This window comes from Vanacampus margaritifer, chromosome 1, assembly GCF_051991255.1.
Source record: "Vanacampus margaritifer isolate UIUO_Vmar chromosome 1, RoL_Vmar_1.0, whole genome shotgun sequence".
Classification (NCBI taxonomy): Eukaryota; Metazoa; Chordata; class Actinopteri; order Syngnathiformes; family Syngnathidae; genus Vanacampus; species Vanacampus margaritifer.
This window is the reverse complement of record NC_135432.1, coordinates 42,878,033-42,950,121: the sequence shown is the minus strand read 5'-3', so window position 1 is coordinate 42,950,121 and position 72,089 is coordinate 42,878,033. Positions and strand designations below refer to the sequence as shown.

At 35.1% G+C, this 72,089-nt stretch overlaps 1 long non-coding RNA gene across 1 annotated transcript; it reads right to left on the bottom strand.

The window, feature by feature from the left end:
* Nucleotides 1–43,433: 43,433 nt before the first annotated feature.
* Nucleotides 43,434–46,704, bottom strand: LOC144040966 (uncharacterized). Its single transcript, XR_013289935.1, has 2 exons — nt 46,083–46,704; nt 43,434–45,010 (listed from the first exon to the last, which is right to left on the bottom strand). It is a non-coding gene; the product is annotated as an uncharacterized LOC144040966 (long non-coding RNA).
* Nucleotides 46,705–72,089: the final 25,385 nt, after the last annotated feature.

Genomic DNA, 72,089 nt, shown 5'->3' with positions numbered 1-72,089 from the left:
CCTGATTGTACACTTAAGGTGAAAATGTCAAAATCTTAAAATTGAGCATGAGCACAATGAAATTAATGCTGGAATCATCTTCAGGATGCTATAATACACTAAATACAGCAAACATTTTGAGTCTACAACGTTTAGTTTAGGTGTGAGAGCCAAAATGAACTTTTTATTGCTTTAAATGCGTTTTCAGCCTGATTGTGCACTTTAGGTGAAAATGTCAAAATCTTAAAAATGAGCATGAGCACAATGAAATTAATGCTGGAAACATCTTCAGGATGCTAGAATACACTAAATACAGCAACATTTTTGAGTCTACAACGTTTAGTTTAGGTGTGAGAGCCAAAATGAACTTTTTATTGCTTTAAACGCGTTTTCAGCCCCTGATTGTACACTTAAGGTGAAAATGTCAAAATCTTCAAAATGAGCATAAGCACAATGAAATTAATGCTGGAATCATCTTCAGGATGCTAGAATACACTAAATACAGCAAAAATTTGGAGTCTACAACGTTTAGTTTAGGTGTGAGAGCCAAAATGAACTTTTTATTGCTTGAAATGCGTTTTCAGCCTGATTGTGCACTTTAGGTGAAAATGTCAAAATCTTAAAAATGAGCATAAGCACAATGAAATTAATGCTGGAATCATCTTCAGGATGCTAGAATACACTAAATACAGCAACAATTTTGAGTCTACAACGATTAGTTTAGGTGTGAGAGACAAAATGAACTTTTTATTGCTTTAAATGCGTTTTGAGCACCTGATTGTACACTTAAGGTGAAAATGTCAAAATCTTAAAATTGAGCATGAGCACAATGAAATTAATGCTGGAATCATCTTCAGGATGCTATAATACACTAAATACAGCAAAAATTTTGAGTCTACAACGTTTAGTTTAGGCGTGAGAGCCAAAATGAACTTTTTATTGATTTAAATGCGTTTTCAGCCCCTGATTGTACACTTAAGGTGAAAATGTCAAAATCTTAAAATTGAGAATAGGCACAATGAAATTAATGTTGAAATTATCTTCAGGATGCTAGAATACACTAAATACAGCAAAAATTTTGAGTCTACAACGTTTAATTTAGTTGTGAGAGCCAAACTGATCTTTTTATTGCTTTAAATGTGTTTTCAGCCTGATTGTGCACTTAAGGTGAAAATGTCAAAATCTTAAAAATGAGCATGAGCACAATGAAATTAATGCTGGAATCATCTTCAGGATGCTAGAATACACTAAATACAGCAACATTTTTGAGTCTACAACGTTTAATTTAGGTGTGAGAGCCAAAATTAACTTTTTATTGCTTTAAATGCGTTTTCAGCCTGATTGTGCACTTTAGGTGAAAATGTCAAAATCTTAAAAATGAGCATGAGCACAATGAAATTAATGCTGGAATCATCTTCAGGATGCTAGAATACACTAAATACAGCAAAAATTTTGAGTCTACAACGTTTAGTTTAGGTGTGAGAGCCAAAATGAACTTTTTATTGCTTTAAACGCATTTTCAGCCCCGGATTGTACACTTAAGGTGAAAATGTCAAAATTCTCAAAATGAGCATAAGCACAATGAAATTAATGCTGGAATCATCTTCAGGATACTAGAATACACTAAATACAGCAAACATTTTGAGTCTACAACGTTTAGTTTAGGTGTGAGAGCCAAAATGAACTTTTTATTGCTTTAAATGCGTTTTGAGCACCTGATTGTACACTTAAGGTGAAAATGTCAAAATCTTAAAATTGAGCATGAGCACAATGAAATTAATGCTGGAATCATCTTCAGGATGCTATAATACACTAAATACAGCAAACATTTTGAGTCTACAACGTTTAGTTTAGGTGTGAGAGCCAAAATGAACTTTTTATTGCTTTAAATGCGTTTTCAGCCTGATTGTGCACTTTAGGTGAAAATGTCAAAATCTTAAAAATGAGCATGAGCACAATGAAATTAATGCTGGAAACATCTTCAGGATGCTAGAATACACTAAATACAGCAACATTTTTGAGTCTACAACGTTTAGTTTAGGTGTGAGAGCCATAATGAACTTTTTATTGCTTTAAACGCGTTTTCAGCCCCTGATTGTACACTTAAGGTGAAAATGTCAAAATCTTCAAAATGAGCATAAGCACAATGAAATTAATGCTGGAATCATCTTCAGGATGCTAGAATACACTAAATACAGCAAAAATTTTGAGTCTACAACGTTTAGTTTAGGTGTGAGAGCCAAAATGAACTTTTTATTGCTTGAAATGCGTTTTCAGCCTGATTGTGCACTTTAGGTGAAAATGTCAAAATCTTAAAAATGAGCATAAGCACAATGAAATTAATGCTGGAATCATCTTCAGGATGCTAGAATACACTAAATACAGCAACAATTTTGAGTCTACAACGTTTAGTTTAGGTGTGAGAGACAAAATGAACTTTTTATTGCTTTAAATGCGTTTTGAGCACCTGATTGTACACTTAAGGTGAAAATGTCAAAATCTTAAAATTGAGCATGAGCACAATGAAATTAATGCTGGAATCATCTTCAGGATGCTATAATACACTAAATACAGCAAAAATTTTGAGTCTACAACGTTTAGTTTAGGCGTGAGAGCCAAAATGAACTTTTTATTGATTTAAATGCGTTTTCAGCCCCTGATTGTACACTTAAGGTGAAAATGTCAAAATCTTAAAATTGAGAATAGGCACAATGAAATTAATGTTGAAATTATCTTCAGGATGCTAGAATACACTAAATACAGCAAAAATTTTGAGTCTACAACGTTTAATTTAGTTGTGAGAGCCAAACTGATCTTTTTATTGCTTTAAATGTGTTTTCAGCCTGATTGTGCACTTAAGGTGAAAATGTCAAAATCTTAAAAATGAGCATGAGCACAATGAAATTAATGCTGGAATCATCTTCAGGATGCTAGAATACACTAAATACAGCAACATTTTTGAGTCTACAACGTTTAATTTAGGTGTGAGAGCCAAAATTAACTTTTTATTGCTTTAAATGCGTTTTCAGCCTGATTGTGCACTTTAGGTGAAAATGTCAAAATCTTAAAAATGAGCATGAGCACAATGAAATTAATGCTGGAATCATCTTCAGGATGCTAGAATACACTAAATACAGCAAAAATTTTGAGTCTACAACGTTTAGTTTAGGTGTGAGAGCCAAAATGAACTTTTTATTGCTTTAAATGCGTTTTCAGCCCCTGATTGTACACTTAAGGTGAAAATGTCAAAATCTTCAATATGAGCATAAGCACAATGAATTTAATGCTGGAATCATCTTCAGGATTCTAGAATACACTAAATACAGCAACAATTTTGAGTCTACAACGTTTAGTTTAGGTGTGAGAGCCAAAATGAACTTTTTATTGCTTTAAATGCGTTTTCAGCCCCTGATTGTACACGTTAGGTGAAAAGGTCAAAATCTTCAAATATGAGCATAAGCACAATGAATTTAATGCTGGAATCATCTTCAGGATGCTAGAATACACTAAATACAGCAAAAATTTTGAGTCTACAACGTTTAGTTTAGGTGTAAGAGACAACATGAACTTTTTATTGCTTGAAACGCGTTTTCAGCCTGATTGTGCACTTTAGGTCAAAAGGTCAAAATCTTAAAAATGAGCATGAGCACAATGAAATTATTGCTGGAATCATCTTCAGGATGCTATAATACACTAAATACAGCAAACATTTTGAGTCTACAACGTTTAGTTTAGGTGTGAGAGCCAAAATGAACTTTTTATTGCTTTAAAGGCGTTTTCAGCCCCTGATTGTACACTTAAGGTGAAAATGTCAAAATCTTAAAATTGAGAATAAGCACAATGAAATTAATGCTGAAATTATCTTCAGGATGCTAGAATACACTAAATACAGCAAATTTTTTTAGTCTACAACGTTTAGTTTAGGTGTGAGACTCAAAATGAACTTTTTATTGCTTTAAATGCGTTTTCAGCCCCTGATTGTACACTTAAGGTGAAAATGTCAAAATCTTAAAATTGAGAATAAGCACAATGAAATTAATGCTGGAATCATCTTCAGGATGCTAGAATACACTAAATACAGCAACAATTTTGAGTCTACAACGTTTAGTTTAGGTGTGAGAGCCAAAATGAACTTTTTATTGCTTTAAATGCGTTTTGAGCACCTGATTGTACACTTAAGGTGAAAATGTCAAAATCTTAAAATTAAGCATGAGCACAATGAAATTAATGCTGGAATCATCTTCAGGATGCTATAATACACTAAATACAGCAAACATTTTGAGTCTACAACGTTTAGTTTAGGTGTGAGAGCCAAAATGAAATTTTTATTGCTTTAAATGCGTTTTCAGCCCCTGATTGTACATGTTAGGTGAAAAGGTCAAAATCTTCAAAAATGAGCATAAGCACAGTGTAAATAATGCTGGAATCATCTTCAGGATGCTAGAATACACTAAATACAGTAAAAATTTTGACTCTACAACGTTTAGTTTAGGTATGAGAGCCAAAAAGAACTTTTTATTGCTTTAAATGCGTTTTCAGCCCCTGATTGTACACTTAAGGTGAAAATGTCAAAATCTTAAAAATGAGCATAAGCACAATGAAATTAATGCTGGAATCATCTTCAGGATGCTAGAATACACTAAATACAGCAACAATTTTGAGTCTACAACGTTTAGTTTAGGTGTGAGAGCCAAAATGAACTTTTTATTGCTTTAAATGCGTTTTGAGCACCTGATTGTACACTTAAGGTGAAAATGTCAAAATCTTAAAATTGAGCATGAGCACAATGAAATTAATGCTGGAATCATCTTCAGGATGCTATAATACACTAAATACAGCAAAAATTTTGAGTCTACAACGTTTAGTTTAGGCGTGAGAGCCAAAATGAACTTTTTATTGATTTAAATGCGTTTTCAGCCCCTGATTGTACACTTAAGGTGAAAAGGTCAAAATCTTCAAAAATGAGCATAAGCACAGTGTAAATAATGCTGGAATCATCTTCAGGATGCTAGAATACACTAAATACAGTAAAAATTTTGACTCTACAACGTTTAGTTTAGGTATGAGAGCCAAAAAGAACTTTTTATTGCTTTCAACGCGTTTTCAGCCCCTGATTGTACACTTAAGGTGAAAATGTCAAAATCTTCAAAATGAGCATAAGCACAGTGAAATTAATGCTGGAATCATCTTCAGGATGCTAGAATACACTAAATACAGCAAAAATTTTGAGTCTACAACGTTTAGTTTAGGTGTGAGAGCCAAAATGAACTTTTTATTGCTTGAAATGCGTTTTCAGCCTGATTGTGCACTTTAGGTGAAAATGTCAAAATCTTAAAAATGAGCATGAGCACAATGAAATTAATGCTGGAATCATCTTCAGGATGCTATAATACACTAAATACAGCAAACATTTTGAGTCTACAACGTTTAGTTTAGGTGTGAGAGCCAAAATGAACTTTTTATTGCTTTAAATGCGTTTTCAGCCCCTGATTGTACACGTTAGGTGAAAAGGTCAAAATCTTCAAAAATGAGCATAAGCACAATGAAATTAATGCTGGAATCATCTTCAGGATGCTAGAATACACTAAATACAGTAAAAATTTTGACTCTACAATGTTTAGTTTAGGTATGAGAGCCAAAAAGAACTTTTTATTGCTTTAAATGCGTTTTCAGCCCCTGATTGTACTCTTAAGGTGAAAATGTCAAAATCTTAAAATTGAGCATGAGCACAATGAAATTAATGCTGGAATCATCTTCAGGATGCTATAATACACTAAATACAGCAAACATTTTGAGTCTACAACGTTTAGTTTAGGTGTGAGAGCCAAAATGAACTTTTTATTGCTTTAAATGCGTTTTCAGCCCCTGATTGTACACTTAAGGTGAAAATGTCAAAATCTTAAAATTGAGAATAAGCACAATGAAATTAATGCTGAAATTATCTTCAGGATGCTAGAATACACTAAATACAACAAAAATTTTGAGTCTACAACGTTTAGTTTAGGTGTGAGAGCCAAAATGAACTTTTTATTGCTTTAAATGCGTTTTCAGCCCCTGATTGTACACTTAGGGTGAAAATGTCAAATTCTTCAAAATGAGCATAAGCACAATGAAATTAAAGCTGGAATCATCTTCAGGATGCTAGAATACACTAAATACAGCAAAAATTTTGAGTCTGCAACGTTTAGTTTAGGTGTGAGAGCCAAAATGAACTTTTTATTGCTTTAAACGCATTTTCAGCCCCGGATTGTACACTTAAGGTGAAAATGTCAAAATTCTCAAAATGAGCATAAGCACAATGAAATTAATGCTGGAATCATCTTCAGGATAGTAGAATACACTAAATACAGCAAACATTTTGAGTCTACAACGTTTAGTTTAGGTGTGAGAGCCAAAATGAACTTTTTATTGCTTTAAATGCGTTTTGAGCACCTGATTGTACACTTAAGGTGAAAATGTCAAAATCTTAAAATTGAGCATGAGCACAATGAAATTAATGCTGGAATCATCTTCAGGATGCTATAATACACTAAATACAGCAAACATTTTGAGTCTACAACGTTTAGTTTAGGTGTGAGAGCCAAAATGAACTTTTTATTGCTTTAAATGCGTTTTCAGCCTGATTGTGCACTTTAGGTGAAAATGTCAAAATCTTAAAAATGAGCATGAGCACAATGAAATTAATGCTGGAAACATCTTCAGGATGCTAGAATACACTAAATACAGCAACATTTTTGAGTCTACAACGTTTAGTTTAGGTGTGAGAGCCAAAATGAACTTTTTATTGCTTTAAACGCGTTTTCAGCCCCTGATTGTACACTTAAGGTGAAAATGTCAAAATCTTCAAAATGAGCATAAGCACAATGAAATTAATGCTGGAATCATCTTCAGGATGCTAGAATACACTAAATACAGCAAAAATTTGGAGTCTACAACGTTTAGTTTAGGTGTGAGAGCCAAAATGAACTTTTTATTGCTTGAAATGCGTTTTCAGCCTGATTGTGCACTTTAGGTGAAAATGTCAAAATCTTAAAAATGAGCATAAGCACAATGAAATTAATGCTGGAATCATCTTCAGGATGCTAGAATACACTAAATACAGCAACAATTTTGAGTCTACAACGTTTAGTTTAGGTGTGAGAGCCAAAATGAACTTTTTATTGCTTCAAATGCGTTTTGAGCACCTGATTGTACACTTAAGGTGAAAATGTCAAAATCTTAAAATTGAGCATGAGCACAATGAAATTAATGCTGGAATCATCTTCAGGATGCTATAATACACTAAATACAGCAAAAATTTTGAGTCTACAACGTTTAGTTTAGGCGTGAGAGCCAAAATGAACTTTTTATTGATTTAAATGCGTTTTCAGCCCCTGATTGTACACTTAAGGTGAAAATGTCAAAATCTTAAAATTGAGAATAGGCACAATGAAATTAATGTTGAAATTATCTTCAGGATGCTAGAATACACTAAATACAGCAAAAATTTTGAGTCTACAACGTTTAGTTTAGTTGTGAGAGCCAAACTGATCTTTTTATTGCTTTAAATGTGTTTTCAGCCTGATTGTCCACTTAAGGTGAAAATGTCAAAATCTTAAAAATGAGCATGAGCACAATGAAATTAATGCTGGAATCATTTTCAGGATGCTAGAATACACTAAATACAGCAACATTTTTGAGTCTACAACGTTTAATTTAGGTGTGAGAGCCAAAATTAACTTTTTATTGCTTTAAATGCGTTTTCAGCCTGATTGTGCACTTTAGGTGAAAATGTCAAAATCTTAAAAATGAGCATGAGCACAATGAAATTAATGCTGGAATCATCTTCAGGATGCTAGAATACACTAAATACAGCAAAAATTTTGAGTCTACAACGTTTAGTTTAGGTGTGAGAGCCAAAATGAACTTTTTATTGCTTTAAATGCGTTTTCAGCCCCTGATTGTACACTTAAGGTGAAAATGTCAAAATCTTCAATATGAGCATAAGCACAATGAATTTAATGCTGGAATCATCTTCAGGATGCTAGAATACACTAAATACAGCAAAAATTTTGAGTCTACAACGTTTAGTTTAGGTGTGAGAGCCAAAATGAACTTTTTATTGCTTTAAATGCGTTTTCAGCCCCTGATTGTACACGTTAGGTGAAAAGGTCAAAATCTTCAAATATGAGCATAAGCACAATGAATTTAATGCTGGAATCATCTTCAGGATGCTAGAATACACTAAATACAGCAAAAATTTTGAGTCTACAACGTTTAGTTTAGGTGTAAGAGACAACATGAACTTTTTATTGCTTGAAATGCGTTTTCAGCCTGATTGTGCACTTTAGGTGAAAAGGTCAAAATCTTAAAAATGAGCATGAGCACAATGAAATTATTGCTGGAATCATCTTCAGGATGCTATAATACACTAAATACAGCAAACATTTTGAGTCTACAACGTTTAGTTTAGGTGTGAGAGCCAAAATGAACTTTTTATTGCTTTAAAGGCGTTTTCAGCCCCTGATTGTACACTTAAGGTGAAAATGTCAAAATCTTAAAATTGAGAATAAGCACAATGAAATTAATGCTGGAATCATCTTCAGGATGCTAGAATACACTAAATACAGCAACAATTTTGAGTCTACAACGTTTAGTTTAGGTGTGAGAGCCAAAATGAACTTTTTATTGCTTTAAATGCGTTTTGAGCACCTGATTGTACACTTAAGGTGAAAATGTCAAAATCTTAAAATTAAGCATGAGCACAATGAAATTAATGCTGGAATCATCTTCAGGATGCTATAATACACTAAATACAGCAAACATTTTGAGTCTACAACGTTTAGTTTAGGTGTGAGAGCCAAAATGAACTTTTTATTGCTTTAAATGCGTTTTCAGCCCCTGATTGTACATGTTAGGTGAAAAGGTCAAAATCTTCAAAAATGAGCATAAGCACAGTGTAAATAATGCTGGAATCATCTTCAGGATGCTAGAATACACTAAATACAGTAAAAATTTTGACTCTACAACGTTTAGTTTAGGTATGAGAGCCAAAAAGAACTTTTTATTGCTTTAAATGCGTTTTCAGCCCCTGATTGTACACTTAAGGTGAAAATGTCAAAATCTTAAAATTGAGCATGAGCACAATGAAATTAATGCTGGAATCATCTTCGGGATGCTATAATACACTAAATACAGCAACAATTTTGAGTCTACAACGTTTAGTTTAGGTGTGAGAGCCAAAATGAACTTTTTATTGCTTTAAATGCGTTTTGAGCACCTGATTGTACACTTAAGGTGAAAATGTCAAAATCTTAAAATTAAGCATGAGCACAATGAAATTAATGCTGGAATCATCTTCAGGATGCTATAATACACTAAATACAGCAAACATTTTGAGTCTACAACGTTTAGTTTAGGTGTGAGAGCCAAAATGAACTTTTTATTGCTTTAAATGCGTTTTCAGCCCCTGATTGTACATGTTAGGTGAAAATGTCAAAATCTTAAAATTGAGCATAAGCACAGTGTAAATAATGCTGGAATCATCTTCAGGATGCTAGAATACACTAAATACAGTAAAAATTTTGACTCTACAACGTTTAGTTTAGGTATGAGAGCCAAAAAGAACTTTTTATTGCTTTAAATGCGTTTTCAGCCCCTGATTGTACACTTAAGGTGAAAATGTCAAAATCTTAAAATTGAGCATGAGCACAATGAAATTAATGCTGGAATCATCTTCGGGATGCTATAATACACTAAATACAGCAAACATTTTGAGTCTACAACGTTTAGTTTAGGTGTGAGAGCCAAAATGAACTTTTTAATGCTTTAAATGCGTTTTCAGCCTGATTGTGCACTTTAGGTGAAAATGTCAAAATCTTAAAAATGAGCATGAGCACAATGAAATTAATGCTGGAATCATCTTCAGGATGCTAGAATACACTAAATACAGCAACATTTTTGAGTCTACAACGTTTAGTTTAGGTGTGAGAGCCAAAATGAACTTTTTATTGCTTTAAACGCATTTTCAGCCCCGGATTGTACACTTAAGGTGAAAATGTCAAAATTCTCAAAATGAGCATAAGCACAATGAAATTAATGCTGGAATCATCTTCAGGATACTAGAATACACTAAATACAGCAAACATTTTGAGTCTACAACGTTTAGTTTAGGTGTGAGAGCCAAAATGAACTTTTTATTGCTTGAAATGCGTTTTCAGCCTGATTGTGCACTTTAGGTGAAAATGTCAAAATCTTAAAAATGAGCATGAGCACAATGAAATTAATGCTGGAATCATCTTCAGGATGCTATAATACACTAAATACAGCAAACATTTTGAGTCTACAACGTTTAGTTTAGGTGTGAGAGCCAAAATGAACTTTTTATTGCTTTAAATGCGTTTTCAGCCCCTGATTGTACACTTAAGGTGAAAATGTCAAAATCTTAAAATTGAGAATAAGCACAATGAAATTAATGCTGAAATTATCTTCAGGATGCTAGAATACACTAAATACAGCAAAAATTTTGAGTCTACAACGTTTAGTTTAGGTGTGAGAGCCAAAATGAACTTTTTATTGCTTTAAATGCGTTTTCAGCCCCTGATTGTACACTTAAGGTGAAAATGTCAAAATCTTCAAAATGAGCATAAGTGCAATGAAATTAATGCTGGAATCATCTTCAGGATGCTAGAATACACTAAATACAGCAAAATTTTTGAGTCTACAACGTTTAGTTTAGGTGTGAGAGCCAAAATGAACTTTTTATTGCTTTAAACGCATTTTCAGCCCCGGATTGTACACTTAAGGTGAAAATGTCAAAATTCTCAAAATGAGCATAAGCACAAAGAAATTAATGCTGGAATCATCTTCAGGATACTAGAATACACTAAATACAGCAAATATTTTGAGTCTACAACGTTTAGTTTAGGTGTGAGAGCCAAAATGAACTTTTTATTGCTTTAAATGCGTTTTCAGCCCCTGATTGTACACGTTAGGTGAAAAGGTCAAAATCTTCAAAAATGAGCATAAGCACAATGAAATTAATGCTGGAATCATCTTCAGGATGCTAGAATACACTAAATACAGTAAAAATTTTGACTCTACAACGTTTAGTTTAGGTATGAGAGCCAAAAAGAACTTTTTATTGCTTTAAATGCGTTTTCAGCCCCTGATTGTACACTTAAGGTGAAAATGTCTAAATCTTAAAATTGAGCATGAGCACAATGAAATTAATGCTGGAATCATCTTCAGGATGCTATAATACACTAAATACAGCAAACATTTTAAGTCTACAACGTTTAGTTTAGGTGTGAGAGCCAAAATGAACTTTTTATTGCTTTAAATGCGTTTTCAGCCCCTGATTGTACACTTAAGGTGAAAATGTCAAAATCATAAAAATTGAGAATAAGCACAATGAAATTAATGCTGAAATTATCTTCAGGATGCTAGAATACACTAAATACAACAAAAATTTTGAGTCTACAACGTTTAGTTTAGGTGTGAGAGCCAAAATGAACTTTTTATTGCTTTAAATGCGTTTTCAGCCCCTGATTGTACACTTAAGGTGAAAATGTCAAATTCTTCAAAATGAGCATAAGCACAATGAAATTAATGCTGGAATCATCTTCAGGATGCTAGAATACACTAAATACAGCAAAAATTTTGAGTCTGCAACGTTTAGTTTAGGTGTGAGAGCCAAAATGAACTTTTTATTGCTTTAAACGCATTTTCAGCCCCGGATTGTACACTTAAGGTGAAAATGTCAAAATTCTCAAAATGAGCATAAGCACAATGAAATTAATGCTGGAATCATCTTCAGGATACTAGAATACACTAAATACAGCAACAATTTTGAGTCTACAACGTTTAGTTTAGGTGTGAGAGCCAAAATGAACTTTTTATTGTTTTAAATGCGTTTTGAGCACCTGATTGTACACTTAAGGTGAAAATGTCAAAATCTTAAAATTGAGCATGAGCACAATGAAATTAATGCTGGAATCATCTTCAGGATGCTATAATACACCAAATACAGCAAACATTTTGAGTCTACAACGTTTAGTTTAGGTGTGAGAGCCAAAATGAACTTTTTATTGCTTTAAATGCGTTTTCAGCCTGATTGTGCACTTTAGGTGAATATGTCAAAATCTTAAAAATGAGCATGAGCACAATGAAATTAATGCTGGAAACATCTTCAGGATGCTAGAATACACTAAATACAGCAAAAATTTTGAGTCTACAACGTTTAGTTTAGGTGTGAGAGCCAAACTGATCTTTTTATTGCTTTAAATGTGTTTTCAGCCTGATTGTGCACTTAAGGTGAAAATGTCAAAATCTTAAAAATGAGCATGAGCACAATGAAATTAATGCTGGAATCATCTTCAGGATGCTAGAATACACTAAATACAGCAACATTTTTGAGTCTACAACGTTTAGTTTAGGTGTGAGAGCATAAATTAACTTTTTATTGCTTTAAATGCGTTTTCAGCCTGATTGTGCACTTTAGGTGAAAATGTCAAAATCTTAAAAATGAGCATGAGCACAATGAAATTAATGCTGGAATCATCTTCAGGATGCTAGAATACACTAAATACAGCAAAAATTTTGAGTCTACAACGTTTAGTTTAGGTGTGAGAGCCAAAATGAACTTTTTATTGCTTTAAATGCGCTTTCAGCCCCTGATTGTACACTTAAGGTGAAAATGTCAAAATCTTCAATATGAGCATAAGCACAATGAATTTAATGCTGGAATCATCTTCAGGATGCTAGAATACACCAAATACAGCAAAAATTTTGAGTCTACAACGTTTAGTTTAGGTGTGAGAGCCAAAATGAACTTTTTATTGCTTTAAATGCGTTTTCAGCCCCTGATTGTACACGTTAGGTGAAAAGGTCAAAATCTTCAAAAATGAGCATAAGCACAATGAAATTAATGTTGGAATCATCTTCAGGATGCTAGAATACACTAAATACAGCAACAATTTTGAGTCTACAACGTTTAGTTTAGGTGTGAGAGCCAAAATGAACTTTTTATTGCTTTAAATGCGTTTTGAACACCTGATTGTACACTTAAGGTGAAAATGTCAAAATCTTAAAATTGAGCATGAGCACAATGAAATTAATGCTGGAATCATCTTCAGGATGCTATAATACACTAAATACAGCAAACATTTTGAGTCTACAACGTTTAGTTTAGGCGTGAGAGCCAAAATGAACTTTTTATTGATTTAAATGCGTTTTCAGCCCCTGATTGTACACTTAAGGTGAAAATGTCAAAATCTTAAAATTGAGAATAGGCACAATGAAATTAATGCTGAAATTATCTTCAGGATGCTAGAATACACTAAATACAGCAAAAATTTTGAGTCTACAACGTTTAGTTTAGGTGTGAGAGCCAAACTGATCTTTTTATTGCTTTAAATGTGTTTTCAGCCTGATTGTGCACTTATGGTGAAAATGTCAAAATCTTAAAAATGAGCATGAGCACAATGAAATTAATGCTGGAATCATCTTCAGGATGCTAGAATACACTAAATACAGCAACATTTTTGAGTCTACAACGTTTAGTTTAGGTGTGAGAGCCAAAATTAACTTTTTATTGCTTTAAATGCGTTTTCAGCCTGATTGTGCACTTTAGGTGAAAATGTCAAAATCTTCAATATGAGCATAAGCACAATGAATTTAATGCTGGAATCATCTTCAGGATGCTAGAATACACTAAATACAGCAAAAATTTTGAGTCTACAACGTTTAGTTTAGGTGTGAGAGCCAAAATGAACTTTTTATTGCTTTAAATGCGTTTTCAGCCCCTGATTGTACACGTTAGGTGAAAAGGTCAAAATCTTCAAAAATGAGCATAAGCACAATGAAATTAATGCTGGAATCATCTTCAGGATGCTAGAATACACTAAATACAGCAACAATTTTGAGTCTACAATGTTTAGTTTAGGTGTGAGAGCCAAAATGAACTTTTTATTGCTTTAAATGCGTTTTGAGCACCTGATTGTACACTTAAGGTGAAAATGTCAAAATCTTAAAAATGAGCATGAGCACAATGAAATTAATGCTGGAATCATCTTCAGGATGCTAGAATACACTAAATACAGCAACATTTTTGAGTCTACAACGTTTAGTTTAGGTGTGAGAGCCAAAATGAACTTTTTATTGCTTTAAACGCGTTTTCAGCCCCTGATTGTACACTTAAGGTGAAAATGTCAAAATCTTGAAAATGAGCATAAGCACAATGAAATTAATGCTGGAATCATCTTCAGGATGCTAGAATACACAAAATACAGCAAAAATTTTGAGTCTACAACGTTTAGTTTAGGTGTGAGAGCCAAAATGAACTTTTTATTGCTTGAAATGCGTTTTCAGCCTGATTGTGCACTTTAGGTGAAAATGTCAAAATCTTAAAAATGAGCATGAGCACAATGAAATTAATGCTGGAATCATCTTCAGGATGCTATAATACACTAAATACAGCAAACATTTTGAGTCTACAACGTTTAGTTTAGGTGTTAGAGCCAAAATGAACTTTTTATTGCTTTAAATGCGTTTTCAGCCCCTGATTGTACACGTTAGGTGAAAAGGTCAAAATCTTCAAAAATGAGCATAAGCACAATGAAATTAATGCTGGAATCATTTTCAGGATGCTAGAATACACTAAATACAGTAAAAATTTTGACTCTACAATGTTTAGTTTAGGTATGAGAGCCAAAAAGAACTTTTTATTGCTTTAAATGCGTTTTCAGCCCCTGATTGTACTCTTAAGGTGAAAATGTCAAAATCTTAAAATTGAGCATGAGCACAATGAAATTAATGCTGGAATCATCTTCAGGATGCTATAATACACTAAATACAGCAAACATTTTGAGTCTACAACGTTTAGTTTAGGTGTGAGAGCCAAAATGAACTTTTTATTGCTTTAAATGCGTTTTCAGCCCCTGATTGTACACTTAAGGTGAAAATGTCAAAATCTTAAAATTGAGAATAAGCACAATGAAATTAATGCTGAAATTATCTTCAGGATGCTAGAATACACTAAATACAACAAAAATTTTGAGTCTACAACGTTTAGTTTAGGTGTGAGAGCCAAAAAGAACTTTTTATTGCTTTAAATGCGTTTTCAGCCCCTGATTGTACACTTAAGGTGAAAATGTCAAAATCTTAAAAATGAGCATAAGCACAATGAAATTAATGCTGGAATCATCTTCAGGATGCTAGAATACACTAAATACAGCAACAATTTTGAGTCTACAACGTTTAGTTTAGGTGTGAGAGCCAAAATGAACTTTTTATTGCTTTAAATGCGTTTTGAGCACCTGATTGTACACTTAAGGTGAAAATGTCAAAATCTTAAAATTAAGCATGAGCACAATGAAATTAATGCTGGAATCATCTTCAGGATGCTATAATACACTAAATACAGCAAACATTTTGAGTCTACAACGTTTAGTTTAGGTGTGAGAGCCAAAATGAACTTTTTATTGCTTTAAATGCGTTTTCAGCCCCTGATTGTACATGTTAGGTGAAAATGTCAAAATCTTAAAATTGAGCATAAGCACAGTGTAAATAATGCTGGAATCATCTTCAGGATGCTAGAATACACTAAATACAGTAAAAATTTTGACTCTACAACGTTTAGTTTAGGTATGAGAGCCAAAAAGAACTTTTTATTGCTTTAAATGCGTTTTCAGCCCCTGATTGTACACTTAAGGTGAAAATGTCAAAATCTTAAAATTGAGCATGAGCACAATGAAATTAATGCTGGAATCATCTTCGGGATGCTATAATACACTAAATACAGCAAACATTTTGAGTCTACAACGTTTAGTTTAGGTGTGAGAGCCAAAATGAACTTTTTAATGCTTTAAATGCGTTTTCAGCCTGATTGTGCACTTTAGGTGAAAATGTCAAAATCTTAAAAATGAGCATGAGCACAATGAAATTAATGCTGGAATCATCTTCAGGATGCTAGAATACACTAAATACAGCAACATTTTTGAGTCTACAACGTTTAGTTTAGGTGTGAGAGCCAAAATGAACTTTTTATTGCTTTAAACGCATTTTCAGCCCCGGATTGTACACTTAAGGTGAAAATGTCAAAATTCTCAAAATGAGCATAAGCACAATGAAATTAATGCTGGAATCATCTTCAGGATACTAGAATACACTAAATACAGCAAACATTTTGAGTCTACAACGTTTAGTTTAGGTGTGAGAGCCAAAATGAACTTTTTATTGCTTGAAATGCGTTTTCAGCCTGATTGTGCACTTTAGGTGAAAATGTCAAAATCTTAAAAATGAGCATGAGCACAATGAAATTAATGCTGGAATCATCTTCAGGATGCTATAATACACTAAATACAGCAAACATTTTGAGTCTACAACGTTTAGTTTAGGTGTGAGAGCCAAAATGAACTTTTTATTGCTTTAAATGCGTTTTCAGCCCCTGATTGTACACTTAAGGTGAAAATGTCAAAATCTTAAAATTGAGAATAAGCACAATGAAATTAATGCTGAAATTATCTTCAGGATGCTAGAATACACTAAATACAGCAAAAATTTTGAGTCTACAACGTTTAGTTTAGGTGTGAGAGCCAAAATGAACTTTTTATTGCTTTAAATGCGTTTTCAGCCCCTGATTGTACACTTAAGGTGAAAATGTCAAAATCTTCAAAATGAGCATAAGTGCAATGAAATTAATGCTGGAATCATCTTCAGGATGCTAGAATACACTAAATACAGCAAAATTTTTGAGTCTACAACGTTTAGTTTAGGTGTGAGAGCCAAAATGAACTTTTTATTGCTTTAAACGCATTTTCAGCCCCGGATTGTACACTTAAGGTGAAAATGTCAAAATTCTCAAAATGAGCATAAGCACAAAGAAATTAATGCTGGAATCATCTTCAGGATACTAGAATACACTAAATACAGCAAATATTTTGAGTCTACAACGTTTAGTTTAGGTGTGAGAGCCAAAATGAACTTTTTATTGCTTTAAATGCGTTTTCAGCCCCTGATTGTACACGTTAGGTGAAAAGGTCAAAATCTTCAAAAATGAGCATAAGCACAATGAAATTAATGCTGGAATCATCTTCAGGATGCTAGAATACACTAAATACAGTAAAAATTTTGACTCTACAACGTTTAGTTTAGGTATGAGAGCCAAAAAGAACTTTTTATTGCTTTAAATGCGTTTTCAGCCCCTGATTGTACACTTAAGGTGAAAATGTCTAAATCTTAAAATTGAGCATGAGCACAATGAAATTAATGCTGGAATCATCTTCAGGATGCTATAATACACTAAATACAGCAAACATTTTAAGTCTACAACGTTTAGTTTAGGTGTGAGAGCCAAAATGAACTTTTTATTGCTTTAAATGCGTTTTCAGCCCCTGATTGTACACTTAAGGTGAAAATGTCAAAATCATAAAAATTGAGAATAAGCACAATGAAATTAATGCTGAAATTATCTTCAGGATGCTAGAATACACTAAATACAACAAAAATTTTGAGTCTACAACGTTTAGTTTAGGTGTGAGAGCCAAAATGAACTTTTTATTGCTTTAAATGCGTTTTCAGCCCCTGATTGTACACTTAAGGTGAAAATGTCAAATTCTTCAAAATGAGCATAAGCACAATGAAATTAATGCTGGAATCATCTTCAGGATGCTAGAATACACTAAATACAGCAAAAATTTTGAGTCTGCAACGTTTAGTTTAGGTGTGAGAGCCAAAATGAACTTTTTATTGCTTTAAACGCATTTTCAGCCCCGGATTGTACACTTAAGGTGAAAATGTCAAAATTCTCAAAATGAGCATAAGCACAATGAAATTAATGCTGGAATCATCTTCAGGATACTAGAATACACTAAATACAGCAACAATTTTGAGTCTACAACGTTTAGTTTAGGTGTGAGAGCCAAAATGAACTTTTTATTGTTTTAAATGCGTTTTGAGCACCTGATTGTACACTTAAGGTGAAAATGTCAAAATCTTAAAATTGAGCATGAGCACAATGAAATTAATGCTGGAATCATCTTCAGGATGCTATAATACACCAAATACAGCAAACATTTTGAGTCTACAACGTTTAGTTTAGGTGTGAGAGCCAAAATGAACTTTTTATTGCTTTAAATGCGTTTTCAGCCTGATTGTGCACTTTAGGTGAATATGTCAAAATCTTAAAAATGAGCATGAGCACAATGAAATTAATGCTGGAAACATCTTCAGGATGCTAGAATACACTAAATACAGCAAAAATTTTGAGTCTACAACGTTTAGTTTAGGTGTGAGAGCCAAACTGATCTTTTTATTGCTTTAAATGTGTTTTCAGCCTGATTGTGCACTTAAGGTGAAAATGTCAAAATCTTAAAAATGAGCATGAGCACAATGAAATTAATGCTGGAATCATCTTCAGGATGCTAGAATACACTAAATACAGCAACATTTTTGAGTCTACAACGTTTAGTTTAGGTGTGAGAGCATAAATTAACTTTTTATTGCTTTAAATGCGTTTTCAGCCTGATTGTGCACTTTAGGTGAAAATGTCAAAATCTTAAAAATGAGCATGAGCACAATGAAATTAATGCTGGAATCATCTTCAGGATGCTAGAATACACTAAATACAGCAAAAATTTTGAGTCTACAACGTTTAGTTTAGGTGTGAGAGCCAAAATGAACTTTTTATTGCTTTAAATGCGCTTTCAGCCCCTGATTGTACACTTAAGGTGAAAATGTCAAAATCTTCAATATGAGCATAAGCACAATGAATTTAATGCTGGAATCATCTTCAGGATGCTAGAATACACCAAATACAGCAAAAATTTTGAGTCTACAACGTTTAGTTTAGGTGTGAGAGCCAAAATGAACTTTTTATTGCTTTAAATGCGTTTTCAGCCCCTGATTGTACACGTTAGGTGAAAAGGTCAAAATCTTCAAAAATGAGCATAAGCACAATGAAATTAATGTTGGAATCATCTTCAGGATGCTAGAATACACTAAATACAGCAACAATTTTGAGTCTACAACGTTTAGTTTAGGTGTGAGAGCCAAAATGAACTTTTTATTGCTTTAAATGCGTTTTGAACACCTGATTGTACACTTAAGGTGAAAATGTCAAAATCTTAAAATTGAGCATGAGCACAATGAAATTAATGCTGGAATCATCTTCAGGATGCTATAATACACTAAATACAGCAAACATTTTGAGTCTACAACGTTTAGTTTAGGCGTGAGAGCCAAAATGAACTTTTTATTGATTTAAATGCGTTTTCAGCCCCTGATTGTACACTTAAGGTGAAAATGTCAAAATCTTAAAATTGAGAATAGGCACAATGAAATTAATGCTGAAATTATCTTCAGGATGCTAGAATACACTAAATACAGCAAAAATTTTGAGTCTACAACGTTTAGTTTAGGTGTGAGAGCCAAACTGATCTTTTTATTGCTTTAAATGTGTTTTCAGCCTGATTGTGCACTTATGGTGAAAATGTCAAAATCTTAAAAATGAGCATGAGCACAATGAAATTAATGCTGGAATCATCTTCAGGATGCTAGAATACACTAAATACAGCAACATTTTTGAGTCTACAACGTTTAGTTTAGGTGTGAGAGCCAAAATTAACTTTTTATTGCTTTAAATGCGTTTTCAGCCTGATTGTGCACTTTAGGTGAAAATGTCAAAATCTTCAATATGAGCATAAGCACAATGAATTTAATGCTGGAATCATCTTCAGGATGCTAGAATACACTAAATACAGCAAAAATTTTGAGTCTACAACGTTTAGTTTAGGTGTGAGAGCCAAAATGAACTTTTTATTGCTTTAAATGCGTTTTCAGCCCCTGATTGTACACGTTAGGTGAAAAGGTCAAAATCTTCAAAAATGAGCATAAGCACAATGAAATTAATGCTGGAATCATCTTCAGGATGCTAGAATACACTAAATACAGCAACAATTTTGAGTCTACAATGTTTAGTTTAGGTGTGAGAGCCAAAATGAACTTTTTATTGCTTTAAATGCGTTTTGAGCACCTGATTGTACACTTAAGGTGAAAATGTCAAAATCTTAAAAATGAGCATGAGCACAATGAAATTAATGCTGGAATCATCTTCAGGATGCTAGAATACACTAAATACAGCAACATTTTTGAGTCTACAACGTTTAGTTTAGGTGTGAGAGCCAAAATGAACTTTTTATTGCTTTAAACGCGTTTTCAGCCCCTGATTGTACACTTAAGGTGAAAATGTCAAAATCTTGAAAATGAGCATAAGCACAATGAAATTAATGCTGGAATCATCTTCAGGATGCTAGAATACACAAAATACAGCAAAAATTTTGAGTCTACAACGTTTAGTTTAGGTGTGAGAGCCAAAATGAACTTTTTATTGCTTGAAATGCGTTTTCAGCCTGATTGTGCACTTTAGGTGAAAATGTCAAAATCTTAAAAATGAGCATGAGCACAATGAAATTAATGCTGGAATCATCTTCAGGATGCTATAATACACTAAATACAGCAAACATTTTGAGTCTACAACGTTTAGTTTAGGTGTTAGAGCCAAAATGAACTTTTTATTACTTTAAATGCGTTTTCAGCCCCTGATTGTACACGTTAGGTGAAAAGGTCAAAATCTTCAAAAATGAGCATAAGCACAATGAAATTAATGCTGGAATCATTTTCAGGATGCTAGAATACACTAAATACAGTAAAAATTTTGACTCTACAATGTTTAGTTTAGGTATGAGAGCCAAAAAGAACTTTTTATTGCTTTAAATGCGTTTTCAGCCCCTGATTGTACTCTTAAGGTGAAAATGTCAAAATCTTAAAATTGAGCATGAGCACAATGAAATTAATGCTGGAATCATCTTCAGGATGCTATAATACACTAAATACAGCAAACATTTTGAGTCTACAACGTTTAGTTTAGGTGTGAGAGCCAAAATGAACTTTTTATTGCTTTAAATGCGTTTTCAGCCCCTGATTGTACACTTAAGGTGAAAATGTCAAAATCTTAAAATTGAGAATAAGCACAATGAAATTAATGCTGAAATTATCTTCAGGATGCTAGAATACACTAAATACAACAAAAATTTTGAGTCTACAACGTTTAGTTTAGGTGTGAGAGCCAAAAAGAACTTTTTATTGCTTTAAATGCGTTTTCAGCCCCTGATTGTACACTTAAGGTGAAAATGTCAAAATCTTAAAAATGAGCATAAGCACAATGAAATTAATGCTGGAATCATCTTCAGGATGCTAGAATACACTAAATACAGCAACAATTTTGAGTCTACAACGTTTAGTTTAGGTGTGAGAGCCAAAATGAACTTTTTATTGCTTTAAATGCGTTTTGAGCACCTGATTGTACACTTAAGGTGAAAATGTCAAAATCTTAAAATTGAGCATGAGCACAATGAAATTAATGCTGGAATCATCTTCAGGATGCTATAATACACTAAATACAGCAAAAATTTTGAGTCTACAACGTTTAGTTTAGGCGTGAGAGCCAAAATGAACTTTTTATTGATTTAAATGCGTTTTCAGCCCCTGATTGTACACTTAAGGTGAAAAGGTCAAAATCTTCAAAAATGAGCATAAGCACAGTGTAAATAATGCTGGAATCATCTTCAGGATGCTAGAATACACTAAATACAGTAAAAATTTTGACTCTACAACGTTTAGTTTAGGTATGAGAGCCAAAAAGAACTTTTTATTGCTTTAAACGCGTTTTCAGCCCCTGATTGTACACTTAAGGTGAAAATGTCAAAATCTTCAAAATGAGCATAAGCACAGTGAAATTAATGCTGGAATCATCTTCAGGATGCTAGAATACACTAAATACAGCAAAAATTTTGAGTCTACAACGTTTAGTTTAGGTGTGAGAGCCAAAATGAACTTTTTATTGCTTGAAATGCGTTTTCAGCCTGATTGTGCACTTTAGGTGAAAATGTCAAAATCTTAAAAATGAGCATGAGCACAATGAAATTAATGCTGGAATCATCTTCAGGATGCTATAATACACTAAATACAGCAAACATTTTGAGTCTACAACGTTTAGTTTAGGTGTGAGAGCCAAAATGAACTTTTTATTGCTTTAAATGCGTTTTCAGCCCCTGATTGTACACGTTAGGTGAAAAGGTCAAAATCTTCAAAAATGAGCATAAGCACAATGAAATTAATGCTGGAATCATCTTCAGGATGCTAGAATACACTAAATACAGTAAAAATTTTGACTCTACAATGTTTAGTTTAGGTATGAGAGCCAAAAAAAACTTTTTATTGCTTTAAATGCGTTTTCAGCCCCTGATTGTACTCTTAAGGTGAAAATGTCAAAATCTTAAAATTGAGCATGAGCACAATGAAATTAATGCTGGAATCATCTTCAGGATGCTATAATACACTAAATACAGCAAACATTTTGAGTCTACAACGTTTAGTTTAGGTGTGAGAGCCAAAATGAACTTTTTATTGCTTTAAATGCGTTTTCAGCCCCTGATTGTACACTTAAGGTGAAAATGTCAAAATCTTAAAATTGAGAATAAGCACAATGAAATTAATGCTGAAATTATCTTCAGGATGCTAGAATACACTAAATACAACAAAAATTTTGAGTCTACAACGTTTAGTTTAGGTGTGAGAGCCAAAATGAACTTTTTATTGCTTTAAATGCGTTTTCAGCCCCTGATTGTACACTTAAGGTGAAAATGTCAAATTCTTCAAAATGAGCATAAGCACAATGAAATTAAAGCTGGAATCATCTTCAGGATGCTAGAATACACTAAATACAGCAAAAATTTTGAGTCTGCAACGTTTAGTTTAGGTGTGAGAGCCAAAATGAACTTTTTATTGCTTTAAACGCATTTTCAGCCCCGGATTGTACACTTAAGGTGAAAATGTCAAAATTCTCAAAATGAGCATAAGCACAATGAAATTAATGCTGGAATCATCTTCAGGATACTAGAATACACTAAATACAGCAAACATTTTGAGTCTACAACGTTTAGTTTAGGTGTGAGAGCCAAAATGAACTTTTTATTGCTTTAAATGCGTTTTGAGCACCTGATTGTACACTTAAGGTGAAAATGTCAAAATCTTAAAATTGAGCATGAGCACAATGAAATTAATGCTGGAATCATCTTCAGGATGCTATAATACACTAAATACAGCAAACATTTTGAGTCTACAACGTTTAGTTTAGGTGTGAGAGCCAAAATGAACTTTTTATTGCTTTAAATGCGTTTTCAGCCTGATTGTGCACTTTAGGTGAAAATGTCAAAATCTTAAAAATGAGCATGAGCACAATGAAATTAATGCTGGAAACATCTTCAGGATGCTAGAATACACTAAATACAGCAAAAATTTTGAGTCTACAACGTTTAGTTTAGTTGTGAGAGCCAAACTGATCTTTTTATTGCTTTAAATGTGTTTTCAGCCTGATTGTCCACTTAAGGTGAAAATGTCAAAATCTTAAAAATGAGCATGAGCACAATGAAATTAATGCTGGAATCATCTTCAGGATGCTAGAATACACTAAATACAGCAACATTTTTGAGTCTACAACGTTTAATTTAGGTGTGAGAGCCAAAATTAACTTTTTATTGCTTTAAATGCGTTTTCAGCCTGATTGTGCACTTTAGGTGAAAATGTCAAAATCTTAAAAATGAGCATGAGCACAATGAAATTAATGCTGGAATCATCTTCAGGATGCTAGAATACACTAAATACAGCAAAAATTTTGAGTCTACAACGTTTAGTTTAGGTGTGAGAGCCAAAATGAACTTTTTATTGCTTTAAATGCGTTTTCAGCCCCTGATTGTACACTTAAGGTGAAAATGTCAAAATCTTCAATATGAGCATGAGCACAATGAAATTAATGCTGGAATCATCTTCAGGATGCTATAATACACTAAATACAGCAAACATTTTGAGTCTACAACGTTTAGTTTAGGTGTGAGAGCCAAAATGAACTTTTTATTGCTTTAAATGCGTTTTCAGCCCCTGATTGTACATGTTAGGTGAAAATGTCAAAATCTTAAAATTGAGCATAAGCACAGTGTAAATAATGCTGGAATCATCTTCAGGATGCTAGAATACACTAAATACAGTAAAAATTTTGACTCTACAACGTTTAGTTTAGGTATGAGAGCCAAAAAGAACTTTTTATTGCTTTAAATGCGTTTTCAGCCCCTGATTGTACACTTAAGGTGAAAATGTCAAAATCTTAAAATTGACCATGAGCACAATGAAATTAATGCTGGAATCATCTTCGGGATGCTATAATACACTAAATACAGCAAACATTTTGAGTCTACAACGTTTACTTTAGGTGTGAGAGCCAAAATGAACTTTTTAATGCTTTAAATGCGTTTTCAGCCTGATTGTGCACTTTAGGTGAAAATGTCAAAATCTTAAAAATGAGCATGAGCACAATGAAATTAATGCTGGAATCATCTTCAGGATGCTAGAATACACTAAATACAGCAACATTTTTGAGTCTACAACGTTTAGTTTAGGTGTGAGAGCCAAAATGAACTTTTTATTGCTTTAAACGCATTTTCAGCCCCGGATTGTACACTTAAGGTGAAAATGTCAAAATTCTCAAAATGAGCATAAGCACAATGAAATTAATGCTGGAATCATCTTCATGATACTAGAATACACTAAATACAGCAAACATTTTGAGTCTACAACGTTTAGTTTAGGTGTGAGAGCCAAAATGAACTTTTTATTGCTTGAAATGCGTTTTCAGCCTGATTGTGCACTTTAGGTGAAAATGTCAAAATCTTAAAAATGAGCATGAGCACAATGAAATTAATGCTGGAATCATCTTCAGGATGCTATAATACACTAAATACAGCAAACATTTTGAGTCTACAACGTTTAGTTTAGGTGTGAGAGCCAAAATGAACTTTTTATTGCTTTAAATGCGTTTTCAGCCCCTGATTGTACACTTAAGGTGAAAATGTCAAAATCTTAAAATTGAGAATAAGCACAATGAAATTAATGCTGAAATTATCTTCAGGATGCTAGAATACACTAAATACAGCAAAAATTTTGAGTCTACAACGTTTAGTTTAGGTGTGAGAGCCAAAATGAACTTTTTATTGCTTTAAATGCGTTTTCAGCCCCTGATTGTACACTTAAGGTGAAAATGTCAAAATCTTCAAAATGAGCATAAGCGCAATGAAATTAATGCTGGAATCATCTTCAGGATGCTAGAATACACTAAATACAGCAAAATTTTTGAGTCTACAATGTTTAGTTTAGGTGTGAGAGCCAAAATGAACTTTTTATTGCTTTAAACGCATTTTCAGCCCCGGATTGTACACTTAAGGTGAAAATGTCAAAATTCTCAAAATGAGCATAAGCACAAAGAAATTAATGCTGGAATCATCTTCAGGATACTAGAATACACTAAATACAGCAAAAATTTTGAGTCTACAACGTTTAGTTTAGGTGTGAGAGCCAAAATGAACTTTTTATTGCTTTAAATGCGTTTTCAGCCCCTGATTGTACACGTTAGGTGAAAAGGTCAAAATCTTCAAAAATGAGCATAAGCACAATGAAATTAATGCTGGAATCATCTTCAGGATGCTAGAATACACTAAATACAGTAAAAATTTTGACTCTACAACGTTTAGTTTAGGTATGAGAGCCAAAAAGAACTTTTTATTGCTTTAAATGCGTTTTCAGCCCCTGATTGTACACTTAAGGTGAAAATGTCTAAATCTTAAAATTGAGCATGAGCACAATGAAATTAATGCTGGAATCATCTTCAGGATGCTATAATACACTAAATACAGCAACAATTTTGAGTCTACAACGTTTAGTTTAGGCGTGAGAGCCAAAATGAACTTTTTATTGATTTAAATGCGTTTTCAGCCCCTGATTGTACACTTAAGGTGAAAATGTCAAAATCTTAAAATTGAGAATAGGCACAATGAAATTAATGCTGAAATTATCTTCAGGATGCTAGAATACACTAAATACAGCAAAAATTTTGAGTCTACAACGTTTAGTTTAGGTGTGAGAGCCAAACTGATCTTTTTATTGCTTTAAATGTGTTTTCAGCCTGATTGTGCACTTATGGTGAAAATGTCAAAATCTTAAAAATGAGCATGAGCACAATGAAATTAATGCTGGAATCATCTTCAGGATGCTAGAATACACTAAATACAGCAACATTTTTGAGTCTACAACGTTTAGTTTAGGTGTGAGAGCCAAAATTAACTTTTTATTGCTTTAAATGCGTTTTCAGCCTGATTGTGCACTTTAGGTGAAAATGTCAAAATCTTCAATATGAGCATAAGCACAATGAATTTAATGCTGGAATCATCTTCAGGATGCTAGAATACACTAAATACAGCAAAAATTTTGAGTCTACAACGTTTAGTTTAGGTGTGAGAGCCAAAATGAACTTTTTATTGCTTTAAATGCGTTTTCAGCCCCTGATTGTACACGTTAGGTGAAAAGGTCAAAATCTTCAAAAATGAGCATAAGCACAATGAAATTAATGCTGGAATCATCTTCAGGATGCTAGAATACACTAAATACAGCAACAATTTTGAGTCTACAACGTTTAGTTTAGGTGTGAGAGCCAAAATGAACTTTTTATTGCTTTAAATGCGTTTTGAGCACCTGATTGTACACTTAAGGTGAAAATGTCAAAATCTTAAAAATGAGCATGAGCACAATGAAATTAATGCTGGAATCATCTTCAGCATGCTAGAATACACTAAATACAGCAACATTTTTGAGTCTACAACGTTTAGTTTAGGTGTGAGAGCCAAAATGAACTTTTTATTGCTTTAAACGCGTTTTCAGCCCCTGATTGTACACTTAAGGTGAAAATGTCAAAATCTTGAAAATGAGCATAAGCACAATGAAATTAATGCTGGAATCATCTTCAGGATGCTAGAATACACAAAATACAGCAAAAATTTTGAGTCTACAACGTTTAGTTTAGGTGTGAGAGCCAAAATGAACTTTTTATTGCTTGAAATGCGTTTTCAGCCTGATTGTGCACTTTAGGTGAAAATGTCAAAATCTTAAAAATGAGCATGAGCACAATGAAATTAATGCTGGAATCATCTTCAGGATGCTATAATACACTAAATACAGCAAACATTTTGAGTCTACAACGTTTAGTTTAGGTGTTAGAGCCAAAATGAACTTTTTATTGCTTTAAATGCGTTTTCAGCCCCTGATTGTACACGTTAGGTGAAAAGGTCAAAATCTTCAAAAATGAGCATAAGCACAATGAAATTAATGCTGGAATCATTTTCAGGATGCTAGAATACACTAAATACAGTAAAAATTTTGACTCTACAATGTTTAGTTTAGGTATGAGAGCCAAAAAGAACTTTTTATTGCTTTAAATGCGTTTTCAGCCCCTGATTGTACTCTTAAGGTGAAAATGTCAAAATCTTAAAATTGAGCATGAGCACAATGAAATTAATGCTGGAATCATCTTCAGGATGCTAGAATACACTAAATACAGTAAAATTTTTGACTCTACAACGTTTAGTTTAGGTATGAGAGCCAAAAAGAACTTTTTATTGCTTTAAATGCGTTTTCAGCCCCTGATTGTACACTTAAGGTGAAAATGTCAAAATCTTAAAATTGAGCATGAGCACAATGAAATTAATGATGGAATCATCTTCGGGATGCTATAATACACTAAATACAGCAACAATTTTGAGTCTACAACGTTTAGTTTAGGTGTGAGAGCCAAAATGAACTTTTTATTGCTTTAAATGCGTTTTGAGCACCTGATTGTACACTTAAGGTGAAAATGTCAAAATCTTAAAATTAAGCATGACCACAATGAAATTAATGCTGGAATCATCTTCAGGATGCTATAATACACTAAATACAGCAAACATTTTGAGTCTACAACGTTTAGTTTAGGTGTGAGAGCCAAAATGAACTTTTTATTGCTTTAAATGCGTTTTCAGCCCCTGATTGTACACTTAAGGTGAAAATGTCAAAATCTTAAAATTGAGCATGAGCACAATGAAATTAATGCTGGAATCATCTTCGGGATGCTATAATACACTAAATACAGCAAACATTTTGAGTCTACAACGTTTAGTTTAGGTGTGAGAGCCAAAATGAACTTTTAAATGCTTTAAATGCGTTTTCAGCCTGATTGTGCACTTTAGGTGAAAATGTCAAAATCTTAAAAATGAGCATGAGCACAATGAAATTAATGCTGGAATCATCTTCAGGATGCTAGAATACACTAAATACAGCAACATTTTTGAGTCTACAACGTTTAGTTTAGGTGTGAGAGCCAAAATGAACTTTTTATTGCTTTAAACGCGTTTTCAGCCCCTGATTGTACACTTAAGGTGAAAATGTCAAAATCTTCAAAATGAGCATAAGCACAATGAAATTAATGCTGGAATCATCTTCAGGATGCTAGAATACACTAAATACAGCAAAAATTTTGAGTCTACAACGTTTAGTTTAGGTGTGAGAGCCAAAATGAACTTTTGATTGCTTTAAATGCGTTTTCAGCCCCTGATTGTACACGTTAGGTGAAAAGGTCAAAATCTTCAAAAATGAGCATAAGCACAATGAAATTAATGTTGGAATCATCTTCAGGATGCTAGAATACACTAAATACAGCAAACATTTTGAGTCTACAACGTTTAGTTTAGGCGTGAGAGCCAAAATTAACTTTTTATTGATTTAAATGCGTTTTCAGCCCCTGATTGTACACTTAAGGTGAAAATGTCAAAATCTTAAAATTGAGAATAGGCACAATGAAATTAATGCTGAAATTATCTTCAGGATGCTAGAATACACTAAATACAGCAAAAAATTTGAGTCTACAACGTTTAGTTTAGGTGTGAGAGCCAAACTGATCTTTTTATTGCTTTAAATGTGTTTTCAGCCTGATTGTGCACTTAAGGTGAAAATGTCAAAATCTTAAAAATGAGCATGAGCACAATGAAATTAATACTGGAATCATCTTCAGGATGCTAGAATACACTAAATACAGCAACATTTTTGAGTCTACATCGTTTAGTTTAGGTGTGAGAGCCAAAATTAACTTTTTATTGCTTTAAATGCGTTTTCAGCCTGATTGTGCACTTTAGGTGAAAATGTCAAAATCTTAAAAATGAGCATGAGCACAATGAAATTAATGCTGGAATCATCTTCAGGATGCTAGAATACACTAAATACAGTAAAAATTTTGAGTCTACAACGTTTAGTTTAGGTGTGAGAGCCAAAATGAACTTTTTATTGCTTTAAATGCGTTTTCAGCCCCTGATTGTACACTTAAGGTGAAAATGTCAAAATCTTCAATATGAGCATAAGCACAATGAATTTAATGCTGGAATCATCTTCAGGATGCTAGAATACACTAAATACAGCAAAAATTTTGAGTCTACAACGTTTAGTTTAGGTGTGAGAGCCAAAATGAACTTTTTATTGCTTTAAATGCGTTTTCAGCCCCTGATTGTACACGTTAGGTGAAAAGGTCAAAATCTTCAAAAATGAGCATAAGCACAATGAAATTAATGTTGGAATCATCTTCAGGATGCTAGAATACACTAAATACAGCAACAATTTTGAGTCTACAACGTTTAGTTTAGGCGTGAGAGCCGAAATGAACTTTTTATTGATTTAAATGCGTTTTCAGCCCCTGATTGTACACTTAAGGTGAAAATGTGAAAATCTTCAAAATGAGCATAAGCACAATGAAATTAATGCTGGAATCATCTTCAGGATGCTAGAATACACTAAATACAGCAAAAATTTTGAGTCTACAACGTTTAGTTTAGGTGTGAGAGCCAAAATGAACTTTTTATTGCTTTAAATGCGTTTTCAGCCCCTGATTGTACACGTTAGGTGAAAAGGTCAAAATCTTCAAAAATGAGCATAAGCACAATGAAATTAATGTTGGAATCATCTTCAGGATGCTAGAATACACTAAATACAGCAACAATTTTGAGTCTACAACGTTTAGTTTAGGCGTGAGAGCCGAAATGAACTTTTTATTGATTTAAATGCGTTTTCAGCCCCTGATTGTACACTTAAGGTGAAAATGTGAAAATCTTCAAAATGAGCATAAGCACAATGAAATTAATGCTGGAATCATCTTCAGGATGCTATAATACACAAAATACAGCAAAAATTTTGAGTCTACAACGTTTAGTTTAGGTGTGAGAGACAAAATGAACTTTTTATTGCTTGAAATGCGTTTTCAGCCTGATTGTGCACTTTAGGTGAAAATGTCAAAATCTTAAAAATGAGCATGAGCACAATGAAATTAATGCTGGAATCATCTTCAGGATGCTATAATACACTAAATACAGCAAACATTTTGAGTCTACAACATTTAGTTTAGGTGTGAGAGCCAAAATTAACTTTTTATTGCTTTAAATGCGTTTTCAGCCCCTGATTGTACACTTAAGGTGAAAATGTCAAAATCTTAAAATTGAGAATAAGCACAATGAAATTAATGCTGAAATTATCTTCAAGATGCTAGAATACACTAAATACAGCAAAAATTTTGAGTCTACAACGTTTAGTTTAGGTGTGAGAGCCAAAATGAACTTTTTATTGCTTTAAATGCGTTTTCAGCCCCTGATTGTACACGTTAGGTGAAAAGGTCAAAATCTTCAAAAATGAGCATAAGCACAATGAAATTAATGCTGGAATCATCTTCAGGATGCTAGAATACACTAAATACAGCAACAATTTTGAGTCTACAACGTTTAGTTTAGGTGTGAGAGCCAAAATGAACTTTTTATTGCTTTAAATGCGTTTTGAGCACCTGATTGTACACTTAAGGTGAAAATGTCAAAATCTTAAAATTAAGCATGAGCACAATGAAATTAATGCTGGAATCATCTTCAGGATGCTATAATACACTAAATACAGCAAACATTTTGAGTCTACAACGTTTAGTTTAGGTGTGAGAGCCAAAATGAACTTTTTATTGCTTTAAATGCGTTTTCAGCCCCTGATTGTACATGTTAGGTGAAAAGGTCAAAATCTTCAAAAATGAGCATAAGCACAGTGTAAATAATGCTGGAATCATCTTCAGGATGCTAGAATACACTAAATACAGTACAAATTTTGACTCTACAACGTTTAGTTTAGGTATGAGAGCCAAAAGGAACTTTTTATTGCTTTAAATGCGTTTTCAGCCCCTGATTGTACACTTAAGGTGAAAATGTCAAAATCTTAAAATTGAGCATGAGCACAATGAAATTAATGCTGGAATCATCTTCAGAATGCTATAATACACTAAATACAGCAAACATTTTGAGTCTACAACGTTTAGTTTAGGTGTGAGAGCCAAAATGAACTTTTTATTGCTTTAAATGCGTTTTCAGCCCCTGATTGTACATGTTAGGTGAAAAGGTCAAAATCTTAAAATTGAGCATGAGCACAATGAAATTAATGCTGGAATCATCTTCAGGATGCTAGAATACACTAAATACAGTAAAATTTTTGACTCTACAACGTTTAGTTTAGGTATGAGAGCCAAAAATAACTTTTTATTGCTTTAAATGCGTTTTCACCCCCTGATTGTACACTTAAGGTGAAAATGTCAAAATCTTAAAATTGAGCATGAGCACAATGAAATTAATGATGGAATCATCTTCGGGATGCTATAATACACTAAATACAGCAACAATTTTGAGTCTACAACGTTTAGTTTAGGTGTGAGAGCCAAAATGAACTTTTTATTGCTTTAAATGCGTTTTGAGCACCTGATTGTACACTTAAGGTGAAAATGTCAAAATCTTAAAATTAAGCATGAGCACAATGAAATTAATGCTGGAATCATCTTCAGGATGCTATAATACACTAAATACAGCAAACATTTTGAGTCTACAACGTTTAGTTTAGGTGTGAGAGCCAAAATGAAATTTTTATTGCTTTAAATGCGTTTTCAGCCCCTGATTGTACACTTAAGGTGAAAATGTCAAAATCTTAAAATTGAGCATGAGCACAATGAAATTAATGCTGGAATCATCTTCGGGATGCTATAATACACTAAATACAGCAAACATTTTGAGTCTACAACGTTTAGTTTAGGTGTGAGAGCCAAAATGAACTTTTTAATGCTTTAAATGCGTTTTCAGGCTGATTGTGCACTTTAGGTGAAAATGTCAAAATCTTAAAAATGAGCATGAGCACAATGAAATTAATGCTGGAATCATCTTCAGGATGCTAGAATACACTAAATACAGCAACATTTTTGAGTCTACAACGTTTAGTTTAGGTGTGAGAGCCAAAATGAACTTTTTATTGCTTTAAAAGCGTTTTCAGCCCCTGATTGTACACTTAAGGTGAAAATGTCAAAATCTTCAAAATGAGCATAAGCACAATGAAATTAATGCTGGAATCATCTTCAGGATGCTAGAATACACTAAATACAGCAAAAATTTTGAGTCTACAACGTTTAGTTTAGGCGTGAGAGCCAAAATGAACTTTTTATTGATTTAAATGCGTTTTCAGCCCCTGATTGTACACTTAAGGTAAAAATGTCAAAATCTTAAAATTGAGAATAGGCACAATGAAATTAATGCTGAAATTATCTTCAGGATGCTAGAATACACTAAATACAGCAAAAAATTTGAGTCTACAACGTTTAGTTTAGGTGTGAGAGCCAAAATGAACTTTTTATTGCTTTAAATGTGTTTTCAGCCTGATTGTGCACTTAAGGTGAAAATGTCAAAATCTTAAAAATGAGCATGAGCACAATGAAATTAATGCTGGAATCATCTTCAGGATGCTAGAATACACTAAATACAGCAACATTTTTGAGTCTACAACGTTTAGTTTAGGTGTGAGAGCCAAAATTAACTTTTTATTGCTTTAAATGCGTTTTCAGCCTGATTGTGCACTTTAGGTGAAAATGTCAAAATCTTAAAAATGAGCATGAGCACAATGAAATTAATGCTGGAATCATCTTCAGGATGCTAGAATACACTAAATACAGTAAAAATTTTGAGTCTACAACGTTTAGTTTAGGTGTGAGAGCCAAAATGAACTTTTTATTGCTTTAAATGCGTTTTCAGCCCCTGATTGTACACTTAAGGTGAAAATGTCAAAATCTTCAATATGAGCATAAGCACAATGAATTTAATGCTGGAATCATCTTCAGGATGCTAGAATACACTAAATACAGCAAAAATTTTGAGTCTACAACGTTTAGTTTAGGCGTGAGAGCCAAAATGAACTTTTTATTGATTTAAATGCGTTTTCAGCCCCTGATTGTACACTTAAGGTGAAAATGTCAAAATCTTAAAATTGAGAATAGGCACAATGAAATTAATGCTGAAATTATCTTCAGGATGCTAGAATACACTAAATACAGCAAAAAATTTGAGTCTACAACGTTTAGTTTAGGTGTGAGAGCCAAACTGATCTTTTTATTGCTTTAAATGCGTTTTCAGCCTGATTGTGCACTTTAGGTGAAAATGTCAAAATCTTAAAAATGAGCATGAGCACAATGAAATTAATGCTGGAATCATCTTCAGGATGCTAGAATACACTAAATACAGTAAAAATTTTGAGTCTACAACGTTTAGTTTAGGTGTGAGAGCCAAAATGAACTTTTTATTGCTTTAAATGCGTTTTCAGCCCCTGATTGTACACTTAAGGTGAAAATGTCAAAATCTTCAATATGAGCATAAGCACAATGAATTTAATGCTGGAATCATCTTCAGGATGCTAGAATACACTAAATACAGCAAAAATTTTGAGTCTACAACGTTTAGTTTAGGTGTGAGAGCCAAAATGAACTTTTTATTGCTTTAAATGCGTTTTCAGCCCCTGATTGTAGACGTTAGGTGAAAAGGTCAAAATCTTCAAAAATGAGCATAAGCACAATGAAATTAATGTTGGAATCATCTTCAGGATGCTAGAATACACTAAATACAGCAACAATTTTGAGTCTACAACGTTTAGTTTAGGCGTGAGAGCCGAAATGAACTTTTTATTGATTTAAATGCGTTTTCAGCCCCTGATTGTACACTTAAGGTGAAAATGTCAAAATCTTCAAAATGAGCATAAGCACAATGAAATTAATGCTGGAATCATCTTCAGGATGCTAGAATACACAAAATACAGCAAAAATTTTGAGTCTACAACGTTTAGTTTAGGTGTGAGAGACAAAATGAACTTTTTATTGCTTGAAATGCGTTTTCAGCCTGATTGTGCACTTTAGGTGAAAATGTCAAAATCTTAAAAATGAGCATGAGCACAATGAAATTAATGCTGGAATCATCTTCAGGATGCTATAATACACTAAATACAGCAAACATTTTGAGTCTACAACGTTTAGTTTAGGTGTGAGAGCCAAAATTAACTTTTTATTGCTTTAAATGCGTTTTCAGCCCCTGATTGTACACTTAACTCTTTCACTGCCAGACGTTTTCCGAAACGGGTTGTCCCCACTGCCAGCCGATTTAAGCATTTTGAGTGATCTTTCAAGGTCCACAGAAAATGTTGTGTTTGGACTATGGAAACACACATACTACCAAATGAAAGATTGGACTCTCATCTTTCATTAGAAAAAAAAAGTTTGTTTCTAGCTTATTCCGTTCTTCAGTAATCAACAATAGAAAATGGTAACTTTCACCGAAATTCTCTGTTTTGAAACAAAAAGTGGAGAAAAACGGCTTTTTGTGAAACGATGTTATTTCATGCACTTCAGTGAATTGTACACTTCTTTTTGTCCATGAATGATGCCACAAACACCTAAATAGTGCTTTACTTCTATAAAACAGTACCACCAACAATGAAAAAGTCTTTTTTTATAACAAAAAAAACAGTTTATTTACATAGAAAACTAACAATTTGACAAACTATTTACAAAGGTGTACAACAGTGCATGTGTGATTATTTACAATTGTGTGGATGTTTGAACTACATAAATTTCACTTTTGTGTGGTAAACAGTGTAACACTCGCCTGCGTGCAAGGGGACACTGCAAGATTTGCACCACAGCTTTGTCTCACTGCGAATGCGCCTTCGCATGCAGACCCGACACCTTCTTGCTGGCTTTTTTTTCCGGGAAGTAGCAGGCATGTGTTCCAGCGTGTGTTTGGCCATGTTACCATCAAGTCGGCTTTCAGGATCAAAATACGGTGACCTGGTACTTTGTCTGGCTTCCTCATGCTCTTCCATCCCAACTTCCTCCTGGTCTTGTGGCAACAGCCACCCTCTCACCACCTGCTGGATGAACTCTAAAAAAGGTTGACTCGTCCCATTTTTTTTTTTGTACAATATGTAAGCATTGAACATGCATATTTGGAACAGATACGAAACAAACTTTTTGTGCCACTTCAATGTTTTCCGTGTGAATGGGTGGTACGAGATGTTTTGATCCATCTTGTCCACTCCATTCATCTTGGAATTGTAGTCCACAACACAAATTGGTTTTTCGAAAGGCACTTTTTTTTTTTGTGCCTTCCGCCACACCTCCACTGTCCGCATTTCATCTTTGTGAAACGTTGTCACCATCCTCAACAAACGTTTGTCCTGCCATGCCACAATTAAAACATTTGTGTTGTGCCTTACCAGTTTCCCCCCCACCCCAAGGCCAGTGTTGGTTAGGCACGTTATCTCACTGGGTTCACCCCTGTTCTTCCTCAGCGTTCCACAAACATTGGTGCGCGCTGCCAGGAGACGTTCACACAAAGCAATAGAGTTATAAAAATTGTCCATGAATAGTGTGTACCCATTTCCTGGCAGACGATCCAGTAAGTTGAACACTGTATCGGGGAGAGAACAACTAATGCCAACATAAGGTTGCATATTGAAACAATAGCCGGTTTGGGAGTCACACAAAATATATGATTTGATCCCATATTTGACCGGCTTTTGGGGGTTGTACACTTTGAACGAAAGACGTCCCTGGAAACTCATCATTCCCTCATCAATACAAATATTCTTGCCCGGTTGAAACAGTTCCTTGAACTTGTTTACAACGTGATTGAACACAGGACGAATTTTAAATAGTTTGTCGTCTGAACTGTGTGCCGTCTCGTTGTCGTTGAAGTGCAGGAAACTCCAGATGAGCTGGAAGCGGTTTCGAGGCATTGCGCGACTGAAGAATGGTGTCGTCTCTATTTCGTCCTGAGTCCAATACATTTCGATACTGGGCTTGTTTATATACCCAGTAAGGAATTGGAGTGCAAAAAATGTTTTGAGCTCAGACACAGACACTGGCTTCCAAGCACGACTCCTGCAGTGTGGCAGACTTTCAGCCCGTTTTTGCATTGACTGACGTGCAAATAAGTTTGTCTGATCAGCAATGTGCTGCAGAAGTTCGTCTGTGATGAAGAGCTGCAGGAAGTCAACTGGCCGGGTTGAATTCAGCTCTGCTGCGGCACCTCTTGGTCCTGGCTCCACAGTGAAGGGGAAGGAGTTTGGCTGCCAGCCTGCTTCATGCCAGCCAGATTTTTGGGGATCTGCAAATATACATTTCAATATCATATAATATTCATTTTAGATCAGTGTGATGCAATATATATATATATAAATATATATATTTACGTTTTTTCTTGGATCCACTGGTTGATGGACCTTTATTCTGCTCACTCCGAGGAGCGTCACTCTGAGCTGCAGCTGAAAGAAATATATACAATTACAATAATATCGAAAGAGCGTTTTCTTTTGTTGTTGCGGTGTATTGAAAACACTTTTTTTATACCTCTCTTTGTCGTCTTTGCAGTGGGACGTCGCTGTGAGCACGATCCACGATCTATGAATGCACATTCACGTTACACGAGGTGCTAGCAGCGTGCTAGAAAAGTATCTCATAGCAAGTTTGTGCTTACCTTCGACGTCTTCTGCGGATGAAATACTGTCCGAATCACTTTCTCCGTGGTCAGACTGTACCCACTCCTCCGAAGAATATCCATCGGACTCAGGATACTCTTCGTCGTCGTCCGATTGAACGTCCTCGTGCGGAGAAGTGCTCGGTCGTGCACCACGTTTTCCGGCGCTAGCACCGCTAGCCTCCGAGGCCTTAACACGCGGTCGAAGCTGCCGCCGCGTCAACGCTGCAACTTCGGCATCAACCTCATTGTCGCCATCATCATCACCTTCGTCGGATTGAACGTCCTCGCGTGCAGAAGTGCTCGGTCGTGCACGACGTTTTCCGGCGCTAGCACCGCTAGCCTCTGAGGCCTGAGGACGTGAACGAAGCTGCCGCCGCGTCAACGCTGCAGCTTCGGCGTCAACCTCCTTATCACCATCATCATCGCGGTCATCATAATGGTGCACTTTAGCACTGGTTGATGCGTCTCCTTTTCCAAAAAATCGATCAAGCGTGGTCTGCTTCTTACCGTCGGTCGCCATTTTTCGTCTCTTCTCAACTCTCGCCTACTCCTCGACGCTCTAGCCCCGCCTGGCCTTTTATACTACTGACGCCCCACCCGATCTTGTCAAAAGAGAGTCATCGCTGCCCTCTAAGGGCCAAAAATAGTCCTTAGGCACAACAGACAGACTTGAAACTTTGACCAGACATGCGGGAGGGTTTCCTCTACCCGTTTCAAAAAAAAAAAAAAAAATCATTGGATGACGTCTTTTGACGTCATTGGCAGTGAAGCGTAGGTTTTTACTTGACGTCTTTAAACGTCAGTGGCAGTGAAAGAGTTAAGGTGAAAATGTCAAAATCTTAAAATTGAGAATAAGCACAATGAAATTAATGCTGAAATTATCTTCAGGATGCTAGAATACACTAAATACAGCAAAAATTTTGAGTCTACAACGTTTAGTTTAGGTGTGAGAGCCAAAATGAACTTTTTATTGCTTTAAATGCGTTTTCAGCCCCTGATTGTACACGTTAGGTGAAAAGGTCAAAATCTTCAAAAATGAGCATAAGCACAATGAAATTAATGCTGGAATCATCTTCAGGATGCTAGAATACACTAAATACAGCAACAATTTTGAGTCTACAACGTTTAGTTTAGGTGTGAGAGCCAAAATGAACTTTTTATTGCTTTAAATGCGTTTTGAGCACCTGATTGTACACTTAAGGTGAAAATGTCAAAATCTTAAAATTAAGCATGAGCACAATGAAATTAATGCTGGAATCATCTTCAGGATGCTATAATACACTAAATACAGCAAACATTTTGAGTCTACAACGTTTAGTTTAGGTGTGAGAGCCAAAATGAACTTTTTATTGCTTTAAATGCGTTTTCAGCCCCTGATTGTACATGTTAGGTGAAAAGGTCAAAATCTTCAAAAATGAGCATAAGCACAGTGTAAATAATGCTGGAATCATCTTCAGGATGCTAGAATACACTAAATACAGTAAAAATTTTGACTCTACAACGTTTAGTTTAGGTATGAGAGCCAAAAGGAACTTTTTATTGCTTTAAATGCGTTTTCAGCCCCTGATTGTACACTTAAGGTGAAAATGTCAAAATCTTAAAATTGAGCATGAGCACAATGAAATTAATGCTGGAATCATCTTCAGAATGCTATAATACACTAAATACAGCAAACATTTTGAGTCTACAACGTTTAGTTTAGGTGTGAGAGCCAAAATGAACTTTTTATTGCTTTAAATGCGTTTTCAGCCCCTGATTGTACATGTTAGGTATAAAGGTCAAAATCTTAAAATTGAGCATGAGCACAATGAAATTAATGCTGGAATCATCTTCAGGATGCTAGAATACACTAAATACAGTAAAATTTTTGACTCTACAACGTTTAGTTTAGGTATGAGAGCCAAAAAGAACTTTTTATTGCTTTAAATGCGTTTTCACCCCCTGATTGTACACTTAAGGTGAAAATGTCAAAATCTTAAAATTGAGCATGAGCACAATGAAATTAATGATGGAATCATCTTCGGGATGCTATAATACACTAAATACAGCAACAAGTTTGAGTCTACAACGTTTAGTTTAGGTGTGAGAGCCAAAATGAACTTTTTATTGCTTTAAATGCGTTTTGAGCACCTGATTGTACACTTAAGGTGAAAATGTCAAAATCTTAAAATTAAGCATGAGCACAATGAAATTAATGCTGGAATCATCTTCAGGATGCTATAATACACTAAATACAGCAAACATTTTGAGTCTACAACGTTTAGTTTAGGTGTGAGAGCCAAAATGAACTTTTTATTGCTTTAAATGCGTTTTCAGCCCCTGATTGTACACTTAAGGTGAAAATGTCAAAATCTTAAAAATGAGCATGAGCACAATGAAATTAATGCTGGAATCATCTTCAGGATGCTAGAATACACTAAATACAGCAACATTTTTGAGTCTACAACGTTTAGTTTAGGTGTGAGAGCCAAAATGAACTTTTTATTGCTTTAAACGCGTTTTCAGCCCCTGATTGTACACTTAAGGTGAAAATGTCAAAATCTTCAAAATGAGCATAAGCACAATGAAATTAATGCTGGAATCATCTTCAGGATGTTAGAATACACTAAATACAGCAAAAATTTTGAGTCTACAACGTTTAGTTTAGGTGTGAGAGCCAAAATGAACTTTTTATTGCTTGAAATGCGTTTTCAGCCTGATTGTGCACTTTAGGTGAAAATGTCAAAATCTTAAAAATGAGCATGAGCACAATGAAATTAATGCTGGAATCATCTTAAGGATGCTATAATACACTAAATACAGCAAACATTTTGAGTCTACAACGTTTAGTTTAGGTGTGAGAGCCAAAATGAACTTTTTATTGCTTTAAATGCGTTTTCAGCCCCTGATTGTGCACTTTAGGTGAAAATGTCAAAATCTTAAAAATGAGCATGAGCACAATGAAATTAATGCTGGAAACATCTTCAGGATGCTAGAATACACTAAATACAGCAACATTTTTGAGTCTACAACGTTTAGTTTAGGTGTGAGAGCCGAAATGAACTTTTTATTGCTTTAAATGCGTTTTCAGCCCCTGATTGTACACGTTAGGTGAAAAGGTCAAAATCTTCAAAAATGAGCATAAGCACAATGAAATTAATGTTGGAATCATCTTCAGGATGCTAGAATACACTAAATACAGCAACAATTTTGAGTCTACAACGTTTAGTTTAGGTGTGAGAGCCAAAATGAACTTTTTATTGCTTTAAATGCGTTTTGAGCACCTGATTGTACACTTAAGGTGAAAATGTCAAAATCTTAAAATTGAGCATGAGCACAATGAAATTAATGCTGGAATCATCTTCAGGATGCTATAATACACTAAATACAGCAATTATTTTGAGTCTACAACGTTTAGTTTAGGCGTGAGAGCCAAAATGAACTTTTTATTGATTTAAATGCGTTTTCAGCCCCTGATTGTACACTTAAGGTGAAAATGTCAAAATCTTAAAATTGAGAATAGGCACAATGAAATTAATGCTGAAATTATCTTCAGGATGCTAGAATACACTAAATACAGCAAAAATTTTGAGTCTACAACGTTTAGTTTAGGTGTGAGAGCCAAACTGATCTTTTTATTGCTTTAAATGTGTTTTCAGCCTGATTGTGCACTTTAGGTGAAAATGTCAAAATCTTAAAAATGAGCATGAGCACAATGAAAATAATGCTGGAATCATCTTCAGGATGCTAGAATACACTAAATACAGCAACATTTTTGAGTCTACAACGTTTAGTTTAGGTGTGAGAGCCAAAATTAACTTTTTATTGCTTTAAATGCGTTTTCAGCCTGATTGTGCACTTTAGGTGAAAATGTCAAAATCTTAAAAATGAGCATGAGCACAATGAAATTAATGCTGGAATCATCTTCAGGATGCTAGAATACACTAAATACAGTAAAAATTTTGAGTCTACAACGTTTAGTTTAGGTGTGAGAGCCAAAATGAACTTTTTATTGCTTTAAATGCGTTTTCAGCCCCTGATTGTACACTTAAGGTGAAAATGTCAAAATCTTCAATATGAGCATAAGCACAATGAATTTAATGCTGGAATCATCTTCAGGATGCTAGAATACACTAAATACAGCAAAAATTTTGAGTCTACAACGTTTAGTTTAGGTGTGAGAGCCAAAATGAACTTTTTATTGCTTTAAATGCGTTTTCAGCCCCTGATTGTACACGTTAGGTGAAAAGGTCAAAATCTTCAAAAATGAGCATAAGCACAATGAAATTAATGTTGGAATCATCTTCAGGATGCTAGAATACACTAAATACAGCAACAATTTTGAGTCTACAACGTTTAGTTTAGGCGTGAGAGCCGAAATTAACTTTTTATTGATTTAAATGCGTTTTCAGCCCCTGATTGTACACTTAAGGTGAAAATGTCAAAATCTTCAAAATGAGCATAAGCACAATGAAATTAATGCTGGAATCATCTTCAGGATGCTAGAATACACTAAATACAGCAAAAATTTTGAGTCTACAACGTTTAGTTTAGGTGTGAGAGACAAAATGAACTTTTTATTGCTTGAAATGCGTTTTCAGCCTGATTGTGCACTTTAGGTGAAAATGTCAAAATCTTAAAAATGAGCATGAGCACAATGAAATTAATGCTGGAATCATCTTCAGGATGCTATAATACACTAAATACAGCAAACATTTTGAGTCTACAACGTTTAGTTTAGGTGTGAGAGCCAAAATTAACTTTTTATTGCTTTAAATGCGTTTTGAGCACCTGATTGTACACTTAAGGTGAAAATGTCAAAATCTTAAAATTAAGCATGAGCACAATGAAATTAATGCTGGAATCATCTTCAGGATGCTATAATACACTAAATACAGCAAACATTTTGAGTCTACAACGTTTAGTTTAGGTGTGAGAGCCAAAATGAACTTTTTATTGCTTTAAATGCGTTTTCAGCCCCTGATTGTACACTTAAGGTGAAAATGTCAAAATCTTAAAATTGAGCATGAGCACAATGAAATTAATGCTGGAATCATCTTCGGGATGCTATAATACACTAAATACAGCAAACATTTTGAGTCTACAACGTTTAGTTTAGGTGTGAGAGCCAAAATGAACTTTTTAATGCTTTAAATGCGTTTTCAGCCTGATTGTGCACTTTAGGTGAAAATGTCAAAATCTTAAAAATGAGCATGAGCACAATGAAATTAATGCTGGAATCATCTTCAGGATGCTAGAATACACTAAATACAGCAACATTTTTGAGTCTACAACGTTTAGTTTAGGTGTGAGAGCCAAAATGAACTTTTTATTGCTTTAAACGCGTTTTCAGCCCCTGATTGTACACTTAAGGTGAAAATGTCAAAATCTTCAAAAGGAGCATAAGCACAATGAAATTAATGCTGGAATCATCTTCAGGATGTTAGAATACACTAAATACAGCAAAAATTTTGAGTCTACAACGTTTAGTTTAGGTGTGAGAGCCAAAATGAACTTTTTATTGCTTGAAATGCGTTTTCAGCCTGATTGTGCACTTTAGGTGAAAATGTCAAAATCTTAAAAATGAGCATGAGCACAATGAAATTAATGCTGGAATCATCTTAAGGATGCTATAATACACTAAATACAGCAAACATTTTGAGTCTACAACGTTTAGTTTAGGTGTGAGAGCCAAAATGAACTTTTTATTGCTTTAAATGCGTTTTCAGCCCCTGATTGTGCACTTTAGGTGAAAATGTCAAAATCTTAAAAATGAGCATGAGCACAATGAAATTAATGCTGGAAACATCTTCAGGATGCTAGAATACACTAAATACAGCAACATTTTTGAGTCTACAACGTTTAGTTTAGGTGTGAGAGCCAAAATGAACTTTTTATTGCTTTAAATGCGTTTTCAGCCCCTGATTGTACACGTTAGGTGAAAAGGTCAAAATCTTCAAAAATGAGCATAAGCACAATGAAATTAATGTTGGAATCATCTTCAGGATGCTAGAATACACTAAATACAGCAACAATTTTGAGTCTACAACGTTTAGTTTAGGTGTGAGAGCCAAAATGAACTTTTTATTGCTTTAAATGCGTTTTGAGCACCTGATTGTACACTTAAGGTGAAAATGTCAAAATCTTAAAATTGAGCATGAGCACAATGAAATTAATGCTGGAATCATCTTCAGGATGCTATAATACACTAAATACAGCAATTATTTTGAGTCTACAACGTTTAGTTTAGGCGTGAGAGCCAAAATGAACTTTTTATTGATTTAAATGCGTTTTCAGCCCCTGATTGTACACTTAAGGTGAAAATGTCAAAATCTTAAAATTGAGAATAGGCACAATGAAATTAATGCTGAAATTATCTTCAGGATGCTAGAATACACTAAATACAGCAAAAATTTTGAGTCTACAACGTTTAGTTTAGGTGTGAGAGCCAAACTGATCTTTTTATTGCTTTAAATGTGTTTTCAGCCTGATTGTGCACTTAAGGTGAAAATGTCAAAATCTTAAAAATGAGCATGAGCACAATGAAAATAATGCTGGAATCATCTTCAGGATGCTAGAATACACTAAATACAGCAACATTTTTGAGTCTACAACGTTTAGTTTAGGTGTGTGTCAGGTTCAGATGTAGACATTTATCAAATAAAGAGAGAAGAAGCATCTGGTTCCAAATTTATTGCTCATGAGGAAGAGAAAACTGCAGCCTTAGTTTGATCGGTACAGAGTCTCTCTTGGTTCATCATTCAAATAGTCCCCTGATATACCAATCGGGGCATCTGATTACATGACAGAAAGAGAAAAACAACTCCTATCTCACTTCACACTCTCTAATGCGGCATGCAAGTCCAGGGGCCCTGGCGTTGACGTGCGTCTCGTCTTCTTATCAGTTGTCCTCACTCGGCAGCTGAGTCGTCCACTTGCAACTTCACCAAATACAATAACACTCCTTTGCAATACATAGCAATCATAAACAGAAATTACTACACTATTACGTTGACTTGTGTTTCCCAAGAGGCAATTTACTTCAACACGGCAAATGTATAATAATCCTCCAAAATAATTCCTACATTTCCCTCCTGTTTATTCTACATTTGCCTCCAAAAATTTTGTCATCAAAAGAACTTTGATTTAAAGGTTTTATTTAGTTGAATCATTTACTGGATGACAAACTTAAACATTCCATCATGTCCCCTTTCTATGTTTTAAGTTTTAAGGTGTGTAAAATAGGACGGCAGGAGAAATTATCTCATCATTGGTTTGGTCATTAGTGTCCCCTCCATCACCACAATTTGCAGAAATAAGCAAAGGGTACATCTCTTGTAATTTAGAATTTGTGGGAGCGACGACGGTTGAGACAAGTCGGACGAGTAATGCGCGAATGCAGGGAATACAACAACATCCACACAGCACAAGAATTGAGGTGAACAGAGTCATAGAAATCATGACAGAAAATACCAAACTTTTATATTTTCCAAACGTTTTTTCCCACCACTCGTCCCATGCTGAGGTGGACACACCTGAGTGTTCTTTCATCTTTCGATTCAGGGTGCGCAGGCCTTCAATGGCTCTCGTGAGGGACCCATCCGGAGATGTGTTGTTTGGTATAAATGTACAACACTGGTCCCCAAACATAGCGCAAACGCCACCTCTCTCTGCCAGTAGCATGTCGACCGCAATGCGGTTCTGGAACGCCATGAGTGATGTTGCAGCCAATTGTTCTCTGACAGCTATAAATCTTTCTTCAGTATAATTCCCCAATTCTTGTACATTGTAATGGATGTAGTCGATTCGGTCTACATTTTTATTGGGTGTGACCCATATGAAAATCCTCTATTCTTGTTTATCAGTGCGTGATTTGGTGAATGAATAGCCTTCACGGTCACAAAGACCACACAACATAGTACCGCAAATCTTATCCACGCAATAGCCATGTCGACCGAGAACCCCTAATTAGGTTAGGCGTCTTGGAAAACTTCACTGACCGCAGGTATTTTCAGATTCTATATATCTGCTCCCACCTTTGAATCAGACTTTCGCTCACCCTCCCTGTTGGGTTTGTCGGTTGAGATGACCTTTTTACAATGCGTAAGATGTATCCAAGTGCTCCTTGCTTCAATCCCTATGGCCGTCGGCGTGGTCAGCAGCACTTGATGAGGGCCTTCCCACTTTGGAGAATTCCAGTGCTTCTTTTTGAGGCTTCGGATCAGTACCCAGTCCCCTGGAGCTACTAGTTCTTCCTGTTGGAGAGAAGCACAATCGCCTTCTGGTAATTTCAATTCATCTCTTTTCTCTAATGTTTTTCGCATGTAATCGGCCAAACTGGCTTCGTTGCCACTGTTAATGATAATAAATAATAATGATAATAAAAAAATTGAGAATAAATTAAAGCCATATGTCGTATACATTCTGTGTATCCGTCCTACCATTCCCCCTGTTGACACATGGGTCACACCATGTGTCAATATAGCGGCCCACTTATAAAGATTTTTATTTAATAAAACAAAAACAAAAAACTTGCAAGTTAAATATTTTTTGTGTATTAAGCTGGCCAGCAAATTCATATTTCGTTATCCACAAATTTAAATGTTTTGTTTTAGAAGGACATTGGTTTTCTACAAACTTGCAGTCCTTACATGTTAACTGTTGTTTCGGGTCTTTCTTGTTGGCTTTTTTGCTATTTGTTTTCTCCATGTTGGAGTCAGCGATTCTCTTAAGGAGATTAAACTGACTTTAAATCCCCGAACAAACAATAATGAGGTAGCGAACCTCCACTCACACCAAGGTAGCGAACCTCCACTCACTCCCTCTCTACGGAGTGTAAACGCGCGTAGGACACCGTCGCCCTCTTTTATAGACTCTCTCTGTCTCTCTTTTATAGACTCTCTGTCTCTTTACGCAACATTGACTAGTATTCTTACGGTTTTGATTCACCACACTTTTATAGACTCCCTCTGTCTATTTCTCAGTCCCCTCTTCCCAGTTTCATAGACTCCCTCTGTCTATTTTTCAGTCCCCTCTTCCCAGTTTCATAGACTCCCTCTGTCTATTTTTCAGTCCCCTCTTCCCAGTTTCCCCTCTTTCTTTTCCTCAGTTTTATAGACTCACTCTGTCTACTTCCCTGTTTTATAGACTCTCTCGCTGTCTTTTCTGTTTTATAGACTCACTCTGTCTTTTTTAGTTTTAAGTACGTACAGGACACCGTTGCCCTCTTCTCCACGGAGTTTAAACGCGCGTAGGACACCGTCGCCCTTAACCTTAAACGGACACTTATTTACCAAAAATCCGCCAATGAAAATATAAGTGTCCTACCAGTGTTGCCTTCTCTCTTCCTGGCTTGCTTCAACCTTTAGTCCCCAGAAACAGGGCCGAGGTCCAGTCCCCTAAAATGGGACAGCTGCCGTGGCCACGGTCTTTCTTGGTCGTCGGCTCTGCCTCTGGGCACCTCCGGTATGTTGCAATCCGGCTCGAAGGACCAATTTAAATGTCAGGTTCAGATGTAGACATTTATCAAATAAAGAGAGAAGAAGCATCTGGTTCCAAATTTATTGCTCATGAGGAAGAGAAAACTGCAGCCTTAGTTTGATCGGTACAGAGTCTCTCTTGGTTCATCATTCAAATAGTCCCCTGATATACCAATCGGGGCATCTGATTACATGACAGAAAGAGAAAAACAACTCCTATCTCACTTCACACTCTCTAATGCGGCATGCAAGTCCAGGGGCCCTGGCGTTGACGTGCGTCTCGTCTTCTTATCAGTTGTCCTCACTCGGCAGCTGAGTCGTCCACTTGCAACTTCACCAAATACAATAACACTCCTTTGCAATACATAGCAATCATAAACAGAAATTACTACACTATTACGTTGACTTGTGTTTCCCAAGAGGCAATTTACTTCAACACGGCAAATGTATAATAATCCTCCAAAATAATTCCTACAGTGTGAGAGCCAAAATTAACTTTTTATTGCTTTAAATGCGTTTTCAGCCTGATTGTGCACTTTAGGTGAAAATGTCAAAATCTTAAAAATGAGCATGAGCACAATGAAATTAATGCTGGAATCATCTTCAGGATGCTAGAATACACTAAATACAGTAAAAATTTTGAGTCTACAACGTTTAGTTTAGGTGTGAGAGCCAAAATGAACTTTTTATTGCTTTAAATGCGTTTTCAGCCCCTGATTGTACACTTAAGGTGAAAATGTCAAAATCTTCAATATGAGCATAAGCACAATGAATTTAATGCTGGAATCATCTTCAGGATGCTAGAATACACTAAATACAGCAAAAATTTTGAGTCTACAACGTTTAGTTTAGGTGTGAGAGCCAAAATGAACTTTTTATTGCTTTAAATGCGTTTTCAGCCCCTGATTGTACACGTTAGGTGAAAAGGTCAAAATCTTCAAAAATGAGCATAAGCACAATGAAATTAATGTTGGAATCATCTTCAGGATGCTAGAATACACTAAATACAGCAACAATTTTGAGTCTACAACGTTTAGTTTAGGCGTGAGAGCCAAAATGAACTTTTTATTGATTTAAATGCGTTTTCAGCCCCTGATTGTACACTTAAGGTGAAAATGTCAAAATCTTAAAATTGAGAATAGGCACAATGAAATTAATGCTGAAATTATCTTCAGGATGCTAGAATACACTAAATACAGCAAAAAATTTGAGTCTACAACGTTTAGTTTAGGTGTGAGAGCCAAACTGATCTTTTTATTGCTTTAAATGTGTTTTCAGCCTGATTGTGCACTTAAGGTGAAAATGTCAAAATCTTAAAAATGAGCATGAGCACAATGAAATTAATGCTGGAATCATCTTCAGGATGCTAGAATACACTAAATACAGCAACATTTTTGAGTCTACAACGTTTAGTTTAGGTGTGAGAGCCAAAATTAACTTTTTATTGCTTTAAATGCGTTTTCAGCCTGATTGTGCACTTTAGGTGAAAATGTCAAAATCTTAAAAATGAGCATGAGCACAATGAAATTAATGCTGGAATCATCTTCAGGATGCTAGAATACACTAAATACAGTAAAAATTTTGAGTCTACAACGTTTAGTTTAGGTGTGAGAGCCAAAATGAACTTTTTATTGCTTTAAATGCGTTTTCAGCCCCTGATTGTACACTTAAGGTGAAAATGTCAAAATCTTCAATATGAGCATAAGCACAATGAATTTAATGCTGGAATCATCTTCAGGATGCTAGAATACACTAAATACAGCAAAAATTTTGAGTCTACAACGTTTAGTTTAGGCGTGAGAGCCAAAATGAACTTTTTATTGATTTAAATGCGTTTTCAGCCCCTGATTGTACACTTAAGGTGAAAATGTCAAAATCTTAAAATTGAGAATAGGCACAATGAAATTAATGCTGAAATTATCTTCAGGATGCTAGAATACACTAAATACAGCAAAAAATTTGAGTCTACAACGTTTAGTTTAGGTGTGAGAGCCAAACTGATCTTTTTATTGCTTTAAATGCGTTTTCAGCCTGATTGTGCACTTTAGGTGAAAATGTCAAAATCTTAAAAATGAGCATGAGCACAATGAAATTAATGCTGGAATCATCTTCAGGATGCTAGAATACACTTAATACAGTAAAAATTTTGAGTCTACAACGTTTAGTTTAGGTGTGAGAGCCAAAATGAACTTTTTATTGCTTTAAATGCGTTTTCAGCCCCTGATTGTACACTTAAGGTGAAAATGTCAAAATCTTCAATATGAGCATAAGCACAATGAATTTAATGCTGGAATCATCTTCAGGATGCTAGAATACACTAAATACAGCAAAAATTTTGAGTCTACAACGTTTAGTTTAGGTGTGAGAGCCAAAATGAACTTTTTATTGCTTTAAATGCGTTTTCAGCCCCTGATTGTAGACGTTAGGTGAAAAGGTCAAAATCTTCAAAAATGAGCATAAGCACAATGAAATTAATGTTGGAATCATCTTCAGGATGCTAGAATACACTAAATACAGCAACAATTTTGAGTCTACAACGTTTAGTTTAGGCGTGAGAGCCGAAATGAACTTTTTATTGATTTAAATGCGTTTTCAGCCCCTGATTGTACACTTAAGGTGAAAATGTCAAAATCTTCAAAATGAGCATAAGCACAATGAAATTAATGCTGGAATCATCTTCAGGATGCTAGAATACACAAAATACAGCAAAAATTTTGAGTCTACAACGTTTAGTTTAGGTGTGAGAGACAAAATGAACTTTTTATTGCTTGAAATGCGTTTTCAGCCTGATTGTGCACTTTAGGTGAAAATGTCAAAATCTTAAAAATGAGCATGAGCACAATGAAATTAATGCTGGAATCATCTTCAGGATGCTATAATACACTAAATACAGCAAACATTTTGAGTCTACAACGTTTAGTTTAGGTGTGAGAGCCAAAATTAACTTTTTATTGCTTTAAATGCGTTTTCAGCCCCTGATTGTACACTTAACTCTTTCACTGCCAGACGTTTTCCGAAACGGGTTGTCCCCACTGCCAGCCGATTTAAGCATTTTGAGTGATCTTTCAAGGTCCACAGAAAATGTTGTGTTTGGACTATGGAAACACACATACTACCAAATGAAAGATTGGACTCTCATCTTTCATCAGAAAAAAAAAGTTTGTTTCTAGCTTATTCCGTTCTTCAGTAATCAACAATAGAAAATGGTAACTTTCACCGAAATTCTCTGTTTTGAAACAAAAAGTGGAGAAAAACGGCTTTTTGTGAAACGATGTTATTTCATGCACTTCAGTGAATTGTACACTTCTTTTTGTCCATGAATGATGCCACAAACACCTAAATAGTGCTTTACTTCTATAAAACAGTACCACCAACAATGAAAAAGTCTTTTTTTATAACAAAAAAAACAGTTTATTTACATAGAAAACTAACAATTTGACAAACTATTTACAAAGGTGTACAACAGTGCATGTGTGATTATTTACAATTGTGTGGATGTTTGAACTACATAAATTTCACTTTTGTGTGGTAAACAGTGTAACACTCGCCTGCGTGCAAGGGGACACTGCAAGATTTGCACCACAGCTTTGTCTCACTGCGAATGCCCCTTCGCATGCAGACCCGACACCTTCTTGCTGGCTTTTTTTTCCGGGAAGTAGCAGGCATGTGTTCCAGCGTGTGTTTGGCCATGTTACCATCAAGTCGGCTTTCAGGATCAAAATACGGTGACCTGGTACTTTGTCTGGCTTCCTCATGCTCTTCCATCCCAACTTCCTCCTGGTCTTGTGGCAACAGCCACCCTCTCACCACCTGCTGGATGAACTCTAAAAAAGGTTGACTCGTCCCATTTTTTTTTTTGTACAATATGTAAGCATTGAACATGCATATTTGGAACAGATACGAAACAAACTTTTTGTGCCACTTCAATGTTTTCCGTGTGAATGGGTGGTACGAGATGTTTTGATCCATCTTGTCCACTCCATTCATCTTGGAATTGTAGTCCACAACACAAATTGGTTTTTCGAAAGGCACTTTTTTTTTTTGTGCCTTCCGCCACACCTCCACTGTCCGCATTTCATCTTTGTGAAACGTTGTCACCATCCTCAACAAACGTTTGTCCTGCCATGCCACAATTAAAACATTTGTGTTGTGCCTTACCAGTTTCCCCCCCACCCCAAGGCCAGTGTTGGTTAGGCACGTTATCTCACTGGGTTCACCCCTGTTCTTCCTCAGCGTTCCACAAACATTGGTGCGCGCTGCCAGGAGACGTTCACACAAAGCAATAGAGTTATAAAAATTGTCCATGAATAGTGTGTACCCATTTCCTGGCAGACGATCCAGTAAGTTGAACACTGTATCGGGGAGAGAACAACTAATGCCAACATAAGGTTGCATATTGAAACAATAGCCGGTTTGGGAGTCACACAAAATATATGATTTGATCCCATATTTGACCGGCTTTTGGGGGTTGTACACTTTGAACGAAAGACGTCCCTGGAAACTCATCATTCCCTCATCAATACAAATATTCTTGCCCGGTTGAAACAGTTCCTTGAACTTGTTTACAACGTGATTGAACACAGGACGAATTTTAAATAGTTTGTCGTCTGAACTGTGTGCCGTCTCGTTGTCGTTGAAGTGCAGGAAACTCCAGATGAGCTGGAAGCGGTTTCGAGGCATTGCGCGACTGAAGAATGGTGTCGTCTCTATTTCGTCCTGAGTCCAATACATTTCGATACTGGGCTTGTTTATATACCCAGTAAGGAATTGGAGTGCAAAAAATGTTTTGAGCTCAGACACAGACACTGGCTTCCAAGCACGACTCCTGCAGTGTGGCAGACTTTCAGCCCGTTTTTGCATTGACTGACGTGCAAATAAGTTTGTCTGATCAGCAATGTGCTGCAGAAGTTCGTCTGTGATGAAGAGCTGCAGGAAGTCAACTGGCCGGGTTGAATTCAGCTCTGCTGCGGCACCTCTTGGTCCTGGCTCCACAGTGAAGGGGAAGGAGTTTGGCTGCCAGCCTGCTTCATGCCAGCCAGATTTTTGGGGATCTGCAAATATACATTTCAATATCATATAATATTCATTTTAGATCAGTGTGATGCAATATATATATATATAAATATATATATTTACGTTTTTTCTTGGATCCACTGGTTGATGGACCTTTATTCTGCTCACTCCGAGGAGCGTCACTCTGAGCTGCAGCTGAAAGAAATATATACAATTACAATAATATCGAAAGAGCGTTTTCTTTTGTTGTTGCGGTGTATTGAAAACACTTTTTTTATACCTCTCTTTGTCGTCTTTGCAGTGGGACGTCGCTGTGAGCACGATCCACGATCTATGAATGCACATTCACGTTACACGAGGTGCTAGCAGCGTGCTAGAAAAGTATCTCATAGCAAGTTTGTGCTTACCTTCGACGTCTTCTGCGGATGAAATACTGTCCGAATCACTTTCTCCGTGGTCAGACTGTACCCACTCCTCCGAAGAATATCCATCGGACTCAGGATACTCTTCGTCGTCGTCCGATTGAACGTCCTCGTGCGGAGAAGTGCTCGGTCGTGCACCACGTTTTCCGGCGCTAGCACCGCTAGCCTCCGAGGCCTTAACACGCGGTCGAAGCTGCCGCCGCGTCAACGCTGCAACTTCGGCATCAACCTCATTGTCGCCATCATCATCACCTTCGTCGGATTGAACGTCCTCGCGTGCAGAAGTGCTCGGTCGTGCACGACGTTTTCCGGCGCTAGCACCGCTAGCCTCTGAGGCCTGAGGACGTGAACGAAGCTGCCGCCGCGTCAACGCTGCAGCTTCGGCGTCAACCTCCTTATCACCATCATCATCGCGGTCATCATAATGGTGCACTTTAGCACTGGTTGATGCGTCTCCTTTTCCAAAAAATCGATCAAGCGTGGTCTGCTTCTTACCGTCGGTCGCCATTTTTCGTCTCTTCTCAACTCTCGCCTACTCCTCGACGCTCTAGCCCCGCCTGGCCTTTTATACTACTGACGCCCCACCCGATCTTGTCAAAAGAGAGTCATCGCTGCCCTCTAGGGGCCAAAAATAGTCCTTAGGCACAACAGACAGACTTGAAACTTTGACCAGACATGCGGGAGGGTTTCCTCTACCCGTTTCAAAAAAAAAAAAAAAAATCATTGGATGACGTCTTTTGACGTCATTGGCAGTGAAGCGTAGGTTTTTACTTGACGTCTTTAAACGTCAGTGGCAGTGAAAGAGTTAAGGTGAAAATGTCAAAATCTTAAAATTGAGAATAAGCACAATGAAATTAATGCTGAAATTATCTTCAGGATGCTAGAATACACTAAATACAGCAAAAATTTTGAGTCTACAACGTTTAGTTTAGGTGTGAGAGCCAAAATGAACTTTTTATTGCTTTAAATGCGTTTTCAGCCCCTGATTGTACACGTTAGGTGAAAAGGTCAAAATCTTCAAAAATGAGCATAAGCACAATGAAATTAATGCTGGAATCATCTTCAGGATGCTAGAATACACTAAATACAGCAACAATTTTGAGTCTACAACGTTTAGTTTAGGTGTGAGAGCCAAAATGAACTTTTTATTGCTTTAAATGCGTTTTGAGCACCTGATTGTACACTTAAGGTGAAAATGTCAAAATCTTAAAATTAAGCATGAGCACAATGAAATTAATGCTGGAATCATCTTCAGGATGCTATAATACACTAAATACAGCAAACATTTTGAGTCTACAACGTTTAGTTTAGGTGTGAGAGCCAAAATGAACTTTTTATTGCTTTAAATGCGTTTTCAGCCCCTGATTGTACATGTTAGGTGAAAAGGTCAAAATCTTCAAAAATGAGCATAAGCACAGTGTAAATAATGCTGGAATCATCTTCAGGATGCTAGAATACACTAAATACAGTAAAAATTTTGACTCTACAACGTTTAGTTTAGGTATGAGAGCCAAAAGGAACTTTTTATTGCTTTAAATGCGTTTTCAGCCCCTGATTGTACACTTAAGGTGAAAATGTCAAAATCTTAAAATTGAGCATGAGCACAATGAAATTAATGCTGGAATCATCTTCAGAATGCTATAATACACTAAATACAGCAAACATTTTGAGTCTACAACGTTTAGTTTAGGTGTGAGAGCCAAAATGAACTTTTTATTGCTTTAAATGCGTTTTCAGCCCCTGATTGTACATGTTAGGTATAAAGGTCAAAATCTTAAAATTGAGCATGAGCACAATGAAATTAATGCTGGAATCATCTTCAGGATGCTAGAATACACTAAATACAGTAAAATTTTTGACTCTACAACGTTTAGTTTAGGTATGAGAGCCAAAAAGAACTTTTTATTGCTTTAAATGCGTTTTCACCCCCTGATTGTACACTTAAGGTGAAAATGTCAAAATCTTAAAATTGAGCATGAGCACAATGAAATTAATGATGGAATCATCTTCGGGATGCTATAATACACTAAATACAGCAACAAGTTTGAGTCTACAACGTTTAGTTTAGGTGTGAGAGCCAAAATGAACTTTTTATTGCTTTAAATGCGTTTTCAGCCCCTGATTGTACACTTAAGGTGAAAATGTCAAAATCTTCAATATGAGCATAAGCACAATGAATTTAATGCTGGAATCATCTTCAGGATGCTAGAATACACTAAATACAGCAAAAATTTTGAGTCTACAACGTTTAGTTTAGGCGTGAGAGCCAAAATGAACTTTTTATTGATTTAAATGCGTTTTCAGCCCCTGATTGTACACTTAAGGTGAAAATGTCAAAATCTTAAAATTGAGAATAGGCACAATGAAATTAATGCTGAAATTATCTTCAGGATGCTAGAATACACTAAATACAGCAAAAAATTTGAGTCTACAACGTTTAGTTTAGGTGTGAGAGCCAAACTGATCTTTTTATTGCTTTAAATGCGTTTTCAGCCTGATTGTGCACTTTAGGTGAAAATGTCAAAATCTTAAAAATGAGCATGAGCACAATGAAATTAATGCTGGAATCATCTTCAGGATGCTAGAATACACTTAATACAGTAAAAATTTTGAGTCTACAACGTTTAGTTTAGGTGTGAGAGCCAAAATGAACTTTTTATTGCTTTAAATGCGTTTTCAGCCCCTGATTGTACACTTAAGGTGAAAATGTCAAAATCTTCAATATGAGCATAAGCACAATGAATTTAATGCTGGAATCATCTTCAGGATGCTAGAATACACTAAATACAGCAAAAATTTTGAGTCTACAACGTTTAGTTTAGGTGTGAGAGCCAAAATGAACTTTTTATTGCTTTAAATGCGTTTTCAGCCCCTGATTGTAGACGTTAGGTGAAAAGGTCAAAATCTTCAAAAATGAGCATAAGCACAATGAAATTAATGTTGGAATCATCTTCAGGATGCTAGAATACACTAAATACAGCAACAATTTTGAGTCTACAACGTTTAGTTTAGGCGTGAGAGCCGAAATGAACTTTTTATTGATTTAAATGCGTTTTCAGCCCCTGATTGTACACTTAAGGTGAAAATGTCAAAATCTTCAAAATGAGCATAAGCACAATGAAATTAATGCTGGAATCATCTTCAGGATGCTAGAATACACAAAATACAGCAAAAATTTTGAGTCTACAACGTTTAGTTTAGGTGTGAGAGACAAAATGAACTTTTTATTGCTTGAAATGCGTTTTCAGCCTGATTGTGCACTTTAGGTGAAAATGTCAAAATCTTAAAAATGAGCATGAGCACAATGAAATTAATGCTGGAATCATCTTCAGGATGCTATAATACACTAAATACAGCAAACATTTTGAGTCTACAACGTTTAGTTTAGGTGTGAGAGCCAAAATTAACTTTTTATTGCTTTAAATGCGTTTTCAGCCCCTGATTGTACACTTAACTCTTTCACTGCCAGACGTTTTCCGAAACGGGTTGTCCCCACTGCCAGCCGATTTAAGCATTTTGAGTGATCTTTCAAGGTCCACAGAAAATGTTGTGTTTGGACTATGGAAACACACATACTACCAAATGAAAGATTGGACTCTCATCTTTCATCAGAAAAAAAAAGTTTGTTTCTAGCTTATTCCGTTCTTCAGTAATCAACAATAGAAAATGGTAACTTTCACCGAAATTCTCTGTTTTGAAACAAAAAGTGGAGAAAAACGGCTTTTTGTGAAACGATGTTATTTCATGCACTTCAGTGAATTGTACACTTCTTTTTGTCCATGAATGATGCCACAAACACCTAAATAGTGCTTTACTTCTATAAAACAGTACCACCAACAATGAAAAAGTCTTTTTTTATAACAAAAAAAACAGTTTATTTACATAGAAAACTAACAATTTGACAAACTATTTACAAAGGTGTACAACAGTGCATGTGTGATTATTTACAATTGTGTGGATGTTTGAACTACATAAATTTCACTTTTGTGTGGTAAACAGTGTAACACTCGCCTGCGTGCAAGGGGACACTGCAAGATTTGCACCACAGCTTTGTCTCACTGCGAATGCCCCTTCGCATGCAGACCCGACACCTTCTTGCTGGCTTTTTTTTCCGGGAAGTAGCAGGCATGTGTTCCAGCGTGTGTTTGGCCATGTTACCATCAAGTCGGCTTTCAGGATCAAAATACGGTGACCTGGTACTTTGTCTGGCTTCCTCATGCTCTTCCATCCCAACTTCCTCCTGGTCTTGTGGCAACAGCCACCCTCTCACCACCTGCTGGATGAACTCTAAAAAAGGTTGACTCGTCCCATTTTTTTTTTTGTACAATATGTAAGCATTGAACATGCATATTTGGAACAGATACGAAACAAACTTTTTGTGCCACTTCAATGTTTTCCGTGTGAATGGGTGGTACGAGATGTTTTGATCCATCTTGTCCACTCCATTCATCTTGGAATTGTAGTCCACAACACAAATTGGTTTTTCGAAAGGCACTTTTTTTTTTTGTGCCTTCCGCCACACCTCCACTGTCCGCATTTCATCTTTGTGAAACGTTGTCACCATCCTCAACAAACGTTTGTCCTGCCATGCCACAATTAAAACATTTGTGTTGTGCCTTACCAGTTTCCCCCCCACCCCAAGGCCAGTGTTGGTTAGGCACGTTATCTCACTGGGTTCACCCCTGTTCTTCCTCAGCGTTCCACAAACATTGGTGCGCGCTGCCAGGAGACGTTCACACAAAGCAATAGAGTTATAAAAATTGTCCATGAATAGTGTGTACCCATTTCCTGGCAGACGATCCAGTAAGTTGAACACTGTATCGGGGAGAGAACAACTAATGCCAACATAAGGTTGCATATTGAAACAATAGCCGGTTTGGGAGTCACACAAAATATATGATTTGATCCCATATTTGACCGGCTTTTGGGGGTTGTACACTTTGAACGAAAGACGTCCCTGGAAACTCATCATTCCCTCATCAATACAAATATTCTTGCCCGGTTGAAACAGTTCCTTGAACTTGTTTACAACGTGATTGAACACAGGACGAATTTTAAATAGTTTGTCGTCTGAACTGTGTGCCGTCTCGTTGTCGTTGAAGTGCAGGAAACTCCAGATGAGCTGGAAGCGGTTTCGAGGCATTGCGCGACTGAAGAATGGTGTCGTCTCTATTTCGTCCTGAGTCCAATACATTTCGATACTGGGCTTGTTTATATACCCAGTAAGGAATTGGAGTGCAAAAAATGTTTTGAGCTCAGACACAGACACTGGCTTCCAAGCACGACTCCTGCAGTGTGGCAGACTTTCAGCCCGTTTTTGCATTGACTGACGTGCAAATAAGTTTGTCTGATCAGCAATGTGCTGCAGAAGTTCGTCTGTGATGAAGAGCTGCAGGAAGTCAACTGGCCGGGTTGAATTCAGCTCTGCTGCGGCACCTCTTGGTCCTGGCTCCACAGTGAAGGGGAAGGAGTTTGGCTGCCAGCCTGCTTCATGCCAGCCAGATTTTTGGGGATCTGCAAATATACATTTCAATATCATATAATATTCATTTTAGATCAGTGTGATGCAATATATATATATATAAATATATATATTTACGTTTTTTCTTGGATCCACTGGTTGATGGACCTTTATTCTGCTCACTCCGAGGAGCGTCACTCTGAGCTGCAGCTGAAAGAAATATATACAATTACAATAATATCGAAAGAGCGTTTTCTTTTGTTGTTGCGGTGTATTGAAAACACTTTTTTTATACCTCTCTTTGTCGTCTTTGCAGTGGGACGTCGCTGTGAGCACGATCCACGATCTATGAATGCACATTCACGTTACACGAGGTGCTAGCAGCGTGCTAGAAAAGTATCTCATAGCAAGTTTGTGCTTACCTTCGACGTCTTCTGCGGATGAAATACTGTCCGAATCACTTTCTCCGTGGTCAGACTGTACCCACTCCTCCGAAGAATATCCATCGGACTCAGGATACTCTTCGTCGTCGTCCGATTGAACGTCCTCGTGCGGAGAAGTGCTCGGTCGTGCACCACGTTTTCCGGCGCTAGCACCGCTAGCCTCCGAGGCCTTAACACGCGGTCGAAGCTGCCGCCGCGTCAACGCTGCAACTTCGGCATCAACCTCATTGTCGCCATCATCATCACCTTCGTCGGATTGAACGTCCTCGCGTGCAGAAGTGCTCGGTCGTGCACGACGTTTTCCGGCGCTAGCACCGCTAGCCTCTGAGGCCTGAGGACGTGAACGAAGCTGCCGCCGCGTCAACGCTGCAGCTTCGGCGTCAACCTCCTTATCACCATCATCATCGCGGTCATCATAATGGTGCACTTTAGCACTGGTTGATGCGTCTCCTTTTCCAAAAAATCGATCAAGCGTGGTCTGCTTCTTACCGTCGGTCGCCATTTTTCGTCTCTTCTCAACTCTCGCCTACTCCTCGACGCTCTAGCCCCGCCTGGCCTTTTATACTACTGACGCCCCACCCGATCTTGTCAAAAGAGAGTCATCGCTGCCCTCTAGGGGCCAAAAATAGTCCTTAGGCACAACAGACAGACTTGAAACTTTGACCAGACATGCGGGAGGGTTTCCTCTACCCGTTTCAAAAAAAAAAAAAAAAATCATTGGATGACGTCTTTTGACGTCATTGGCAGTGAAGCGTAGGTTTTTACTTGACGTCTTTAAACGTCAGTGGCAGTGAAAGAGTTAAGGTGAAAATGTCAAAATCTTAAAATTGAGAATAAGCACAATGAAATTAATGCTGAAATTATCTTCAGGATGCTAGAATACACTAAATACAGCAAAAATTTTGAGTCTACAACGTTTAGTTTAGGTGTGAGAGCCAAAATGAACTTTTTATTGCTTTAAATGCGTTTTCAGCCCCTGATTGTACACGTTAGGTGAAAAGGTCAAAATCTTCAAAAATGAGCATAAGCACAATGAAATTAATGCTGGAATCATCTTCAGGATGCTAGAATACACTAAATACAGCAACAATTTTGAGTCTACAACGTTTAGTTTAGGTGTGAGAGCCAAAATGAACTTTTTATTGCTTTAAATGCGTTTTGAGCACCTGATTGTACACTTAAGGTGAAAATGTCAAAATCTTAAAATTAAGCATGAGCACAATGAAATTAATGCTGGAATCATCTTCAGGATGCTATAATACACTAAATACAGCAAACATTTTGAGTCTACAACGTTTAGTTTAGGTGTGAGAGCCAAAATGAACTTTTTATTGCTTTAAATGCGTTTTCAGCCCCTGATTGTACATGTTAGGTGAAAAGGTCAAAATCTTCAAAAATGAGCATAAGCACAGTGTAAATAATGCTGGAATCATCTTCAGGATGCTAGAATACACTAAATACAGTAAAAATTTTGACTCTACAACGTTTAGTTTAGGTATGAGAGCCAAAAGGAACTTTTTATTGCTTTAAATGCGTTTTCAGCCCCTGATTGTACACTTAAGGTGAAAATGTCAAAATCTTAAAATTGAGCATGAGCACAATGAAATTAATGCTGGAATCATCTTCAGAATGCTATAATACACTAAATACAGCAAACATTTTGAGTCTACAACGTTTAGTTTAGGTGTGAGAGCCAAAATGAACTTTTTATTGCTTTAAATGCGTTTTCAGCCCCTGATTGTACATGTTAGGTATAAAGGTCAAAATCTTAAAATTGAGCATGAGCACAATGAAATTAATGCTGGAATCATCTTCAGGATGCTAGAATACACTAAATACAGTAAAATTTTTGACTCTACAACGTTTAGTTTAGGTATGAGAGCCAAAAAGAACTTTTTATTGCTTTAAATGCGTTTTCACCCCCTGATTGTACACTTAAGGTGAAAATGTCAAAATCTTAAAATTGAGCATGAGCACAATGAAATTAATGATGGAATCATCTTCGGGATGCTATAATACACTAAATACAGCAACAAGTTTGAGTCTACAACGTTTAGTTTAGGTGTGAGAGCCAAAATGAACTTTTTATTGCTTTAAATGCGTTTTGAGCACCTGATTGTACACTTAAGGTGAAAATGTCAAAATCTTAAAATTAAGCATGAGCACAATGAAATTAATGCTGGAATCATCTTCAGGATGCTATAATACACTAAATACAGCAAACATTTTGAGTCTACAACGTTTAGTTTAGGTGTGAGAGCCAAAATGAACTTTTTATTGCTTTAAATGCGTTTTCAGCCCCTGATTGTACACTTAAGGTGAAAATGTCAAAATCTTAAAAATGAGCATGAGCACAATGAAATTAATGCTGGAATCATCTTCAGGATGCTAGAATACACTAAATACAGCAACATTTTTGAGTCTACAACGTTTAGTTTAGGTGTGAGAGCCAAAATGAACTTTTTATTGCTTTAAACGCGTTTTCAGCCCCTGATTGTACACTTAAGGTGAAAATGTCAAAATCTTCAAAATGAGCATAAGCACAATGAAATTAATGCTGGAATCATCTTCAGGATGTTAGAATACACTAAATACAGCAAAAATTTTGAGTCTACAACGTTTAGTTTAGGTGTGAGAGCCAAAATGAACTTTTTATTGCTTGAAATGCGTTTTCAGCCTGATTGTGCACTTTAGGTGAAAATGTCAAAATCTTAAAAATGAGCATGAGCACAATGAAATTAATGCTGGAATCATCTTAAGGATGCTATAATACACTAAATACAGCAAACATTTTGAGTCTACAACGTTTAGTTTAGGTGTGAGAGCCAAAATGAACTTTTTATTGCTTTAAATGCGTTTTCAGCCCCTGATTGTGCACTTTAGGTGAAAATGTCAAAATCTTAAAAATGAGCATGAGCACAATGAAATTAATGCTGGAAACATCTTCAGGATGCTAGAATACACTAAATACAGCAACATTTTTGAGTCTACAACGTTTAGTTTAGGTGTGAGAGCCAAAATGAACTTTTTATTGCTTTAAATGCGTTTTCAGCCCCTGATTGTACACGTTAGGTGAAAAGGTCAAAATCTTCAAAAATGAGCATAAGCACAATGAAATTAATGTTGGAATCATCTTCAGGATGCTAGAATACACTAAATACAGCAACAATTTTGAGTCTACAACGTTTAGTTTAGGTGTGAGAGCCAAAATGAACTTTTTATTGCTTTAAATGCGTTTTGAGCACCTGATTGTACACTTAAGGTGAAAATGTCAAAATCTTAAAATTGAGCATGAGCACAATGAAATTAATGCTGGAATCATCTTCAGGATGCTATAATACACTAAATACAGCAATTATTTTGAGTCTACAACGTTTAGTTTAGGCGTGAGAGCCAAAATGAACTTTTTATTGATTTAAATGCGTTTTCAGCCCCTGATTGTACACTTAAGGTGAAAATGTCAAAATCTTAAAATTGAGAATAGGCACAATGAAATTAATGCTGAAATTATCTTCAGGATGCTAGAATACACTAAATACAGCAAAAATTTTGAGTCTACAACGTTTAGTTTAGGTGTGAGAGCCAAACTGATCTTTTTATTGCTTTAAATGTGTTTTCAGCCTGATTGTGCACTTTAGGTGAAAATGTCAAAATCTTAAAAATGAGCATGAGCACAATGAAAATAATGCTGGAATCATCTTCAGGATGCTAGAATACACTAAATACAGCAACATTTTTGAGTCTACAACGTTTAGTTTAGGTGTGAGAGCCAAAATTAACTTTTTATTGCTTTAAATGCGTTTTCAGCCTGATTGTGCACTTTAGGTGAAAATGTCAAAATCTTAAAAATGAGCATGAGCACAATGAAATTAATGCTGGAATCATCTTCAGGATGCTAGAATACACTAAATACAGTAAAAATTTTGAGTCTACAACGTTTAGTTTAGGTGTGAGAGCCAAAATGAACTTTTTATTGCTTTAAATGCGTTTTCAGCCCCTGATTGTACACTTAAGGTGAAAATGTCAAAATCTTCAATATGAGCATAAGCACAATGAATTTAATGCTGGAATCATCTTCAGGATGCTAGAATACACTAAATACAGCAAAAATTTTGAGTCTACAACGTTTAGTTTAGGTGTGAGAGCCAAAATGAACTTTTTATTGCTTTAAATGCGTTTTCAGCCCCTGATTGTACACGTTAGGTGAAAAGGTCAAAATCTTCAAAAATGAGCATAAGCACAATGAAATTAATGTTGGAATCATCTTCAGGATGCTAGAATACACTAAATACAGCAACAATTTTGAGTCTACAACGTTTAGTTTAGGCGTGAGAGCCGAAATTAACTTTTTATTGATTTAAATGCGTTTTCAGCCCCTGATTGTACACTTAAGGTGAAAATGTCAAAATCTTCAAAATGAGCATAAGCACAATGAAATTAATGCTGGAATCATCTTCAGGATGCTAGAATACACTAAAAACAGCAAAAATTTTGAGTCTACAACGTTTAGTTTAGGTGTGAGAGACAAAATGAACTTTTTATTGCTTGAAATGCGTTTTCAGCCTGATTGTGCACTTTAGGTGAAAATGTCAAAATCTTAAAAATGAGCATGAGCACAATGAAATTAATGCTGGAATCATCTTCAGGATGCTATAATACACTAAATACAGCAAACATTTTGAGTCTACAACGTTTAGTTTAGGTGTGAGAGCCAAAATTAACTTTTTATTGCTTTAAATGCGTTTTGAGCACCTGATTGTACACTTAAGGTGAAAATGTCAAAATCTTAAAATTAAGCATGAGCACAATGAAATTAATGCTGGAATCATCTTCAGGATGCTATAATACACTAAATACAGCAAACATTTTGAGTCTACAACGTTTAGTTTAGGTGTGAGAGCCAAAATGAACTTTTTATTGCTTTAAATGCGTTTTCAGCCCCTGATTGTACACTTAAGGTGAAAATGTCAAAATCTTAAAATTGAGCATGAGCACAATGAAATTAATGCTGGAATCATCTTCGGGATGCTATAATACACTAAATACAGCAAACATTTTGAGTCTACAACGTTTAGTTTAGGTGTGAGAGCCAAAATGAACTTTTTAATGCTTTAAATGCGTTTTCAGCCTGATTGTGCACTTTAGGTGAAAATGTCAAAATCTTAAAAATGAGCATGAGCACAATGAAATTAATGCTGGAATCATCTTCAGGATGCTAGAATACACTAAATACAGCAACATTTTTGAGTCTACAACGTTTAGTTTAGGTGTGAGAGCCAAAATGAACTTTTTATTGCTTTAAACGCGTTTTCAGCCCCTGATTGTACACTTAAGGTGAAAATGTCAAAATCTTCAAAAGGAGCATAAGCACAATGAAATTAATGCTGGAATCATCTTCAGGATGTTAGAATACACTAAATACAGCAAAAATTTTGAGTCTACAACGTTTAGTTTAGGTGTGAGAGCCAAAATGAACTTTTTATTGCTTGAAATGCGTTTTCAGCCTGATTGTGCACTTTAGGTGAAAATGTCAAAATCTTAAAAATGAGCATGAGCACAATGAAATTAATGCTGGAATCATCTTAAGGATGCTATAATACACTAAATACAGCAAACATTTTGAGTCTACAACGTTTAGTTTAGGTGTGAGAGCCAAAATGAACTTTTTATTGCTTTAAATGCGTTTTCAGCCCCTGATTGTGCACTTTAGGTGAAAATGTCAAAATCTTAAAAATGAGCATGAGCACAATGAAATTAATGCTGGAAACATCTTCAGGATGCTAGAATACACTAAATACAGCAACATTTTTGAGTCTACAACGTTTAGTTTAGGTGTGAGAGCCAAAATGAACTTTTTATTGCTTTAAATGCGTTTTCAGCCCCTGATTGTACACGTTAGGTGAAAAGGTCAAAATCTTCAAAAATGAGCATAAGCACAATGAAATTAATGTTGGAATCATCTTCAGGATGCTAGAATACACTAAATACAGCAACAATTTTGAGTCTACAACGTTTAGTTTAGGTGTGAGAGCCAAAATGAACTTTTTATTGCTTTAAATGCGTTTTGAGCACCTGATTGTACACTTAAGGTGAAAATGTCAAAATCTTAAAATTGAGCATGAGCACATTGAAATTAATGCTGGAATCATCTTCAGGATGCTATAATACACTAAATACAGCAATTATTTTGAGTCTACAACGTTTAGTTTAGGCGTGAGAGCCAAAATGAACTTTTTATTGATTTAAATGCGTTTTCAGCCCCTGATTGTACACTTAAGGTGAAAATGTCAAAATCTTAAAATTGAGAATAGGCACAATGAAATTAATGCTGAAATTATCTTCAGGATGCTAGAATACACTAAATACAGCAAAAATTTTGAGTCTACAACGTTTAGTTTAGGTGTGAGAGCCAAACTGATCTTTTTATTGCTTTAAATGTGTTTTCAGCCTGATTGTGCACTTTAGGTGAAAATGTCAAAATCTTAAAAATGAGCATGAGCACAATGAAAATAATGCTGGAATCATCTTCAGGATGCTAGAATACACTAAATACAGCAACATTTTTGAGTCTACAACGTTTAGTTTAGGTGTGAGAGCCAAAATTAACTTTTTATTGCTTTAAATGCGTTTTCAGCCTGATTGTGCACTTTAGGTGAAAATGTCAAAATCTTAAAAATGAGCATGAGCACAATGAAATTAATGCTGGAATCATCTTCAGGATGCTAGAATACACTAAATACAGTAAAAATTTTGAGTCTACAACGTTTAGTTTAGGTGTGAGAGCCAAAATGAACTTTTTATTGCTTTAAATGCGTTTTCAGCCCCTGATTGTACACTTAAGGTGAAAATGTCAAAATCTTCAATATGAGCATAAGCACAATGAATTTAATGCTGGAATCATCTTCAGGATGCTAGAATACACTAAATACAGCAAAAATTTTGAGTCTACAACGTTTAGTTTAGGTGTGAGAGCCAAAATGAACTTTTTATTGCTTTAAATGCGTTTTCAGCCCCTGATTGTACACGTTAGGTGAAAAGGTCAAAATCTTCAAAAATGAGCATAAGCACAGTGAAATTAATGTTGGAATCATCTTCAGGATGCTATAATACACTAAATACAGCAAACATTTTGAGTCTACAACGTTTAGTTTAGGTGTGAGAGCCAAAATGAACTTTTTAATGCTTTAAATGCGTTTTCAGCCTGATTGAACACTTTAGGTGAAAATGTCAAAATCTTAAAAATGAGCATGAGCACAATGGAATTAATGCTGGAATCATCTTCAGGATGCTAGAATACACTAAATACAGCAACATTTTTGAGTCTACAACGTTTAGTTTAGGTGTGAGAGCCAAAATGAACTTTTTATGGCTTTAAACGCGTTTTCAGCCCCTGATTGTACACTTAAGGTGAAAATGTCAAAATCTTCAAAATGAGCATAAGCACAATGAAATTAATGCTGGAATCATCTTCAGGATGCTAGAATACACTATATACAGCAAAAATTTTGAGTCTACAACGTTTAGTTTAGGTGTGAGAGCCAAAATGAACTTTTTATTGCTTTAAACGCGTTTTCAGCCCCTGATTGTACACTTAAGGTGAAAATGTCAAAATCTTCAAAATGAGCATAAGCACAATGAAATTAATGCTGGAATCATCTTCAGGATGCTAGAATACACTAAATACAGCAAAAATTTTGAGTCTACAACGTTTAGTTTAGGTGTGAGAGCCAAAATGAACTTTTTATTGCTTTAAATGCGTTTTCAGCCCCTGATTGTACACGTTAGGTGAAAAGGTCAAAATCTTCAAAAATGAGCATAAGCACAATGAAATTAATGTTGGAATCATCTTCAGGATGCTAGAATACACTAAATACAGCAAACATTTTGAGTCTACAACGTTTAGTTTAGGCGTGAGAGCCAAAATTAACTTTTTATTGATTTAAATGCGTTTTCAGCCCCTGATTGTACACTTAAGGTGAAAATGTCAAAATCTTAAAATTGAGAATAGGCACAATGAAATTAATGCTGAAATTATCTTCAGGATGCTAGAATACACTAAATACAGCAAAAAATTTGAGTCTACAACGTTTAGTTTAGGTGTGAGAGCCAAACTGATCTTTTTATTGCTTTAAATGTGTTTTCAGCCTGATTGTGCACTTAAGGTGAAAATGTCAAAATCTTAAAAATGAGCATGAGCACAATGAAATTAATACTGGAATCATCTTCAGGATGCTAGAATACACTAAATACAGCAACATTTTTGAGTCTACATCGTTTAGTTTAGGTGTGAGAGCCAAAATTAACTTTTTATTGCTTTAAATGCGTTTTCAGCCTGATTGTGCACTTTAGGTGAAAATGTCAAAATCTTAAAAATGAGCATGAGCACAATGAAATTAATGCTGGAATCATCTTCAGGATGCTAGAATACACTAAATACAGTAAAAATTTTGAGTCTACAACGTTTAGTTTAGGTGTGAGAGCCAAAATGAACTTTTTATTGCTTTAAATGCGTTTTCAGCCCCTGATTGTACACTTAAGGTGAAAATGTCAAAATCTTCAATATGAGCATAAGCACAATGAATTTAATGCTGGAATCATCTTCAGGATGCTAGAATACACTAAATACAGCAAAAATTTTGAGTCTACAACGTTTAGTTTAGGTGTGAGAGCCAAAATGAACTTTTTATTGCTTTAAATGCGTTTTCAGCCCCTGATTGTACACGTTAGGTGAAAAGGTCAAAATCTTCAAAAATGAGCATAAGCACAATGAAATTAATGTTGGAATCATCTTCAGGATGCTAGAATACACTAAATACAGCAACAATTTTGAGTCTACAACGTTTAGTTTAGGCGTGAGAGCCGAAATGAACTTTTTATTGATTTAAATGCGTTTTCAGCCCCTGATTGTACACTTAAGGTGAAAATGTGAAAATCTTCAAAATGAGCATAAGCACAATGAAATTAATGCTGGAATCATCTTCAGGATGCTAGAATACACTAAATACAGCAAAAATTTTGAGTCTACAACGTTTAGTTTAGGTGTGAGAGCCAAAATGAACTTTTTATTGCTTTAAATGCGTTTTCAGCCCCTGATTGTACACGTTAGGTGAAAAGGTCAAAATCTTCAAAAATGAGCATAAGCACAATGAAATTAATGTTGGAATCATCTTCAGGATGCTAGAATACACTAAATACAGCAACAATTTTGAGTCTACAACGTTTAGTTTAGGCGTGAGAGCCGAAATGAACTTTTTATTGATTTAAATGCGTTTTCAGCCCCTGATTGTACACTTAAGGTGAAAATGTGAAAATCTTCAAAATGAGCATAAGCACAATGAAATTAATGCTGGAATCATCTTCAGGATGCTAGAATACACTAAATACAGCAAAAATTTTGAGTCTACAACGTTTAGTTTAGGTGTGAGAGCCAAAATGAACTTTTTATTGCTTTAAATGCGTTTTCAGCCCCTGATTGTACACGTTAGGTGAAAAGGTCAAAATCTTCAAAAATGAGCATAAGCACAATGAAATTAATGTTGGAATCATCTTCAGGATGCTAGAATACACTAAATACAGCAACAATTTTGAGTCTACAACGTTTAGTTTAGGCGTGAGAGCCGAAATGAACTTTTTATTGATTTAAATGCGTTTTCAGCCCCTGATTGTACACTTAAGGTGAAAATGTGAAAATCTTCAAAATGAGCATAAGCACAATGAAATTAATGCTGGAATCATCTTCAGGATGCTATAATACACAAAATACAGCAAAAATTTTGAGTCTACAACGTTTAGTTTAGGTGTGAGAGACAAAATGAACTTTTTATTGCTTGAAATGCGTTTTCAGCCTGATTGTGCACTTTAGGTGAAAATGTCAAAATCTTAAAAATGAGCATGAGCACAATGAAATTAATGCTGGAATCATCTTCAGGATGCTATAATACACTAAATACAGCAAACATTTTGAGTCTACAACATTTAGTTTAGGTGTGAGAGCCAAAATTAACTTTTTATTGCTTTAAATGCGTTTTCAGCCCCTGATTGTACACTTAAGGTGAAAATGTCAAAATCTTAAAATTGAGAATAAGCACAATGAAATTAATGCTGAAATTATCTTCAAGATGCTAGAATACACTAAATACAGCAAAAATTTTGAGTCTACAACGTTTAGTTTAGGTGTGAGAGCCAAAATGAACTTTTTATTGCTTTAAATGCGTTTTCAGCCCCTGATTGTACACGTTAGGTGAAAAGGTCAAAATCTTCAAAAATGAGCATAAGCACAATGAAATTAATGCTGGAATCATCTTCAGGATGCTAGAATACACTAAATACAGCAACAATTTTGAGTCTACAACGTTTAGTTTAGGTGTGAGAGCCAAAATGAACTTTTTATTGCTTTAAATGCGTTTTGAGCACCTGATTGTACACTTAAGGTGAAAATGTCAAAATCTTAAAATTAAGCATGAGCACAATGAAATTAATGCTGGAATCATCTTCAGGATGCTATAATACACTAAATACAGCAAACATTTTGAGTCTACAACGTTTAGTTTAGGTGTGAGAGCCAAAATGAACTTTTTATTGCTTTAAATGCGTTTTCAGCCCCTGATTGTACATGTTAGGTGAAAAGGTCAAAATCTTCAAAAATGAGCATAAGCACAGTGTAAATAATGCTGGAATCATCTTCAGGATGCTAGAATACACTAAATACAGTAAAAATTTTGACTCTACAACGTTTAGTTTAGGTATGAGAGCCAAAAGGAACTTTTTATTGCTTTAAATGCGTTTTCAGCCCCTGATTGTACACTTAAGGTGAAAATGTCAAAATCTTAAAATTGAGCATGAGCACAATGAAATTAATGCTGGAATCATCTTCAGAATGCTATAATACACTAAATACAGCAAACATTTTGAGTCTACAACGTTTAGTTTAGGTGTGAGAGCCAAAATGAACTTTTTATTGCTTTAAATGCGTTTTCAGCCCCTGATTGTACATGTTAGGTGAAAAGGTCAAAATCTTAAAATTGAGCATGAGCACAATGAAATTAATGCTGGAATCATCTTCAGGATGCTAGAATACACTAAATACAGTAAAATTTTTGACTCTACAACGTTTAGTTTAGGTATGAGAGCCAAAAAGAACTTTTTATTGCTTTAAATGCGTTTTCACCCCCTGATTGTACACTTAAGGTGAAAATGTCAAAATCTTAAAATTGAGCATGAGCACAATGAAATTAATGATGGAATCATCTTCGGGATGCTATAATACACTAAATACAGCAACAATTTTGAGTCTACAACGTTTAGTTTAGGTGTGAGAGCCAAAATGAACTTTTTATTGCTTTAAATGCGTTTTGAGCACCTGATTGTACACTTAAGGTGAAAATGTCAAAATCTTAAAATTAAGCATGAGCACAATGAAATTAATGCTGGAATCATCTTCAGGATGCTATAATACACTAAATACAGCAAACATTTTGAGTCTACAACGTTTAGTTTAGGTGTGAGAGCCAAAATGAAATTTTTATTGCTTTAAATGCGTTTTCAGCCCCTGATTGTACACTTAAGGTGAAAATGTCAAAATCTTAAAATTGAGCATGAGCACAATGAAATTAATGCTGGAATCATCTTCGGGATGCTATAATACACTAAATACAGCAAACATTTTGAGTCTACAACGTTTAGTTTAGGTGTGAGAGCCAAAATGAACTTTTTAATGCTTTAAATGCGTTTTCAGGCTGATTGTGCACTTTAGGTGAAAATGTCAAAATCTTAAAAATGAGCATGAGCACAATGAAATTAATGCTGGAATCATCTTCAGGATGCTAGAATACACTAAATACAGCAACATTTTTGAGTCTACAACGTTTAGTTTAGGTGTGAGAGCCAAAATGAACTTTTTATTGCTTTAAACGCGTTTTCAGCCCCTGATTGTACACTTAAGGTGAAAATGTCAAAATCTTCAAAATGAGCATAAGCACAATGAAATTAATGCTGGAATCATCTTCAGGATGCTAGAATACACTAAATACAGCAAAAATTTTGAGTCTACAACGTTTAGTTTAGGCGTGAGAGCCAAAATGAACTTTTTATTGATTTAAATGCGTTTTCAGCCCCTGATTGTACACTTAAGGTGAAAATGTCAAAATCTTAAAATTGAGAATAGGCACAATGAAATTAATGCTGAAATTATCTTCAGGATGCTAGAATACACTAAATACAGCAAAAAATTTGAGTCTACAACGTTTAGTTTAGGTGTGAGAGCCAAACTGATCTTTTTATTGCTTTAAATGTGTTTTCAGCCTGATTGTGCACTTAAGGTGAAAATGTCAAAATCTTAAAAATGAGCATGAGCACAATGAAATTAATGCTGGAATCATCTTCAGGATGCTAGAATACACTAAATACAGCAACATTTTTGAGTCTACAACGTTTAGTTTAGGTGTGAGAGCCAAAATTAACTTTTTATTGCTTTAAATGCGTTTTCAGCCTGATTGTGCACTTTAGGTGAAAATGTCAAAATCTTAAAAATGAGCATGAGCACAATGAAATTAATGCTGGAATCATCTTCAGGATGCTAGAATACACTAAATACAGTAAAAATTTTGAGTCTACAACGTTTAGTTTAGGTGTGAGAGCCAAAATGAACTTTTTATTGCTTTAAATGCGTTTTCAGCCCCTGATTGTACACTTAAGGTGAAAATGTCAAAATCTTCAATATGAGCATAAGCACAATGAATTTAATGCTGGAATCATCTTCAGGATGCTAGAATACACTAAATACAGCAAAAATTTTGAGTCTACAACGTTTAGTTTAGGCGTGAGAGCCAAAATGAACTTTTTATTGATTTAAATGCGTTTTCAGCCCCTGATTGTACACTTAAGGTGAAAATGTCAAAATCTTAAAATTGAGAATAGGCACAATGAAATTAATGCTGAAATTATCTTCAGGATGCTAGAATACACTAAATACAGCAAAAAATTTGAGTCTACAACGTTTAGTTTAGGTGTGAGAGCCAAACTGATCTTTTTATTGCTTTAAATGCGTTTTCAGCCTGATTGTGCACTTTAGGTGAAAATGTCAAAATCTTAAAAATGAGCATGAGCACAATGAAATTAATGCTGGAATCATCTTCAGGATGCTAGAATACACTAAATACAGTAAAAATTTTGAGTCTACAACGTTTAGTTTAGGTGTGAGAGCCAAAATGAACTTTTTATTGCTTTAAATGCGTTTTCAGCCCCTGATTGTACACTTAAGGTGAAAATGTCAAAATCTTCAATATGAGCATAAGCACAATGAATTTAATGCTGGAATCATCTTCAGGATGCTAGAATACACTAAATACAGCAAAAATTTTGAGTCTACAACGTTTAGTTTAGGTGTGAGAGCCAAAATGAACTTTTTATTGCTTTAAATGCGTTTTCAGCCCCTGATTGTAGACGTTAGGTGAAAAGGTCAAAATCTTCAAAAATGAGCATAAGCACAATGAAATTAATGTTGGAATCATCTTCAGGATGCTAGAATACACTAAATACAGCAACAATTTTGAGTCTACAACGTTTAGTTTAGGCGTGAGAGCCGAAATGAACTTTTTATTGATTTAAATGCGTTTTCAGCCCCTGATTGTACACTTAAGGTGAAAATGTCAAAATCTTCAAAATGAGCATAAGCACAATGAAATTAATGCTGGAATCATCTTCAGGATGCTAGAATACACAAAATACAGCAAAAATTTTGAGTCTACAACGTTTAGTTTAGGTGTGAGAGACAAAATGAACTTTTTATTGCTTGAAATGCGTTTTCAGCCTGATTGTGCACTTTAGGTGAAAATGTCAAAATCTTAAAAATGAGCATGAGCACAATGAAATTAATGCTGGAATCATCTTCAGGATGCTATAATACACTAAATACAGCAAACATTTTGAGTCTACAACGTTTAGTTTAGGTGTGAGAGCCAAAATTAACTTTTTATTGCTTTAAATGCGTTTTCAGCCCCTGATTGTACACTTAACTCTTTCACTGCCAGACGTTTTCCGAAACGGGTTGTCCCCACTGCCAGCCGATTTAAGCATTTTGAGTGATCTTTCAAGGTCCACAGAAAATGTTGTGTTTGGACTATGGAAACACACATACTACCAAATGAAAGATTGGACTCTCATCTTTCATCAGAAAAAAAAAGTTTGTTTCTAGCTTATTCCGTTCTTCAGTAATCAACAATAGAAAATGGTAACTTTCACCGAAATTCTCTGTTTTGAAACAAAAAGTGGAGAAAAACGGCTTTTTGTGAAACGATGTTATTTCATGCACTTCAGTGAATTGTACACTTCTTTTTGTCCATGAATGATGCCACAAACACCTAAATAGTGCTTTACTTCTATAAAACAGTACCACCAACAATGAAAAAGTCTTTTTTTATAACAAAAAAAACAGTTTATTTACATAGAAAACTAACAATTTGACAAACTATTTACAAAGGTGTACAACAGTGCATGTGTGATTATTTACAATTGTGTGG